General features: G+C 41.6%; 5 protein-coding genes across 10 annotated transcripts in view; 2 read left to right on the forward strand and 3 right to left on the reverse strand.

The window, feature by feature from the left end:
• Positions 1-17,828: 17,828 nt before the first annotated feature.
• Positions 17,829-21,154, reverse strand: LOC133909536 (probable envelope ADP,ATP carrier protein, chloroplastic). The gene is made up of 10 exons (XM_062352009.1): positions 20,620-21,154; positions 20,458-20,514; positions 19,767-19,829; positions 19,622-19,678; positions 19,433-19,516; positions 19,178-19,246; positions 19,001-19,113; positions 18,726-18,895; positions 18,482-18,560; positions 17,829-18,357 (listed from the first exon to the last, which is right to left on the reverse strand). The coding sequence occupies exons 1-10, from the start codon at positions 21,001-21,003 to the stop codon at positions 18,258-18,260; spliced, it is 1,176 nt and encodes a 391-aa protein (XP_062207993.1). The 5' UTR covers positions 21,004-21,154; the 3' UTR covers positions 17,829-18,257.
• A 1,690-nt stretch (positions 21,155-22,844) lies between these two features.
• LOC133909546 (uncharacterized) lies at positions 22,845-26,698 on the reverse strand. Its single transcript, XM_062352020.1, has 4 exons — positions 26,253-26,698; positions 24,412-24,505; positions 24,239-24,343; positions 22,845-23,556 (listed from the first exon to the last, which is right to left on the reverse strand). The coding sequence occupies exons 1-4, from the start codon at positions 26,426-26,428 to the stop codon at positions 23,227-23,229; spliced, it is 705 nt and encodes a 234-aa protein (XP_062208004.1). The 5' UTR covers positions 26,429-26,698; the 3' UTR covers positions 22,845-23,226.
• A 9,557-nt stretch (positions 26,699-36,255) lies between these two features.
• LOC133909555 (RNA-binding protein P-like) lies at positions 36,256-40,311 on the reverse strand. Of its 3 annotated transcripts, none has more exons than XM_062352048.1 (2): positions 38,787-40,311; positions 36,256-36,273 (listed from the first exon to the last, which is right to left on the reverse strand). In XM_062352048.1, the coding sequence occupies exon 1, from the start codon at positions 40,137-40,139 to the stop codon at positions 38,802-38,804; it is 1,338 nt and encodes a 445-aa protein (XP_062208032.1). In that variant the 5' UTR covers positions 40,140-40,311; the 3' UTR covers positions 36,256-36,273; positions 38,787-38,801. The 3 variants fall into 3 exon arrangements, with proteins under 3 accessions (XP_062208032.1, XP_062208024.1, XP_062208016.1); XM_062352040.1 differs by lacking the exon at positions 36,256-36,273 and adding an exon at positions 37,478-37,782; XM_062352032.1 differs by lacking the exon at positions 36,256-36,273 and adding an exon at positions 37,478-37,782 and having other exon boundaries at positions 38,802-40,310.
• A 13,605-nt stretch (positions 40,312-53,916) lies between these two features.
• Positions 53,917-57,262, forward strand: LOC133909572 (probable splicing factor 3A subunit 1). Of its 3 annotated transcripts, XR_009908407.1 has the most exons (4): positions 53,917-56,124; positions 56,245-56,541; positions 56,889-56,944; positions 57,022-57,262. XR_009908407.1 is itself a non-coding variant. In XM_062352072.1 (3 exons), the coding sequence occupies exons 1-2, from the start codon at positions 54,022-54,024 to the stop codon at positions 56,512-56,514; spliced, it is 2,373 nt and encodes a 790-aa protein (XP_062208056.1). In that variant the 5' UTR covers positions 53,917-54,021; the 3' UTR covers positions 56,515-56,541; positions 57,022-57,262. The 3 variants fall into 3 exon arrangements, 2 of the variants coding, with proteins under 2 accessions (XP_062208056.1, XP_062208048.1); XM_062352072.1 differs by lacking the exon at positions 56,889-56,944; XM_062352064.1 differs by lacking the exons at positions 56,889-56,944; positions 57,022-57,262 and having other exon boundaries at positions 56,245-56,718.
• A 14,252-nt stretch (positions 57,263-71,514) lies between these two features.
• Positions 71,515-71,852, forward strand: part of LOC133909585 (la-related protein 1A-like) — a 9,995-nt gene continuing 9,657 nt past the window's right edge. For both annotated transcript variants that reach the window (XM_062352087.1, XM_062352094.1), the window contains exon 1: positions 71,515-71,852. This exon is cut by the window's right edge and continues 359 nt beyond it. The gene's annotated coding sequence lies outside the window, so the exon portion shown is untranslated.

Here is a 71,852-nt window from a genome sequence, read left to right on the forward strand (position 1 = left end):
GATATTATTGATTATAAAGAATTTAACAATGTCAACCAGTTGTTTCAGTTTGCTATGCTTGCAGAGAAGGAGTTGCAGGGGCGTGAGCAGTAGGGCAAGTACAAGGCCAGCACCACATACACGCCGCGCACAGGACCATCCTTTGGGCTGTCCAAACCATCCACTTACAGGGCTCCCTCACCAGCGAGCAAGCAACAAGCAGCTACGGCACCAAATCCGGTCACTACACGACCTTCAGGCTCAGGTAAAAATTCTGTTTTGCAGGGACCTTCCAAGAGTGCTTCCTCTGTTGCATCAACGGGACGCACCTCTGGCATTCAGTGCCGTCGCTGCCATGGATTCGGTCTTGTGCAGAAGGATTGCCCAAGTCAGCGGGCATACATTGCAACGGAAGATGGGTACATCAGCGCCTCTGACATTGAGGAAGAAGAAGAAGAAGAACCAGTTGTTGAGGAGAGCAACGAAATCTTGGGCAGTGATGACACAGCGACCTATAGGAGCATCATTGTGCAGCGGGCGCTCAGCACAAAGGTACAACAACCAGAGAAGCTGCAACGCCATAACTTGTTCCAGATTTTCTTCGTCATCCAAAATCGGCGAGCACGTGTCATCATCGATGGAGGTAGTTGTAATAATTTGGTGAGTTCAGATTTGGTCAAGAAGCTTGGCTTGACCACACGCCAACACCCCCACCCATATAACCTTCAGTGGTTTAATGATGCTGGAAAAGCTAAGGTAACACAAACTTGCAGAGTTTCTTTTTCCATTGGTTCCTATGCTGATTATGTTGACTGTGATGTGGTATCTATGGAAGCTTGCTCACTTTTATTGGGTCGACCTTGGGAATTTGATAATGATGCTATACACCATGGTAGAAGTAATACATATACTTTTATGCATAAAGGAAAGAAAATTACTTTGGTTCATATGACCCCTGCTGAAATTGTACAAGCTGATAAAGAACGAGCTGCTAATTTGCGTGATACTAAATCTGAAAATCAGCAAGTTGCTAATTCTCTTTACCCACCTAAAAAGGATAAGTCTGCACCTAGTTCTAAGGTAGAGGGCATAAAATTGAAGGGTGGTGTTATGCTTGCACTAAAAAGTGACCTTGCTGAAATTTCTAACAATGATATTTGCTACACCTTGGTTTGCAAACGAGTTTTGTATTCGCTTGATGATGTTATTAGTTCGATACCTCCTGCTGCCACTAACCTTTTGCAGGAGTATGAGGATATTTTCCCAGCTGAGATACCCCCGGGACTGCCACCTATGAGAGGGATAGAGCATCAAATCGATTTGATCCCGGGAGCAACATTGCCAAATCGTGCTGCGTATCGAGCCAATCCCGAGAAGACTAAGGAAATTCAGCGGCAAGTCCAAGAGCTTTTGGACCGCGGGTATGTACGTGAGAGCCTTAGTCCTTGTGATGTTCCTGTGATTTTGGTTCCTAAGAAAGATGGTACTTGGCGTATGTGTGTTGATTGTAGAGCCATCAATAACATTACTATTCGATATCGCCATCCTATTCCTAGACTTGATGATATGCTTGATGAGTTGTGTGGCTCTGTAATTTTTACAAAGATCGACTTGCGTAGTGGTTACCACCAAATTAGAATGAAACTTGGAGATGAATGGAAAACAGCTTTCAAAACTAAATTCGGATTATATGAGTGGTTAGTAATGCCTTTTGGTTTAACTAATGCACCTAGCACTTTCATGCGTTTGATGAATGAGGTTTTAAGAGCTTTTATTGGACGATTTGTGGTGGTTTACTTTGATGATATATTGATTTATAGCAAGTCTTTGGATGAACATATGGATCACTTACGTGCTGTTTTTAATGCTTTACGTGATGCACGTTTATTTGGTAACCTTGAGAAGTGCATCTTTTGCACGGATCGAGTCTCTTTTCTTGGCTATGTTATTACTCCACAGGGAATTGAGGTGGATAAGATGAAAATTGAAGCCATAAAGAGTTGGCCGGTGCCCCAAACCATCAAACAGGTGAGAAGTTTTCTTGGACTTGCAGGTTTTTATCGTCGTTTCGTGAAGGATTTCAGCGCCATTGCTGCCCCCTTACATGAGTTGACAAAGAAAGGTGTGGTGTTCCATTGGGGTAAGGCACAAGAGGAGTCCTTTGACACTTTGAAGGACAAGCTTACGCACGCGCCATTGCTGCAACTTCCAAATTTTGGTAAGACCTTTGAGCTAGAATGTGATGCTAGTGGAGTTGGCATTGGAGGTGTTTTGATGCAAGAAGGTAAGCCCGTTGCATACTTTAGTGAAAAATTGCATGGCCCTGTTCTTAATTACTCTACGTATGATAAGGAATTGTATGCACTTGTACGTTCTTTAGAGACGTGGCGTCATTATTTGTGGCCTAAAGAATTTGTTATACATTCAGATCATGAATCGCTTAAGTATCTTCGTTCTCAACATAATCTGAATCGTAGACATGCTAAGTGGGTTGAATTTATTGAATCTTTTCCTTATGTTATCAAACACAAGAAAGGGAAGGATAATATAATTGCTGATGCTTTGTCTAGACGATATGCTTTGTTGTCCCAACTTAATTATAGAATTTTTGGACTTGACTCAATAAAAGAACAATATGTGCTTGATCCTGATTTTAAAGATGTATTGCTGAACTGTAAAGAGGGACGTACGTGGAACAAGTTTGTGATCAATGATGGATTTGTGTTTAGAGCTAACCGTTTATGCATTCCAGTTGGTTCCGTTCGTCTTTTGTTGTTGCAGGAAGCACATGGAGGAGGATTGATGGGATATTTTGGTGCTAAGAAGACGGAGGATATGTTGGCCACACATTTCTTTTGGCCAAAGATGAGGAGAAATGTTGAGCGGTTCGTGGCACGCTGTACCACATGTCAAAAGGCTAAGTCTCGTTTGAATCCACATGGTTTGTATATGCCTCTTCCTGTTCCTTCTATTCCTTGGGCAGATATTTCGATGGACTTTGTTTTGGGATTGCCTAGGACTAAGAGGGGGAGGGATAGCATTTTTGTTGTTGTGGATCGTTTTTCTAAGATGGCACATTTTATACCTTGTCATAAAAGTGATGATGCCGTTTATATTGCTGACCTCTTTTTCAAAGAGATTGTTCGCTTGCATGGTATGCCTTCTACTATTGTTTCAGATCGCGACGCTAAATTTTTGAGTCACTTTTGGCGCACTCTATGGAATAAGTTGGGTACAAAACTATTGTTTTCTACTACTTGCCACCCACAAACTGATGGCCAAACGGAGGTAGTGAACCGCACTTTGGGTACCATGTTGAGAGCTATTTTGAAGAAAAATTTGAAGATGTGGGAAGAATGTTTGCCCCACGTGGAGTTTGCTTATAATCGGGCAACACATTCTACCACCAAGGTAAGTCCTTTTCAGGTAGTGTATGGTTTTACCCCTCGCGCTCCTATTGATCTTTTGCCTTTACCTACCACTGAAAGAACACATAGTGATGCTAGTGCACGTGCTGATTTTATTCATAAGTTGCATGAAACAACTAAAATAAATATCGAAAAGATGAATGAAAAGTATAGAATTGCTGGTAGTGAAGGTAGGAAAGAAGTCAAACTTGAACCGGGTGATTTAGTGTGGTTACATTTAAGAAAAGATAGGTTTCCAGAGCTGCGTAAGTCTAAATTAATGCCAAGAGCTGCTGGTCCTTATAAGATAATTGAGAAAATAAATGATAATGCATATAAACTTGAGTTGCCACCAGAGTTCGGGGTTAGTCCTTCTTTTAACATTGCAGATTTGAAACCTTACTTGGGAGCCGATGATGAGCTTGAGGCGAGGACGACTCCAATTCAAGAGGGGGAGGATGATGAGGACATCACTCCCTCGGATACATACAATGATCCTCCATTGAACTTTTAAGGTCCAATCACAAGGGCTCGCGCACGACAATTAAATTTAGAGGTGAGCTCGTTCCTAAGCAACTCTTTATATAATTTTGAGAATAGATTATTACCTAATGATTATGTGTTGCTTAGGAATCATGGAGAGGACAAGGAGACACATAGAGAAAGGCTTGGAGGCGTGGAGGAGCAGCTAGGACGTCCAACAACAGCAGGAGGTCCAGTCCAACTCGAGTCCGAATCAGCCTCGACCTCCATGACCAGCGAGCAGTAAAACGGACGCCCAGGACGCATCCGGACTCCGTTTTCGACGATTCACATATGGTTGGAAAGATAATTTTATAAGGAAACCAATGGCGTTGGTTTGAGGTCCAAATTCCTTCTGAGTCAACGGAAAACGTCGTAACAAGTCAGCGTCCAGAATCTGTCCCGGTGCTGCGTCACCGTTTTTGGTCCGTTGGGCCATGTATCGTGTTGGAGTCCATTAGGGACGCGTCCAGGGGTCCTTGACCGACCCTAATCCTTTATATACAGTAGCCGCTGCCTTAATTAGGGTTGGGTTTTGCTTAAATTATTCTGTCAAGAACAGTTTCGCCGTTTCGTCGGTTTGTGAGACCTCAACTCGTGAGATTAATCATTCATCTGCAATTTGGTTGCATTCTTCCTTGTTCTTGCTTGTGTTCTTCGATTCTCAGGCAAGGATTTTAGCCTTCTTGGCGAGGTCAACCGTGCAACGCCGGTTGATAACCAGAGGAGACGTGGTGCTGTGATTGCGGGGTTTCAGATCGTGTTGTTCGGAAGCCGGATCGACTTGTGTCTCGTTTCCACCAAATCGAGAGTTACCAGAACCTTTCGGAAGATCGGGAACCCTTGTTCATATTATAGCTCCTGAGCATGAACCATGGCTTGCTGATCATGGTGTCTGTCTGTGAGAGTAGAAGGAGCATACTCCTTGTAGCGAGTATCAGAATCCTCATAGGTCTTGAGGAACTCAGGATACCTGATGGCATGAGCAAGCAAATGAGAGATGAAATACACGTATGACTGATGTCTGGCCAAGGACATCCCCTGTCCTATAGCATCCTCAATCTCACACAGGATCAGATCCACGATATCAAAACGTCGGTGAGGATAGAAAGAATCAACCACTGCTGCAAGCTGGTGATAACCTCTCCGTAGCCGATTCTCGGCAGCAAACTACATCTCAAGGACAAGTGTATGGCCTTCGCTACAGGTGTCAACATGTCTGGCAGTCACGACGAACCTAGAGTGAAGGGCTATCTAAAAAGTGGCCTGATCTCCTGATCAGTCGGGAAGATGCCACCAACCAGAGGACGGCGAGGGGGTTCGACGTTCGGATGAACGACCTCATGCAAATACCTGGAACTCGCCTGAACCCCCAAAGCGTCAAGTAGATTGTTTCTGTATAATCTGTAAGTATTGCCCTGGAACATGAACTAAATGAATTTCCTCTCTAGTGCAATCCATACTATGACATAAAACACTCTAAGACAATCCTCTACATATCTGTCCATGCCAGTGAGCAGAGCTGAAAGCCTAGGGAAGACATCAAAGTGTTGCCTCATGTCCACTCCCCTTGCAGCTAATTGCAAAAAACGCTAGTTGAGCGTCTTGTGCTAGCTCAAACCGACTTTCTTCCTAAGATAAGAGTGGAAGAAGCTCTCCTATAGAACTGTCCAGAACCTGGGATCAACCCGCTCATCTCTGACTTCAGCAAACCACTCATCAATTGGCATAAAACACAGCTTCTTAATCCTCTAAGACTAGTAAGAAGTCATATCAATCATCTTGAGCTCTGCCTATGCATGTGGTTGCTCTGATTTCTGCTTCTCTGACTGCTCCTCCTCCCCCTCATCTGGCTCTGGCTCCTGACGAGCCCCTTCTGGTTGCCTAACTTGTCGAAAGGCGTCAAGCCCAACCTCCCAACAGGACGGGTGCGGGTGGATCGACATGGAGTAGTGAAGTCATCTCAGATCTGGAAACCACGCTGAGTATTTGCTCCATCAGCTATTGCCAAGGCTCTATCACAGTCCTTCTGAGCCTTCGACTTCTTCTTTGGTTGCTCAACGGCCTTGCCTTTGTCCTTGTCAGTGCGCTCATGACCTATCTAACAGAAGATAGATGATAATAAGATGAGCATTGCATTAGGTATATGAAATTGACATGATATTGACCCAAAATTGAATCCTAAGTAATAAATTGCTCAGATTTGACTTGAAAATGAATGAAAATTGAGCAAATTTGAATGGATTCAACTCGAATATGAAACATATGAGCATTTAAGCACATATATAGATGAACATGCTCTGAAATTGCATGGAATTAAATTGATTGTAACACATTTGATATGGTCTAGGGTTTGCAAAATTGAAGTTTGCCGAAGATTTGATGCTCATCACAATGAATTGAAGAGAGAAGCTAGAAGTGAAGAGGGAGCTCGGCAGCCGAAGGTGGTGGCGGTGGTGCTAGGTCATGGAAGGTGCTCGGCGGCTACGGTGGTGACGATGATGGCGATGGAGTAGAGGTGGCGACGGTGACTGATGGTGGTGCGACGGTGCAGTAGGGGCATGTCGACGATGCTGGACGGTCAAGAGCATGATGTCGACTCTGCGAGACGACGAGAGCTGGTACGAGCGACGGAGATCGAAAGCAGAGAGAGGAGAGAAAGCCAGCCAGAATCTTATATGATAGGTGGGGCCCGTAGAAATCATGAACACCGGAAGGTCCGATGAATGGCATAGTGATCATCAGACAAAATTTCCAAATAGCATCTCAAAACAGAGATGAGACCACTTTCAAGCATTGGATGCTTCAGTGATATTTAATTGAACACCAGAGCTTCTCTGTGAAGAATTTCAATTATGAAAACTGGATACTCCGGTGAAGCTCCACTAATCACCGAACACTATTACCATACCAATTTTCAGTCATTCTGATTTTGGTTGCCACTGCCTAAACACAAGGTCCAGTTTGAGACACTTTGCAAACACCAGACCTTTTCTGGATGGAAAACCATTTTACAAACACCGTATTATCCGGTGCTTCTGAACTAATCATCGGGTAGATGCACCGGACCTTATCAGGGAAACTGAGCTGACACAAAGAGCACCGGATGATCCGTTGAGGCAAAAGAAAGGAGCACCGGATCACCCGATGAGAAGAGAAAGTTTCTGCTAAACTAAAATCTCGCGCTGAGTCCAAACTTCAAATCAACACACAACAAAAAACAAATGTTTCAACTAGCTTGAGTGAAGCCTTATTCTCTCAAACACTCATTTGCAAATATTTGCCAAAACGGCTATAGCATACATAATTTTGCAATAGGCAATAAGAACCAAAGAAAGAGGGAGAAAAAAACTCCAATGAAAAGTACGTGTCATATTATCTATGAGCTTAAAGATTAAGACTCTAAATTCGCTAGGACATGACTCAATAGGCATTAAGTACTTACATCTTTATAATCACACTTATAGATGTGTATGTTTACAGAGAAAGCAAACAACAATCTTAAAGAGTGATATCCTCTTTTGTGATCTCTTTACCGCTAATGCACATGCAATGCATAATAAGTGCATAAATTTAAACATCAGTGCAAGTTATATGGCATATGAGTGCATAGCATAAAATAAATCTATCTTGTCATATTACTTCCCTTCTTAAGCTTCTTCATGGTGAACCCATCAACATGCCTTGAGAAAAACTAGGGGACCACAATCTCAAGCAAAACCCATGTTCACCACTATCTTGAGAAGGTTAGACAAATACCTATCATGAATGTATCAATATGACGACAATGCATCACATGATGTTAGAAGCATCTATCACATTCAACTCACTTTGCAATCTACAAAATGTTACTTCACCTAGAGATTTTGTGAAGATATCCGTCAATTGATCTTTCGACCTTACATCACTAAGAGATATCATTATTAGACACATGGTCTCTAAGGAAGTGATGGAGAACATCAATGTGCGTTGTGCGAGAGTGTTGAACGGAATTGTTTACAATTTTTACAGCACTCTTGTTATCACAAAGGAGTAGAACCTTCTCTAGACGAACACCAAAGTCTCACAAGGTTTGCTTCATATAAAGGATTTGAGCACAACATGCTCCGACGGTAATGTATTCCACTTTCGTGGTGGACAAGGCTACCGAGTTTTACTTTTTAGATGACCAAGAAACTAGGGATCGCACTATCAAGTGGCACACAACCGAAGTACTCTTACGATCCACATGGCATTCGGCAAAGCCCAAATTCATGTAACCCAAGAGTAAAAAACTAGCACCTTTCAGGTACCACAAGCCTATGCTAGGCATGCTTTAGATATCCAAGGATTCTCTTAACCACGCTAAGATACGATTCCTTAGGATTAGCTTAAAAACGAGCACACAAACATAAACTACCTAATATCGGACCTAGATGCGGTAAGGTAAAGAAGTAACCCAATTATAGAATGATAAAGTTTTTGGTCAACTGGTTTACCCATTTCATCCAAGTCGAGATGTCCATTTATAGGCATAGGAATCTTAATTGGCTTGCAATCATCCATCTTGAACTTCTTGAGGATGTCCCTCGTATACTTCTCTTGATGCATGAAAATCCCTTCCTTCAATTGTTTGATTTGAAATCCAAGGAAGTAGTTGAGCTCGCCAATCATCAACATCTCAAACTCCCTAGACATCATGTCACCAAATTCCTTGAAAAACTCTTTGTTAGTTGGACCAAATATTATATCATTAACATAAATTTGACACAAGAAAAACTCTTTGCCGATGATCTTTGTGAACAATGTGGTATCTATCCTCCAGATCTTGAATCCTTGGTTAATGAGAAAGTCACGTAGGCGTTCGTACCAAGCTCTTGGGGCTTGCTTGAGTCCATAAAGTGCCTTGTGTAACCTATATACATGATTAGGATATCTAGGATCTTCAAAACCAGGGGTTTGTTACATAAACAAGTTTGTTGATGAAGCAATTTGATAATACACTCTTCATATCTATTTGATAAAGCTTAATATTATGATGTGAAGCAAATGAAAGAAGGATACAAATGGTGTCAAGCCTTGCCACGGGAGTGAATATTTCGCCAAAATCCAAACCTTCAACTTGCGCAAATCCTTACAGGATGAGTCTTGCCTTGTTGCGTACCACCATATCATGTTCATCTTGCTTGTTGTGGAAGATCTACTTGGTTCTAGTTACATTCTTATCTTGAGGTCTCACTTCAAGAATACATACTTCATTACGGGTGAAGTTGTTATGTTCTTCTTGCATAGCCATCACCCAATCCGGATCCTTAATAGCCTCATCTACATGTGTGGGTTCGAAACAAGAGACAAATGAGTAATATTCACAAAATGAAGCATATTGACGAGAGCGAGTTTGTACTCCCCTAGATGGACTTCCAATGATCAAGTCAATGTGGTGATCCTTGAAAATATGTGTATGCTTTACTTGTGGTTCTTAAGGTGTATCTTGAGGTGGTGCAACATCTTGAGCTTGATCTTGAGCTTGAGCTTCCTCTTGAGAGATATGGACATCATATGATTAAAGTGGTTGATCATCCTTGTCCTCATCTTCATCAACTTGAGGTGTCATGGAGGTGTGTGAAAAGCAAGTCAAAGGTACATCTTCATCCTCCTCCTTAGGCTTGATATCCATAATTGTCATATTCTTCATTGCATCTCTCAAGGGTTCATCACCTGCATCATCACAAGAAACACCTTCTCATTCATCAAACTCCACATCACATGTTTCTTCAACAAAACCGGTGACATTGTTGAATACTCGATATGCTTTAGAGTTAGATGCATAACCAATAAGAACACCAATATCGCAACGTTTTTCAAACTTTCCTAGACGTTCTCTTTTCTTAAAGATAAAACACTTACACCCGAATACCCGGAAGTATGATATATTGGGTTTCCTCCCAATGAGAAGCTCATATGGTATCTTCTTTAATAGTCAACGGAGGTACACTCGATTAGATGCATGACACGCCGTATTGATTGTTTCCACCCAAAACTTCTCTAGCGTACCATACTCATCCAACATTGCTCTTACAAGAGTGATCAAGGTCTTGTTCTTCCTCTCCACTACGTCATTTTGTTTAGGGGTGTAGGTTGATAAGAACTCATGCTTTATGCCTCTATCATCACAAAATTCTTCAATATATGGGTTCTTGAACTCCGTGTCGTTGTCACTCTAGATCTTCACAAGTGTGGCCTCATATTCATTTTGAGCCCTCTTTGCAAACTTCTTAAAGATTCTAATAGTCTTGCTCTTGTCATCTAGAAAGAAAGTCCAAGTGTATTGTGTATAATCATCAACAATAACAAGATAATAGAGATTACCACTAAGACTTTTGTAGGTAGTTGGTCCGAAGAGGTCCATGTGTAGTAGCTCCAAGGGTCTTGATGTAGACATCATGGACTTGTATGAATATGAGCTTGCAACTCGCTTTCCCGCTTGGCAAGCGCTACACAACTTGTCCTTCTTGAATACAACATCTTTAAAACCAACTATCATTCCATTTTTGAACGCCTTCTTGAGTTGGCTCATTCCAATGTATGCAAGTTGACGATGCCAAAAGCAACCCATATATGTCTTGGTGAAGAGGCATGTAGTAAAGCTAACTTTATTAGAGGAGAAATCCACGAGATATATATGTCCATGTCTAAAGCCTTTAAAGATTAGATCATTATGCTTCTTGCTAGTTATGATAACGTCAGCATCACTAAATAAGCATGTGAAGCTTAAATCATATAGTTGAGCTACGAAAAGCAAATTAAAACTAAGATACTCAACTAAAAGAACATTAAAGATAGGAAGATCATTGGAGATTATTATATTACCCAAACCTACCACATTTTTCTTAGAGTTACCACCAAAGGTTACTTTGTCATGATCTCCCATATCATTTTCTAGTGAGGTGAACATCTTTACATTGCCAATCATATGTTGTGTGCATCCACTATCAAGCACTCAATGCTTGATACCGGCTTCGTAGTTCACCTACACACATAAAATTAAGTTTTTTGTTTAGGTACCCAATCAAGTTTGGTACCTTTGAAGTGAGACACAAGAGCCTTAGGCACCCAAATTGTAGCACTTCTTCTTGTCTCCCCCACCGAACTTGTCAAATTTTTTTGGGCGAAATTTGTTCTTCTTAGGATCATAGTTGTAGCCCTACTTCTGAAACTTGGAGATCATCCTTGTGGTTCTTCTCATGAGAAGAGTAAGCTCGGTGTCGGAGTCGTCGTCGTCATCATCTTCATCGCTTTCACTTGATAATGGGAGCTCCATCTTCTTCTTCTTCTTGTCAACCATATTTGTCTTGAAAGCAAGATTCTTCTTGGATGAAGACTCATAATCTCTAAATAAGAACATCTCATAAGCACTTATCTTTTCAACGGTGTCGGTGATGGTTATGTCATTGATGTCCTTTTCATGAAGAAGAGAGATGGCAATATTGTATTGCGGCTTGGGAAGCACCATCAAGATCCTACAAATAACGTCTCATTGAGACAATTGAATGAGTTCAAGAAAATTGATTTCTTCCACAAGCATATTCATGTGAGAATACATATCATTGCATAACTCATTAGGAAGCATATTGAATTGATTAAGAGCATTCATAAGCACATGATATATTTCCTCATGAATTTCATAAAGAGCGGTCTAAATCTCATTAGTGGATTCCTTGCTTCTAACACTAGAGAAAACCTCTTCACTAATTTCCATAAATATAGCATTCTTTGCCTTACCATTTCACCTAACTTGTTGGTCGGTAAAAGATTGATCAAATCCAATGGAGGTAGCTAGCCAAACTTCAGAGAAAATAGCCTTAAGATAGCTCGCCATACGAACTTTCCAATAGAAGAAGCTCTTCCCTTCGAACTTTGGCACGCTACTTCTACTTTGTAGTGCCATTGCTCTAGGATTTTAAGCCTATCAAGAGCATGAGGCTCTGATAACAATTGAAAGGATCGAATGACCCAAGAAGGGAATGAATTGGGTAATTTAAAAATTCTACCATAATCTAGAACAAATAGCAACCTTAGCCTAGAAGAAAGAAAATACGACTACATGATCAAGCTAGGAGAAGGCAATAAAACAAACAATCAAAGACATTAAGAAAATGCGAAATTGAAAGCTTGCAAGAAAGAAGATGCTCAAATTAAATTGCGGAATAGTAAAGAGATGGACAAGAGAATATCAGAAATTTTCCTGAGGTGTCAAGGAGTTGACATTCCCCCTAGCCCTCGTTGGAGCATCCACCAAGGATATCGCTCCTCTTTAAGTCACCAAGACTCAAGTGCTCCTTCATGATTGCCACTTCTCCATCTCTGAATTGACAGGCATCAAACCAAGTATATAACTTGTCCCGAGGCTTCCACAAGAACTCCAAGAGCTCACCGAGACACCTTCAATCACTAAAGACCGGTTAGGTGTTGCCAACCACCAAGAGTAACAAGCCAATAGCTTCACTTTATCAAGATCTAGCCTACACTACAGCTAGATGCATACTTGATACTTTTCAAGCACTAATGATGTCCTTAGTCTTCAATTAAGGACTTGAAAATCAACTAAAGTGTTCTCAGTTGCTTCTTGATGACACACATAATATATGAACTCCTCTGGGTCACGAGAGAGTCAAATCAAAACCAAGTGGAGGGGTATTTATAGGCTACAGATCAAAATTTTAGCCGTTGCCTAACCAACCACTTTTTCTATTAACACCGGATGATCCGGTGAGTATCCCCTTACTCACACCAGATAATCCGATGAGTACAAATTTTAATCCCCACTGTGCCAACTGTCATTAGTCGTTACCACTGAGAAATAGTCCAGTGTTATCATTTGGTGAGCACACACTTAGCACTGGACGATCCTCTGAGTACAACATAACAAAACTGTACTTCTTCAATATTCTCTGGAAAATATGCTCTGGTAATGATTTCATTGCCATCACCGGACTATCCGATGAGTTGAACTTCTTATGCCCTCAAAAACTTCTCTGCAGGAATTGCTCTAGTGTACATATTTGTCTATCACCGGACTATCCGGTGAGTAGAACTCCTTCACACTATCCGAAGAAACCCTCTCTGGAAATATTGCTCCGGTTATGAGAGTCCGGTGCACACATCATGATCACTAGACCATCCGGTGAACTTCATCACTTGGAATCACCTCTGGAATAAATAGTCCGATGATTTCATCATTGCATCACCGAATAATCCGGTGAGTTGAACTTAATTTTTACTGAATAATTTCACTTCTGCTGAAATTAGTCCGTTGCTATGAACAAACTAACATCGGACCATCTGGTGTAACACTTCTAATATTTTTGGACACGTGGAACTTTAATCGCCGGACCATCATGTGTATAAAATGTGTTTTCTGACTTGATAACTAAACATTATCTGGTGAGAACAAGCTTCACAAGATCGGATCATCCGATGAACTAAAAAGACTCTGAGCTCATCCAATTCAAACTTCTTGAGTTTCAACTTCTTGACATCTCAACTATGAGCTTCTCTGAGCTATCTAGTGCTAGAATTTCATAAGTGTGTATCAAACCAAATCTAGACTCACTAGGTCAAACTACTACTCTTAGCTCATTTTTATAGTATGGTCAAAAGACTAAGGAAATAGACATATACTACTCTAAGTGTCCTTTATCTTCTTTATGACACTTGGAACTAGAAGATTCTTAATCTTGACACACATATCTTTTAATCGTCCATATAATCGCTTTAGGGACCAAACATACCCAATTATCATTACGAACTAAATTTTTGATTCCCTTCCAAACAAATTGTTAGTCACAATGATGCGATTATCATTAATCACCGAAACATTTATCACTTACATAGGAGCTAGATGATACAGTGGTCAGGTAGGACTCATGGTGTAAATAGTTCATGCTTTCTTCTATAATGCAATGGCAGAGCACCTGTCCAAAGTTCAGCAGCATGTGTGTGTGAGTTTGTTTCAGCAGCAAGTATGTTGTGTCCAGCCTTGGTGTTTAACACTTGTGAATCAATGACTCCATGATTATTGCAAAGTTTGTGTATGAAGTACATCTCCTGCTTTTGGTCTACTGTTTCTTACAAATCTTGAGCCAAAACAGTTGGCCACAGGTTATGATGTTCTCAAAACACAAAATAATATGTGCATAAAGCATAATTATTTCTGAACAAATATGCTTCATATGTTCCACTCCTGATCTCCAGGCATTCAGAAACATAAGAGAAAAAGGGCATACCGAAACAACTAGTTTTTCTCACATGACATAATCCAGAAATGTTGAAAAGGAGAACTCATCCCCTTCCCAGTGTTGCTAACTTGTTCGATAACCTTTTTTAACAAGTGCAAATGGAAAATTACAGGATCATGGTGCTATCAAAATATATCGAAGAATGCCTAGTCCTTAAATATTTCATGATTTTCTGTTTTATCGAAATGTAATTTTCTAGCAGCTGATAACAGTGTCGCATTCTGATCAACTCCAAGTAAAAGACTTGTATATACTCCTTGGATGAAAGGAGCAGCCATGGTCGAAGAATCCTGATACATATTGTTTGCAAAGTTTGGTATTATACCATTAACATCTAAGCTTGCATCAAAAGATCCCTGTCAAAAAATACAAAACTGTTTTAGAACATATAAATTATTGCAAGATAATAACGAGCACAAGTCATCTGTCTTAGCATCAATTGCATTGGATCTTCTCCCACTTCTCTATTGTCTGCTACACTCTTTAGATCTTCTCGTACAGAATGCACATATAAAAAAAGTAAAAGTGTAACTAGCTATACTACAACGCTACGAGGAAAAAAGACATGTTAGAATGGGTAGCACTACTTTTTTCTTATCAGTGTTCGTATTCTTCCCTTTCTTCTTTTCAAGTATATTTCTTAGTCTTTTATTCTTTGGATCTTTTACCACATGAGGAACTCTAAATTATACTTTACCTTTGAATATGTCTCCAACACATTCATTAGAACTTTAAGAAACCCCACAAGATTTCGCATGCATTTTGCTTAGTGAATTATCTACTTCCAGGTCCAACTTATCTATAGCTTTCTCCAGATCATCAAGAAGTTCTTTCAAAATTGAACACTTCAATGCAATAGATTTCGCCTTTCGAGAGATACGTGCAGCATGGGTTTTCAAAGTTCCCTGGTTACTTCCTTGTTTCTCAATAAAGAATCCTTGTTTTGCATATTTTGTCCATTTGTTGAGTATATACTAAGATGGCAAGATGAAAACTTCATTGATATTGAAGACTCGGAGAGCATGCTTGCACAATATACCTATAAGATAGGTAAAGAATTTATTAGCAATTTGTAACCTAAACTCTAGTGTAATTCTAAATGTGTATACATACCAATGGATTCATATTGTCTGCAAGAACATGTTATGGTCATATCTGCGAGTTAAAGACAACTACTGCTTCATCTTGAAATTCTATAGGCATAACCTTGTAAGTCATGATTGTCCCTTCGGTTTGTAACAATTTCATGAGAAAGAAAATTGCTCTTTAAATTCCTCCTCAAAATATGATAAACCCTCCTTGTATATGATTCAGTTGTAGTCTTCAACATAAGTAACTTTGAGATATAAGTAATCGTGTTAGAGTGGCGTGACTTATAGTCTGCATCCAATTCATTTTCATGAAGACTAGCAGCACATTTTTTGCATTCTTCTAGGAGTTCTGAAAGACAAAGTTTTCTACAAAACCTTTTCTTAAAAACATTATTCATAACTTCACCCCTTTGAATCGAGGTCATATTGGCAGTAAAAGAGTCACGGAATACAGCCACCAACTTCTCCCATGATTCATATAAGTTTTTCAGCCATGAGTTCTCCTCAAGTTTGTATCTACTCAACAATTCATACCATATCTTGTTGAAGTGCACCACTGACCTATTTTCGTAGACACATCTCTTAAATTCAACAAGAAACTGAGGATGATCAGGAATTATATTACTAAGATGTTTAGCAGCATTTTGAAAAATGTGCCACAAATAAAGACGATGGCTTGTATTTGGAAATACGATGCTAATTGTTGCTGACATGATTGCGCATTGATCGGTGAAAAATGTGCTAGGATGCTTGCCAGGCATTGATGTTAGAAATGTGTTAAAAAGTCAAACAAATAATTCGGCGGACTCATTAAATAACAGTGTAGCCCCAGAAATAATTGTTTGTTTATGATGATTGATTCTAAGTAGTGGAGCAAAAGTCATTTCAAACTTGTTAGTCTAAAACATGGTGTTAAATGACACGGCATCACCAAAGCATGCATAGTCCATGATAGTTTGACCATCTGCCCAAAAGAAATTAGCTATCCAATCATCTTTCTCATCTAATTGTATGGCTTAAAAAAATATAGTATCCTCTAATGCTTGTTCTTCAAGTATTCTAGCAGCTTTTGCGCGTCATTGGATGCCAAGTACTTTTTGAGCTCATGACCAATCTAATTATTACAATCCATCCGTGAGAAGAGTACATTCTCAGATCCTTCGTACCACTCCTTGAAAAAAACACTTGGGCTGGCTTTATTCCAGCTTCTCGCATTTAACTAATTAGATGTTTATTTGATTCTATAATACGTCTTTGAGATCTCAACTTATGTGCCTTATTTGGACTAGGAAGATAATGATTGTGTTCGCGTACAAGCTTTTGCAATGTCCAAATTCTCTTCCGACATAAACTAAACTGAATACAAGTAATGCAAGACGTCCTAGTAGTAGCATTTTCTTTTGAAGTTTCATACGATGAGTGAGTACCTCGTTCTCTTTGGTTACTGCAAACTATATGTTTTTGATATATAATGACATTTACTCTCCGCCTTATGTTACTCTTTCTAATACTAAACCAGATCTTTTTGGCATACAAGTTGTACATCTCATATCCATCGGCCTTTGATTTAAAAGCCATTCCAACTTGATGAACAAGTATAGTTCAACCATGTTTGTCATCCACCTACAGTACAGACCATGTTTGTCATCCACCTACAGTACAATGGGATAAAATTTAAATGATCGAACTACAAAATGAAAAATTATATTAGACTCAATTTTGTTAGCTCTGGTTTACCTCAGCTGGCGAATCTTGAGGTGCCATGTCATTGGGAATTTCCTGAACTGTCTCAACTGTGAGGATTGAGGATGGTGTTGACAGTGGATGGGTTGTACATCAGTGAAGATGAACCACAACTACCCGGCTCGTCGTCGCTGCCTAGCTCGTCGATGTGGGTGGAGGACTGCCTGGCACGTCGGTGTGGGTGGAGGTCGCCGCCGCTCGTTGTCGGTGCCCAGCTCGTCCCATCAACTGATTCCGTCTGCACAGCGGTGGGAGGCGTGATCTCGCTGGAGAGTTTTGATGGCATCAACACATGGATCACGGTACCATCACTTGTAGCCTTGGAGGGCATGATCTCGACGGCTGTGGCTGGCTCGACCATCGACAACGACGGTAGCAGATGCAGCCCACAACTAGAGCAATTCCTTTTTGTATGAGGCGTTCCTTTTTCGTGCGCTATGTTTCCTGTGGAGTATATGACATACGTACGCACGACGCCAGACATGCGTACATGACATAGAGATTTTTTTTTCCCAGAGGTATACCTCCAACCAAACACACCCTAAATAGAGTTCCAACACATCATGACCAGCAACAAAATGATACATTTTCCTCTTATCCTCTCCCTAAGCTATACCTCATTTTTTTCATTTCATCACCTCGCTACTTCTCTAGAACAGGCTGGCGTCCAAGACAACAATGACGAATAGATGGTTCACAAGGTGATGCCGACCAAACTCCAAACTTAATAAATTCGTCCAACAGCGAATCTCAAGCATTTGGTCTGGGATGTACAATATCAAGATTACCATAGCAGTCAACCCAACCTGTTCGGTAGAACAAAGATGCTATTTCATTGACAAGGAACCTGTTAGTAGCCAGGGTGCTCCATGCTATTCCATTGTTCTGGCTATGAAGTACATTGTAGTTTTTGAAGAACATATGAGGCCACTGGTCACACCATCTTCTATTGAAATAAAAAAGACCTGCAGGGTGAATGCTCCTACTGACGCAAGCTAAAGCTATGCTGCCACTAAAAGAAATCAATCCAGAGAAATCAATCCAGAGCCTTATTTCCTTTCCTATGCCTCCTCTATCTCTAGCAATGTAGGATAAAACTGAAAAGGAACAGAAAGATGTGCTAACTAAATCCTAAAATTAAAATATGGCCCCAAGAAATGAGGAAACATAGCAAAATGGAGTATGCAAAGAGGCATGCTTTCTGCCCAAGCATTAAAAGCTTGAATAAGGGTCCTTCCCTAGCTTGTTTTCTCCTCATTTTCTTGCATTAATTTTTCCAGCTCCTTCTGCCCAGTAGATATCAGTGTCTTCACCGTGTCAAACGCAGTCAGTTTAATGCTGCATGGATATAAAAAACTTGTGAGCAATGAATATTTACATGCATTGTTAAATATGTCACTAGCTATCAGTATCGCCATTACCAAACCGAATATTTTCGCCACAACAGTGAACAAAACGGTACCTGCTATTCGGTAGAGTTTTTAACGCATTTGGCACAAAACCTCTATACAGTCCAATTAGACCATCACGCTCCACAATGCCTGCATTTGGCATTAAAACAAAGTTAAAAGTATTTCATTTTAGCCTATAAAAGGCAAGATCAAGCAGCAAGTGAGCATGCAGATAACAAATAATACAGTTAACATTGCAAGATCAAGTGAATGTTTTGTATTCTCCATCTGCTCATGTAATGCTTGCATAAGTACCTGGAATAGCATCAAAGATTGTATTGTATGGTGTGCCTTTCATCTGCATCTGTCTTCTAACAGTGTCCAGTGGATAACACATCAAAGTTGCAAATGTTGCTGAAAGAAGAGCAGTTGCTAGAGATGTTTCTGGTCTATTCTTGTACTTCTCTGGTACAGATTTCTTCATTCTAGTACACCGAAAAGAATATCATTTAAAAATCTGACGTAAATATCTAACTTTCAGAGGAGCTTTTGTGTATCATAGTATTGATATACAGTACAGGGAATCTCACAAGTCAAAAACACAGAAGTTCACAGCAATGTAAGGTGCAATTCCTATAAGAGATGGACCCAGGCCACCATAGAAGGAGACCAATCCTTCTTCTCTCAGCATGTTAAAAGCAACCTACAAAGTTCTCAGGTTATACAAATTTCCAAAAACAGAAATTTGCACTTACAAAAGTTGTTACCTGAGACATAGTGCTGTGTCCAGATTGAACTGCTAGCCTGAGCCGGAGAACATCCAGTGGGTAAGTTACCTATCAGCAAGTACAAGTAGAAAGTTCAGAATGTGCTAAGAATGGTATTCTGCGAATTTTGACGAAGTTTATGTGCCGTAACGAATTAATGACCAAAGCACAAACCAATTATGTCCAAATCCCAACATCTAATCAAACTAGAAATACAGGGACATTTGTTAGGAAGTAAGCAAATAAATAAATTACAAGTGTAGATGTCATGCCCGCGCAAGCACCAGCAGCAAGTCTCCCAAACACAGTAAGCTCTCCATCCTTTCTCCGGAAAATTTTCTGATTACAAAGCAGTAACATTGTAAGAGACAGAAGATGTGGAACAAACAATTGCAAGAATGTAAAATAAATTGGTGAGTAAGTATAACAAGGAGTAATTATGACCTTGTAAACTTCATATGAGAAAAGTTGCACCGCGCTGTAAGGAATTATGCGAATAACCTGGAGCAGTGTATGGGGAAGAAATGGAATCAGCAGAGAACTACAAGATAAACCATGCATGATATGCACGACGGAGAGTGTCAACCACCTGTGGAAGGTTGCCTTTCCAGTAACCCTTAAGACCCTCCTCCTTTCCTATGTCTGCAATAGCCTACGTAATTGTAGATGTATCAGATTACAGTATTATCTAAGGACGTAACTCAGTATCGCCTATGAAAAGAGATCAAAAGATAACTATTTCACCTCTCCTCATGTTATAAAATATAAATTTCAAGTTAACCCATCCAAGAGGAGAAAAAAGGGATTGTGCCCATGATTCATGCCTATCTCTAGGATTAGGATTTCTGACTAGAATAGGATCAATAGTGGCCATGTTTGGATTACATGATAACTAATTGACCTATTATGTCAATTCAGCAATCTAAGCCATGTTTGGATTACATGATAACTAACTGACCTATTATGTCAATTCAGCAATCTAGGGACTAGGACAACCTACTTGAATCTCAGTTCAGATAACTATATGGGCACCAAAGGCTTCATGACAACCATATCTGTACATAACTGAGCACAGTACACAATGTTTTAAATAGGAGTTGCTAATTGTGATATTAAGTGTAGAACCACTTGAACCATGCATGACAGCATGATAGCTCTTCCACAAAGGATAAAGCTGCATTTGTGAATCCACTGCATTAGAGTGAAAGTATAAAGTTTCATAGCATCGTATCAAAACTACCCAGAATAGAGGAACGGAAACTAATTGATTGCATTGTTACCTCGAGGAATCCAACCCCCTTCTTGGCGCTCTCTCCTGCCACCCGCACGCTATGCGTCTACAAGAAGAATGGAACACCAAAACGTGGGCAAGACGTCAGCCACACGGCAGCAGCAGGAACCAAAATTCAGAGAGAGAGAGAGAGAGAGAGAGAGAGCCATGCCTGCATGAGAAGTTTGACGCGGTCGAGCGGCGCGGTGACCGTCTTGGCGACGGCTCCCGCGGCGGCGCCGGCCGCGAAGAGTGCGGCGCTGTTGGGCACCAGAGCCAGCATCGCCAGCGGGTGCCGCACCAGCTGCGCCACCGGCGGCAACTCCCGCTCCTTCTTCACCTCGCCCCCTGCCACCCCCTTCCCCTCGTCTCCCCGGACGACAGCCACCTCCTCCTCCCCCACCGCCTTGACGGCCTCGCCGCCCCCGCCCTCGCGGACGGAGAGCGACGCGAAGGCGGGGAGCCGAGGGCCCACGCGGAGGAGGGACGACGACGGGGCCCCGTGGACCCGCGGCGGGCGCCACGAGTCGCAGGCCTCCACCCGCCGGCGGCTCATCGGGGGTTCGGCGGCTGAGGCGGGGCAGCGTTTGCCTGGATCTGCAAGCCCGCGGGAATCAGGGGGAGAGGAATTGAGGTGGACAAGGGAAAGGGGAGGGAGGAGGGGATAAGGGGCCAAGGGGGTCTCCACTCTCGAGGAGGGAAGTAGGGATATGTTACTGTTAGTACTAGTCCTTGTTTAATGGCTAATCCTGCGAAGTTTTTTTACAAACTAAGACCTCGTTCGGTAGAACGAGCTGATTTTGCGCTGGAATCGCTTTCAGTGCTGCTAAATAGATTAATCGGGGAGTAATTTTGTATCAAAATCATTTTTGTTTTGTATAGCGAGGTGGAAGTTAAAAAAACTAGTTTTCACTTGATTCCTGACTAATTCTCCTCGATTTCAACACAATATTATCTCAGGAATCACTTCCACTACTAACATACCAAACAATTTTACAAATAGAATCACTTCCATCACAGAATCACTTCCACCCTACTTCCACTACAGAATTACTCTCACCACAGAATTAGAGCTCTACCAAACGGTCTCTAAGTATCCGTAGATTATAAAAAAATATAAATATTAAATATTATAATATTAATTATAAATTTAAGATATAAAGATGTACATACGTGATGGGAGCGTCACAGAACGAATACATTGGAAACGATATCATAGTTTGATTTCTTCGAAGAAAGGAAGATTATCTACTAATTTTTTACCTTATTTATTTATTTATTTATTTTTATTAGTAAAATATATCATATATCTATATTTAATAACGAGCTAGAGAGGCTAGAGAACAATGGTGAATGGCAAAAGAATGAGCCAGAGACTAGAGAACGATGATAGATGATAAAAGTAAATAAATTATTCAATTTTTAGATATTTTTATTAGATAGATAGGGAGTAAAGGAAGAGATGACACAAGAATCAGCTCGTATTTTATATAATAAAGATAATCGTGCATCTTCCATCGTTCTTGTTTCAACTGTCGTTTTGAAAGAAAGAAATGCTTTAGAAACTTGTAGGTTGTAGTAGGATTTAGCTTCAATTTGAGTTGTGTCTAAAAAATATTTTTTAATTCATCCAATTAAAAAGGTTCTTGGTCTCATTTGTAAGGCATTAGTTGTAGTGTGAGCTGCCCCACTATCCCTACTTTGGTTTTTAATTGTCTGTTTACCCTTGCAAAATCCCGCTTTATACAATTGCTGTTGAAATTTGAAATTGAATCTTTAAGTTGCCCTAGTGAAGACTAACACCGTTAAAGTCTCAACAAAAGACAACAATGCTCCTACCTTCTTTCTCGTTTTCTTCTCCAACTCATAGATGCCCACATCTAAAAAAACAATACATGCCCACCGCCAAAAGAAAACAAAATGCTTGTGTGCTTCTTTTACAAAAATCGCTAAATTGTCTCAGGACAATAAAAGAACGTAGTTTTTGTCTGTGGGACGCTCTTATGTACGATATTGGTTGGCCCTATAACACTACGAAGTCGTAGTTTTGTCTGTAGGACAGTTGAGAATGGGCAAAAGAACCATTGACAAGGTCTAAGAGGTACCACATTGATAGCTAATTTCTATTATAATAGAGAAAAATGTTACATACAGCAAGCAACAAAGGTTACAAACCATAAAAGTAGTTTTCATAATGAACCTATTGCCACCGATTTCATACTGCACACTTACGGTCAAACCAAAAATGCATGGCCATCACTCTAGACCAACTTATATTTTCAGTTGAAATATGTTCCTTCTTTTTTCTTCGTTGTTGGGTGGCCTGACTCGTGGAGAGATTAGTGACTAGACAGTAGACAAGAATGAAAACAGGGACACGTCACCGCATCGCTTAAGGACTCTTGAATGATGACAATCAATTCCAACCAAAAAAATATTTTCCCAATAACCAAAGAAACAAGGGACAAGCCCTTGCTATAGCTCCGGCTCCAGCTGCGGTGTCCTTGCAAATGGTTTGTCAACTCACCCATCCAAACACTTTCAAGTTCATTTTCTTCCTCTGCATCACTCTTATCAAGATCGCAAACGGATATACCCCCAGTAAACAGCAAAAGACGGAATGTTTTTACAAGGAACGTGAATAACATAAGTTAACCTACAGAAGAAACTGATATCTCTTCAGGTTCTGTAATCAAGAGTGCTGAGCTGAATGGTGTCCAAAGTATTTCACAGCCAACTTCTGCCAGACACTCTTCAGTCTTCTGCACCCACATCTCTTCTATTTTATAGATACGATATCAGGGAACACATGTTCAACTTCGGTCCACTTGCTACCGATTGTTTCTGCCTCGAGCGCATCAATTTCATAGCGCACCTCCTCCATATGCTCATTTATGCTGGTTACTACCTCTTGCACGCCCTGTATGGCTTCCTTTAGGGCACCGTCATACTCCGCGTCTGCCTCAGCATCCTCAGTGCCAGCAGCCTCTGTTATTTCCTTGACGTGCACACACACATGTTGAGCCAGATTGTGCGACCTGCAATGCTCATGGTTCACCAGGCGTTCCGAAGGGCGGCCAGCTTTCTTCAACACCTGAATCTTTGCTGTCTTCAGGAATTATGGGATCCAACCAGGAAGACAATACATATAATTGATTAGTGACTGAAGAAAATGTTGATAACAAAGGTCCAGAAAAAAAAGTGAAGTCAATGATGGGAACAAAGTTGCATCTATCACAAACCTTACGCAAACTAGCTTACATTTTAATTTAGGGCAGTACCAAAGGAGGATAGATAAGTTAAAGTACTCAAATAAGTAGGGGTTGAGTAGTTAGAATTCAAAAAAAATGTGGGTATAGTTGTAAGGGCTTAACGGGCTGGTATACTTATCAGGCATAGTAGTAAGAGGTTGGAAACTTGGAACTGTTATCACGCAAAGACAAAATAATTCTTGTCACTGTAACCATTGAATGCATATCAACTTACATTGAAATACAGGTACAATTTTGAGTTTGAAAAGCATGTTATATTGCCTTTAAGGGGTAGAGTTTAATTTCCTTAAGTAGTTAAAAATGACTTGGATAAGCATGAGAAACATAGCAATGATTTCTTATGTGTTAATGACTCCTTCAATAATAACTTTCCTAGGCTATAATGAAATGTAGAACATATAATTACTTTTTTAAGAGGAAAGCATAAAGTCCTTCGAAAGAAAAACCTGAACTCTAATTATTTCAAGGACATTTATATCAAATTCCACAGGGCAATACAAAGTGCACAAGATAGCTTACCAAATGCAACTTTTCTTTTTCATGTGCTTGAACACCCTTCAGTAAATCGGCAAGATCACTACGACAAAATTTTGGCATTGAGAGGAGGGAGATAATTTCAAGAACCTGCAGAAAAATATATTAGATGTGGCAATTTTTTAGGGATACGATGAAGATGAGTGAATAGTACTAACTTGTTTTGAGCAATCATTGAACTCTGCTGTAATATTCCCACAGAGTTGTTGATAAGCCAATTCCCCTCCATTTGTCATATATTCAGAAAATCCCCTGAAATGTTCGCAGTGAATTGGCGAGCAAATCATAAGCTTAAACAGAAAGAGAACAATAGCCATTCAGTACATTTCATACAAAGAGATTCCAACGCAGTCTCCATAGTTATGTATGAAGAAACAGTTAGGTTGTGTATCGAATTTGAGTGATTCAAAATGACACGATGTTTAACTCACTGCTAAACTATGTTAACCTAAGTACCTAACATTATATTTATGATTAGCTGCTCTTATTAGCAAAGAGAGTGATGTGATTTGTTCTATATACATGAACCATACTAATAGAGAAATATAATGATATAGGCAAGTTCCTGTCGTTGTTATAGTTTCAGTACTTCTAGGCTTATAGCATTATAAAAAGGCTAGTCTTCCGGATACTGTAACACTATTCCAGGAAATGATTCTCCTTTTATGAATATCTATCACACCATGAAGCTAATTTACCTTGTAGGTGAAAAGCAAATAAATATTCTTTACGGCTAGAGCAACAACCACAAATCCAAGACATTTATGTAACTAGATAGGAGCTGATCTCTTGCATAATAGATCTGAATGTTCTAAAATAATCTGTTGGGCAGTGTATACACAAATTGGAATTACTGAAACTTAATCAGCAGTGTTCATGACAGACAGAACTCCAAATCAACATTAGGATGCAGCTATCAGCACCATCCTATATTACTTTTAACATCAAACAGAAACCATTCCTTTGTGTAATACTGGTGTTATATCAGAGTATAAATGATCCTTGTCTACTTTCCAACAGCAGAGAAGACTACTGCTAATAGAAAACCACTGACATTTCACTCCCAGTCTGGCCCTTCCCTTTAAAACTGTCTTCAAGTTCACCTGGCGTCTGATCTTCCTCCATAAGCTATCAAATTGACACAAAAATATGAAATCTCGACTCAGAAGAATTCTAGGCCTATTATGATGCCTTCTTCTATGACAAAAACCAGCAAGAAAGAACTGGTCAGCTCGCAAGTGACACCTTAAGAGGCTTCAGTACTGAATTTTCCTAAGTAAAATCAGAGCCAGCAACTCACCGCTAGTGTGCCTGTGTGTTACCACTGAGAACTAGGAGTTTACCATTTTCAAATCCTTCCAGATTTCTAATTCATGAGGTCATCAAGGTTTACATTGATGCCCCTTGCAATTTGAACTCTGTCCGAATCACAATGATCCTCTAAAACAAGCACTTGCATAAAGCAGACGACAAGATGGGACTACTCAAACCATCCCAACAAATAACTCAAATAAAAAAAGTGCACCAGAAACAGAAGCTGAAAGGAACGCGTGTGAAGCAGCAATCTCACCGTGGGGGATGCTAACAGACAATAAGATACGAGAAACTAAAGCACCAAAAAATTACACTTTCCGATGTCAAGAGTGCGGATGCTGGCAATATGGTTGGGGTCAGCTGACGACAAATCAATAAATGGTATGTTTTTGCCCACAAGAGAGATTCGCGTAGCATTTTTGCCCATTCTGTAAACCTCGATCGCGTCCTGGTCCTGGTAGTTGGTTTCAGACGTCGATTCAGGGTTGCATCATGTATGGATCCTACTGTGCCTGAACTTGTTCTACGCCCTAGCAAAATGCACACGGCTATCCCACGAGACGAGGCAAACTCGCAAGACCGTATCTGGCCTACCGCACCACGCAACCCAAACACTCCACCAGAAATCTCTCCCGACATTACTAGGGTTTAGTAGGGACGAGCACAGTCGCACGGGTGCCGATACCTTCGGAGCTTGGAGTAGGCCTCGGCGCGGCGCTGCTGAACGGCGAGGAACCCGCGGAGCAGCCCCGACACCGCCGCGGCGTTCCGGCCCCCGCCGCCGCTGGCCTCCGCGCCCTCGGCCCCGTCCGCGGCTTGTATCGGGTGGTCCTCCGCCATCTCGTCGCCGTTGCTTGCCATGGCTCCCCTGCTCCCCTTTTCCTCTCTCTTGGCTACCGCCTCCGCTCGTTGGCGACCCCGGGACCGCAAGCCGTCCCCTTTCCGATTAGGGTCCGTTAGGATCCAGGATTGGAGCGGGTTTGGGATTGTAAACTAGAACAGGATTTGGATCGCCGGCGGAAAATATCGGGTGAAGGCGTTCGAGCAAAGCGCCTTGACTAGGCTGAATCCTCTTCTCCGTGTTCTCGCCGGGACGCCGGTGTTCGTTCACTTTATTTTTTTTAAAAAAAAAACTAAGACGTAGACGCAGACGCAGACGCACGCCATCTCTTTTGGTTGTCCGAATCTCGATTAGCCTGATCTAAACCCTGCTTATATCTCCATGTAGATCTAAAAAATATCATCCACAACCGATTTCTGTCAGATCCAAAATACTTCATGAAATATTTTTATTCTTTTCAATGTTCCAATAATTCCACTTTACGATTCTCGTCATGAATAAATTCTCAAGATCATTCGTTTCAGGACGATATTTTTTCTTTTTTTATAAATTTTAAAAAAAACTATTGAAAATAGAGAAAATAAAAAAAATAAAAAAAAACGAAATAAAGAAAATATAATTAGAAATGATCTTATCTACAACTAAACACACCTCGTCATCCTACAGATGTTCCTTCAGTTGGCACTACCCAGGGCCCAGGAGACTTTGATTTGCGATACTCGTAATCTAACACGTCGAGTAAATTTCATAAAATCAGAAGAGAATTTCTTATTTACCAAGGGGGAAAAGTTATTATTTCACCTATGGCATCGAAAAAGTTGTCATTCCCTTAACTGACGGCGTTAGACCATTGAACTTGTCCGTTTTTCAAGAAAATAGCAAAGAGATTTGATCGAGCAAGGATGAAGAAAACGAGAAAAATTCTTATTTACTATCGGAAGAGAAGATAATTCTTTCTGTAATATTACACGAAATGAACTTTCTTATTCACCATTGTTTTTAATTTTTATTTTTTTCTTGTCACTGTCGCTCTTCTGATCTACAGAAAAGACATATTTACTTTTGAGGAGAAAAATAGCAGTCTCAGGCGTAGCTGTCAGCGGCAGAGCTCAGGTCATAAACTCCTCCTGGAAGAAGAGAGTGGAAAGAGAAGCTACGCGGGGACCGCATCCTCATCACTGACATCCACACTAGCACTACGACTCCATCGCTGTTCGTCGCCGATAGCCACACCTGAGGTCGTCCTCCTCCTTCCAAAGAGTAAATGCCTCTTTTCTATAGGTCAAATGAACGACAATGGTGATGAATAAATAAATATTAAAAGCAGTAACAAATAAGAAAATTCATTTCGTGAGATGGCACAGAGACAATTATTAAATCTTCCGATAGCAAATAAATTTTTTCTCAAAGAATTGATTTACTCTCATCTCTCTCTATCTCCTGGTCCTTATCTCATCTCTCTCTCCTTCCGATTTCCGATTTGATTGATTTGGAATTTGGTTTGTTCGATTTGAATGGCTGCGGCAAGTAGGAAGTAGAAGACTGTTTGAGATGGGAGCTACATGAAAAAGATGGATTAGTGTAGAGTGGTGGTCTTGCATGTTACTAGTTATTATCTCATAGATAGAAGTGGCAAGGAAAGGAGTGAAAAAATTATAACCAATGGCGTAGAATGGAAGGAAGAGAGCGAAAATCAGAATCAGTGGCATAGAAGTAAAGACAATTTTTCCAGTGACCCGAAAGGAATGACAAGTTTTTTTTGACAAATAAGAAAATTCTCTCTAAAATCATAGGGTTTCGTGGTTTGAGTGTCGGAAATCAGGGCTCTTGTTTTGGATTGTCTGGCATGCTACTTGCAAACTTGTCTAGGCGATGAGACATCATGAAACCAACAAAACACGACACCTAGAATTAAACCACACATGTCAAAAGAATGTACTTAGTGAGATCAGCTTTTGGTTGCCGTTTTGCATGTTTTATCTTTTTGTTCATCTCTCGTCTTGACAGATTTCCTTATCATTTACGCACCTAGACGACAAGGACAACGCCTGACTTGGCCACCGGGCTGACTGGGTACAAATAACTCTCATCTGATTTTCTTTCGACGACAAACACTACCAGCGATAGGTGTCATAACAGCAATGGACACGAATGAACTTGGGTAAGAATAGATCTAGTTTTCCTTAGAAACACCGTCGTTCACACAAAAACACCAATTGATTGTGGCAACCAACTTTGCGTTGTTGTGGTCATCACCAAAGGCATCACTGATAGGTGTCATAAAAACGTTTTGGTTCTAATTTTTTCTAAAAATATTTCTCTAGTCAATTAGAATCATTTTATATGATCGTTTTGTTAGTTGGATATATTCTGATTCTCAAGATAGGATGTCAGCTATAAATGAAAAATAAATAATTTAGAAATAGGAGAAACCATATTTTGATTATTTCTCCCTCACTGTATAAAAAGAGAAGTATTTCTCCGTTTCAGATTCGAATCACTTGCTAAAATCATCGTTTGGCAAGGATCCCGCTGATTTTGATCAGAATTTGAAGCGTTTGTTGCTGCAAAAGCATCCTCAATTCGCATAGACACCCGTATCTGGTTGGAAATTTCAAACATCTAATCCACGTGCCTCGTAGCACATGACACTCAATCCGTAAGTCTTTGGGAATATAACACTCACACCGCAAATTGCTTCATTCCGTGACATTCTTCATTTTTTTCCATTTTTTTTTTCTTTTCATTGATTTGCACTTGAGTTCCAAAAGCACCCTTCACACACTTTGTTTAGGCTCAACCGAGCCAAGTGTAGAGTCGGACCCTTTTCTTCCGATCCTGGCTAATGTTACCCATGAAAAAAGAAGAAGAAAGAACCAGTCCCTATAGAGGGACTCGGTCCCCCGACTCGTGACTCCTCGTGACCTAGGGTTCGTCGTGGGAGGAGCGACAATGGCCAAGGGGCCACCACAACAAGCACACCAGATCGGGCAGCTCGCCCACGAAATCGTTGTGCGAGCAAGGCAACCGACACCAACCAGGTGAAAAGAAAAGGGTAAAGGGGAAATGGGATAAAAGGAAGACTGTCACAAAACAAAACAATTCACAACCCAAATGTTACACTGTAAAAAACTATGGATTGAGTGTCATATGATACGAGACACGCGGATTGAATGTTATATTCTAAAATTCCTCATGTTTAACCGGTGCAACCCCTGATCAAGAGACTTCGATTTGCAGTAGTACTATATTCGTTTTTTTTTTACTTGTCGTTTAGGATATCGACACAGTCTCCAATAAGCACATTTAATCATTACTTTTGACAACTACCTTTTAGTAAAAAAGGATAAAAATTAGATGACGTTAAAGTATTTTTTATGATAAATTCATTACTATTATTTTTAAATATTAAATCATAATAATTTTATATATATTAATAATAAAAGTTTTTAAAATTTAACTGCACGTATTTAAAATATCACCTATTTAAGAACGAAGATAGTAATAATCTTACACGTCGAGTAAATATCATAGGGCTTCGTGGTTTAAGTGTCGGAAGTCCGGGCTCTTGCGCATGTTTGGACTTTTGTCTAGCATGCTAATTGCAAACTTGTCTATGACAAGTGGGTCCGAGAGCATCATAATTGTGGCGCTCCGCAAGTATGGCTATCAACCAAACGGTAGCCACGTCCGGTCATAGTTGCCAAACAATATACTATTCGTTGTTTGGTGGGCTCAGCTTTCGATTGGTGTTTTGCATGTTCTACCTTGTTCGTCTCTCATATCAGACATATTTCCTTACCATTTACTCACCTAGACGAATGGGCACAAATAAGTCTAGATTGATTTCCTGTGAGAACGGTGACATACTAAGATCAAAGTGAGTTAGAGTAAATTATGATACTTAAACACTAATTATTTTAAAAACCTCACAAGATAAATATATCTTAATTTTTATCTAAATTTGCTTTAAATTTATTTAGTGTGTCTACTCTACCGTTCAAAAGAATTGCAACTACTCTAGTAAGATAAATTGTAAGAATATAAATACGAAAACGTAAATAAAGTAGAGAGATAAACTCGACATAAGATACTTTTATCTGATAGTATCGATAGCATGAATATTATCCCTAGTTCACATTGGAGCTCCACTAAGGATATGCTCCCAATCAACACCCAATCATGACTTTGGAGTGACCAAACCACCAAGACAAGACCTCAAGCCGAATGGAACCACCAAACTACCAAGACAAAATCTCATCACTAGCATCTCTTCTAGTTACTTACCGTCATGATCACTTTAGAGCTTAAGCCACCAAGACAAGGGTCCCCGCCTATTCATACACGTGTCTTGTCGCCGCTCCACATCAAGTCAAATGGTCAACAAGCTTGAGCCAGCAAAGCTCAAGATATCGACAAGTTACCAAGACTTCAAGGTGCCGACGTACCTTTCGGTACAAGCTAGGATCACTCCTTAATCCACTCTCTAGGTAGTCATCACCTAACAACACTCTCTCTAAGCTCATAAGCACTAATTACATATTAATCTTATGCTTAATTACCTTGAATGATCACTTTAAACACTTTAATGACTTAAATGTCTTCTTAAGTGTGTGTAAGCTTCCTCTAAACTCTAGCAGCATGTCATACCTTCAAATGACTAAGTGGAGGGGTATTTATAGCTTCAAACCCACTAGCTAACTATTTTCCCAATAACTCGGGAAAGCTATTAACATCGGACGATCTGGTGTTAATAGTAGTACTAACACCGGATCATTCGGTGAGTACAACCTTAGAAACTAGCCGTTGGAACTTCACTGAATGCCTCTGTGAACATCGGACACTCCGGTGTACCTTCAAATCCATCACCGGAAATTCCGATGAGTTATCTTGAGTCATCCGAATCTTTGCAGTCTCTTTGTGTAACATGCTCTGATGCATTCATCCAATATTCATTCCATTCACACCGGACCTTCTCTCTTTTTTCTCTAAAAATGCTCAGGTGCAATTATCTTTGTAATCACTGAACTATCCAGTGAATCGATCTTCATTCTTCAGCACTTAGAATCACTTGTGCAAGAAATACTCCGATGGTCTCATACCCTATTCATCAGACTATCCAGTGAGGCTATCAGCCTCTGAATATAATGCTTCGATGAGTACAAACTACTCTACATTGGACCATTCGATGAGACAAATCTTCCTAGGACTTTTCTAACTTAATCAAATTTTGTTCCGACTACGATGGCTTCTTGATTTATTGCATCAATAAGACCTACTAACATAAATTCTTGACAAACATGTTAGTCACAATGACTATATTATTATTGATCACCAAAATCAAAATCATGACCTAATAAGACCATTTTTACCAATCTTCGCTTTCTGTTGATTGATGACAACACAACCAAAACAAGTGACAAATAATAAATGATACAAATCGTAAATTATAGAAATAAGACTCACTTGTGAATACCAATTGTAGAAATATAGCAATATATACATATCTAGATAATAAGTAAAGATTAGAAATTTAAATCATATTATACATGGAGATAACTTAAAATTAGAAATAAATTGATAATGATATTAATTGAAACCTTTAAACTTTACATATCTTCAAGGATGTGTTATTTCCCTATAAGACTTAAAAAAATATATCTAACGGTACATATTAATCTTAAAATCACATCCTATAGGATATACTCCCTTAAAAATATACATATAAATATTAAATACTTATAAGAGATATACGCTTATTATTAATAACAATCGAAAGAGTACCCTATAGATTAATTTATAGCACATAAAAAATATTAATTGTAAAACTAATATCATGAAAAATAGGTAGCTCATAAAAAAGAGATAAACACAAACAGTCTATTATATAAAAACTTATACTAAATATTGCAATAAATTAGCATAAACAAAAATCTAGGTACCATTAACTCATTATCTTTAGATAGAAATTTGAGTATATGATGATCATGATATTTATTAATACATCTAATCTTCTATTTTTAGCTTCTTTGATTGAATCTTCAGTTTATCTTGTGAGCCAAATCTCAAAATCCCTATAGTCGCATCAGGACTTTAAGACTTTTTTAAAACTCAAACCGATTGAAACTTTTTCATATTAGTGATAACTTCATTGAGCACTCAAATAGGTTGATTCCACCCTAATTCTTTCTTCCAACTATTTATGCAACCACCTTACCATTATTCTTTTTTAGCGTGTAGTAGTTACTTTTAGTCTTGCAGTTAGACTTAGTATAGAAATTGGAGATCTTGTTAGAAAGATTCATTGTTTTTTCTTCTCTTTGATCTTCTTCTTGATTTGCTTGTATTAAAAAAACTTGTGACCTTTTTAATGATATTTAAAACATATCATGATGAACCCCTCCGTAAACTTTTTTTATCATGGTAGATGATTATCTTGAGAATATTGAACATGATTCTTGCCTTTTTAATCTTGTTAAATCCTTCTTAAACTTTTCCACTTCTTATTTAAGCTTATAATTTTCTTATGCAGTAAGTTCCTTAAATGACTTAAAAAATATTCTCAGCACATATCTCATTGCAAAAAGATAACTAGATAAATCAATTAAATCATCAAAAAAGTGCAAACATCTAACTTTAGATTGAAATTAATAGAGATAGATTGTTCTAAAAAAGTCCTAAATTAAGATTAAATACACTCAAATTTTACCTTAAACTCTTCGTACTCTTTGTTTAGTTTAGCAAATTAAATTTGCTTAATAATCCCTTATAATTAGAAACAAATATAACATAAATGTTATTGAGGGTGTTAGATTTCTTAAGTTTCTTAAAGCGTTTTTTATGAGTGTTTCTTAAAGATCCTTTGTTGCTCATTAATCAAATAAAAAGATTCATCATAAGAGAAAGAATCATCAACGAATTTATCATCACTTATATTACTATCCATATATTTAATCATAAGACACTTTTATGATGACTTACACGATAACAACTTGCTTGATAATGACCTTAAAGAAGAGCTTCTCTTAAATAAGTGGATGACAAAACTCTCATCATTTGAGCTTAAATCTTTATCTTTACTCACTTATCTTCTCATACTTGTAAATGCTATAGCTCTTCCTCTTGTCTCCCTGTTGCTCTTGATCTTCTTCTTTTTGATGTCATCAATTATTGTTATTGATCTTTTTGATATTCTATCTTTTTGATGTTCTTCTCCACTTGAAAGATAAGCTTAACAACTTCAGAGTTTATTTCTTTATCACTTGATGTGATTTGCTTATCATCTTCATGACTCTCTTCATTTTTATTGCTTAATTCTTGCCTCCTTACCTTCGCCTTCATGTGTGAACATAATGCTTAATTGCTTGTGATAGCAAGATTTTTAACGTCGTATGAGAAAAAGACTTCTACCCTCGTGTTCATGGTCATTTTATAGACTGTGATCTTATAGAGCATTTAAAATCATCTTCTTAATATCGTTGTACATGAAGACTATCAACTTATACTTCTGGAGAAGAGATTTAAGTATTCTTCTCACCACTTAATCATCATCAATTCGCGTCAAACCTAACTCATTAATCTCATTAACAAAAATATTCAAACATAAATACATATCATTAGCACTTTTATAAGATAGTTGTTTAATATCATTGAGTTTAGTAACAAGCACATGATATTTCTCATTACGCATATCATTTATGCATTTATATATTTCAATAAGACTATTCCAAATATCATGTGAATTGATAAAAAAAAATACGATTAAATGTATCAACATTTAAAAATGGTAAATGATACGCTTCACTAATACATCTAATTGTCTCTCCTTATTGGTGATGCGAAGTATCATCTCTTACTCGATGACTCTCCAAACATCTAGACCTTAATTTGCAAATAACAAGATATTAGAATTTTTTAATAGAAAAAAATTATACCATTAAAAAGTGAAGCGTTATATATAATCATCATAACCTCGGACATCACAAACATATCAAGAGCACAAGACTCTAATACCAATTATGAAGTGACATCCAAGAAAGAGGTGAATTAGAATACTTAAAAATTAATAGCTTTTAAAACTTCACAAGATAAACATATATTAATTTCTATATAAATATACTCTAGATTTCTCTAATATACCTACTCTATCGTTTAAGAGAATTAAAACATACTCTAGCAAGGTAAATTACAAGAATATAAATACGAAAACATAAATAAGTTAAAGAGATAAACTCAGCACAAAATATTTTTATCTCGTGGTATCAATATCATAAATGTCACCCCCACTAAAGATATGTTCTCAATCGACACTCGATCATAACTCTTGAGCAATCAAGCCATCAAGACAATATCTCACCACTAGACTCTCTTCCGATCACTTACCACCGTGATTAGTACGGAGCTTGAGCTACCAAGACAAGGGTTTTTATATTCCCGTACACGTGTCTTATTACCGCTCCACACCAAGTCGAATGGTCAACAAGCTTGAGCCACAAAGACCTAAGATACTGACGAGTTACTAAGACTCTAAGATACCAACGTACATCTCGTTACAAGCTAAAATCAATCCTTAATCTAGACAGCCATCACCTAGCAACACTCTCTTGAGACTTATAAGCACTAATCACATTCTAATCTTGTGTTTAATTGTTTTTGGATGATCACCTTTAACACTTTGGTAGCTTGGATGTCTTCTCAAGAATGTATGAACTTCCTTTAGACTTCAGTAACATGCCACATCTTAATATAACTAAATGAAGTAGTATTTATAGCCTCAAACCTGCCAACTAGCCGTTTTCCCAACAGCTCAGAAAAGCTGTTAATATCGGATGATCTGATAAGAACAATAGTATTAACACCAGATCATTCGGTGAGTACAACTTCAGAAACTAGCCGTTAGAACTCCACTCAATGCCTCTGTGAACACCGAACACTCCAGTGTACCTTCAAATCTATCACTGGACTTTCCGATGAGTTATCTTGAGCCATCCGAACCTTTACAATCTCTCGGTATAAAACGCTCTGGTACATTCATCCGGTGTTCATTCCATTCACACCAGATCATCCGATAAGTTAAACATTATCTTCTTTTCACTGAAAATGCTCCGATACAACATATCTATGATCACCGGACTAATCTCCATTCTTCAACACTTCACCTCTGCAAGAAATACACCAATAGTCTCATATCCTATTCAGCAGACTATCCGGTAATCCGATAAGACTATCAGCTTCTAAACACAATGCTCCGATAAGTATATACTTTTTTGCATCGGATCATCTGGTGAGATAAATCTTTCTAATACTTTTCTAATTCAATCAAATTTTGTTCCAACTATGATGGCTGCTTGATATATTACATCTATAAAACTTACTAACATAAATTCTTAACAAACATGTTAATACCAATAATTATATTATCATTAACTACCAAAATTACAATTATAATCTAATAGAACTATTATCGCTATATTTCCTTTCATTGACTATCAGGGAGAAGTGTGATAAACATCAATGGACGCGAATGTACTTGGGTACGAATAGATCTAGTTTTCCTTAGAGACAACATCGTTCAGACAAAAACACCAATTGATTGTAGCAACCAACCTTGCGTTGTTGTGTTCATCGCCGAAGACACCAATTGAGAGTCCAGCACACTAACTACTCAGCCCCTTTAACAGTATCAAAACAATGACAGATAGTGGAAATATTGCACTGAAGATGTACTTGATTTCCTTAACACTTGCAATGTAAACACATTCCAAGAAAATGACGTGTCTATTACCGGAAGAAAGGGGTACGTACCAAACGAGAATTCAAGTAACAATAAAATGACACAGCATGACAATATTGCCAATCTATACCTCTGCAAATAACATAGTTGGATCAATGGAATCAAAGCATGCATATCAAGGAATGACATATATACAACTTAAATAGCTGTAAGTTTTCATGCAGGCAACAAAAACCATTAATTTTGGTAGCTAAAAATAGATAAATAAACTCCACTTGTGAGCACTGCTAGTCAAATTATACAATGCCATGATTGTGATAGTTCCAAAATGGTATTCTCATGTTGCCATGCAAAGGAATATAACAAATTGATGATATCCCTTCGCTTCTTAGAGCAATGCAATGCTTAACAGAAAACAGCTTTCCTTTTATGACAATACACGTGTGCATGTGCCCAGTGACTGACAGATGTGAAGATTACATGTAAGGCATTATGTTCTAGTGGTCTCCCACAGTGTAGAGAATAAACCACTAAACTACGACTCTTGGGTGTTTAGTACTGACTGTTTAGGAAAGCAGTTTCATCCAAGCAAAAACAACAAATGATATTTCATGAGGCAACGTTGCCCCCATCGAAACACCAAAAAAAAGTGATTGAAGTGTCAGGATTTGCATGAATTATGAGAAACGAACATCACTTGTAGTGGCAATAAGATGAAGAAAATGCAGATGTGTTTTTCGAAGGATAACACACTACTCCCTTCGTTTCGTAATGTTTGTCCATAGCCTCGGAAATATCTATCTCAAATTGTTTATCCATTGCAGTAATCAAGGATGTTTTATGATCTATTTTACTGTTATGCTCTTAAGTGCATAAATGCATTTACTCCAACACTGGTGAGTTACTTGCTCTCATCCTTGCATTGATTAGGGGTAGCATGATTATCTCACTGCATTTTTCACTCGATTTCAGTATTTTTTTGGTTTGTACGCAATGGTGAATGTGGACAAACATTGCGAAACGGAGGGAGTAGTAAACAACAAGTAATATTTCACAGGATTACATGGCATCAAACAGTAGTGTTAGTTATGTAAGACCAACAGTACAGCCAAACAAAGACCGAGCAACAGAAATAGGAAAAGCACTTCCTTTTAAAAAAAACATAAAATAAATATTTACTTGAACCGCTAAAGATTCTCTATAACTAACTTTATTACTTTATACAAATGAGTAAAATCCATCTTTGTTCAGAAATTGATCCGTATGGCAGGAAAATTAGGATAATAACTAACATGGCATTTGTGAAAGCAGAATACAAATTAGGTTTGAACAAATATGTCAAACAGAAAGTTTATTGTACATTAAAAAAATAAAAAACGGTAGCATTGTTAAATACCGCAGTGCTTTAAATCCAAACGAAGTCTTTTACAATAGTCTTGCAAGCCACCAGATGGCCTTTTGAAAACCTAAATAGTTGTACAAAGCACTGTTTCATTTTGAAACGATAGGTAGAGGCAAAGTTCATATGGAAACTACCACAAGAGTTTTGAGTAGCCAGAAACAGCTTAAAAGAGCAAGATTATAAATGCCAAGCAGGAACATGTAGAATCATCTGGCCACAGTAAAATAGTTACAACCATCCTGTCAAATAGCAAGATGAATATAAATAAGTGAAATCGTTCTAAAAGAATTAGTATTTGTGTATGCAACATAATTAACCTTTCAATAAAACATAATTTACAGTTTGCGGTTTGGACTAGCAGTTCAAAACAAGTAACAAGAAACAGGTTACAGCAGAAATAATGGCTTACAACTCACAAGCTGAATGCAGGCACTCTGCAAATGCATGTAAAACAATAATAAGAGCAAAACTGAGTCACAAGAAAATGATAGGACTTGTCATGAACCTCAAACGTACACTTGCAAACGAAAATGACCTACCAAGCATACTGCATGCCCATAGCTGAACTAATCTATTACAAGTCACAAGCTGAATGCAGGCACAATGCATATGCATGTAAAACAGTGTTAAAAAAACTGAGTCACACGACAACGTAGGACTTGTCAGGAACCTCAAATGTATGCTTGCAAACGATAATGAGCAACCAAGGACACTGTATGCCAGATGGCTAAATACCTTAACCTCTACTGCAATGATCTATCCATACTTCCTATTAACATTTGCCAGCAATTTACTAATTTTATTCTTAGATATCAACCTCCACTGATAGCATAGGTAGCCCTTATACAGCAAACATGAAGACAATTATTGAAAAGACTTACAATAACACTAGCTAACAATTTTTGAGTCACAATTGAAATATTCTAATCTCTGACCTAGCAGCAGGCCTACAGTTTCAAATAGCTAAACCTTTAATAGTAACTAAGTGAAATGTCTGCCAGGGGTATGCTAAATTTCATCATAAACACCTGGTTGTAACCAGAAAAACATAAGAAAATATATCTTACCTGGAAATCAATGCAAATGAATTATTATTTTAAAATAGTTTATAGAAGAACGGACTAATATCTACAAAAATGCAAAAATAATTTCTGTTTCAAATAAAGTAAAACCACAGCACTATTTTTGTATGCAAAACAGACATCAGAAGTATGTGTAGCTTCCGGCAGCAAGGGTGACCCACCTACTAAAATCTTACCTAATGACCCATGTAATTTCTTCCAGGACCTCCTGACGCTGCACCCCCATAACCACCAGCAGCACCATATCCACCGATATAACCACCTGGCATCCCAGGAACACCACTACCACCCAGTGCTCCAGATGCCCCCGGCTGATGCATCCCTGAACCATTAGCACCAACACCCAGGATGCTATTCAGACTCAGCCCTGCCCCCTGGGTGGCAAGCAAAGCTGTCAAGGCCTGCCCCAGAGCAGGATCCACCCCTGGGGCAGCAGCGATACCTCCAGGCAGTGAAGCCAAGCTGGGCGCTAGAGGTGACATCGCATGGCCAGCACTACCGGGCAGAGAATGACTAGTAGCTCCATAACCAGCAGCCCCCTTGTTCCCACTTGAAGCCCCAGCACCATAAAAGCCTCCAGGTCCTCCTGATTTGTTATTCTTCGGCCCATCGATCGCCTTCTGGCAGTGCAGCACAACTCCCTCAAAATGCTTATGCGGCTCCTCAAGAGCCTTCCTGGCACTCTCAATGGTCTTGTACACAAAAAGAGCAAATCCCTTGGGCTTCCCAGTGACCTTGTCAAGCCCAAGCGGGCCATCCTCAATCTCACCATACTTCTTAAAGAACTGAAGCAGTTTCTGCGGGTCGATATTTGCACCAACATTGCTAACAAAAATTTTGCGCTGGGTGTACTCCGACACTGGTGGCAACTGCAACTGCAACGGAGCAGGGGCTGGCACAGGGTTGTTGACTGCACCTCCAGGTGGGACAGGGCCAAGAGAGGCGAGCTGGCAAGCGGTGTTGCGGTTGCCGATCTTCTTCTGTGGCTCGCGGAGCGCGGCGCGGGCGCCCGAGCGGTGGCGGAAGAGGATGAAACCGTATCCCTTGCACTTGCCCGTGTTGCGGTCGGTGACGACCCTGAGGTCCTCGATCTCGCCGTAGGGGCTGAACGCCTCGGTGAGGGTGTCCGCGGTGGCGTCCCAGCCGAGGCCGTGGACGAAGATCTTCCGCTGGGCCGGGTCTGCGTCGGCCACGCGACGGACGGCGTCGAGCACGTCTCCGTGTGCGACGGCCGCGTCGCGGAGCAGCTCGACGAGCTGGTCCTTGGGGAACAAGTCCAGCAGCGCCTGGATCGAGGCGGGGTTGCTCTCGTCCTCGTCCTCGTCCTCGTCCTCCACCTCCTCCTCGACCTCTACCTCCTCCTCCTCCTCGCCGCCCGCCTCCTGGGGCTGCTGCTCCTCCTTCACGGCCTTAAGGGGAATGGGGGCCGCAGCTAAGGTTTCAGGCTGCAAGGAGGGGGCCACCTGCACGGCGGCGGCGGTGGATTTGGGCTCGAGCTTCCGTTTCTTGCCCATGGCGACGGGGAGGCGGCGAGAGCGAGATTTTTGGGACGATTGCGGGCTAGGGTTTCGACGGATCGGGAATGGGGGACGGGTGAGGAATGAGGACGACCTCGCCGTCTCGCGGGTAGTTTAACGGCGGCGTCGGGGATGGCTTGTCACTTGTCATCCTGTCACGGCAGGATCAGAGTCTCTGTCGTGGGCCTGAAAGGCTGAAATCAAGAGGAAAAATGTAAGGTCCAACGGAGCAGCTCTATCACCGCCTGTGCAACGAGTCACCGATCGTTCGCTCCACCATGTTGTTCTTACGCTCGGTGAGTCTCCTATACCCGACCATCGCTGAACGCTCGGTGAGTCTTCCGGTATCCTCGCGTATCTGCCTAGGTAGCATGTAACTACCCGAGCTCTCCCTCTTAGCACGTAGCTATGCTCTTATGTCCGCCGTCGGGCAATCCCTCGTCACTGACGTGCGTATGCGTTGTGTGCGAGGTCGTCTTTCATACCGTGATGTCCAGAGTGTCCTTGGCCCCTTTTATTTGCAGGGACGAAGCTCGTTGAAGTGGGGAGGTGCTGCCCAAGCTTCCTCTGTCGCCGCCGCCCTCTTCGACCGCCATCTAGCACTGCTCCGATCACCACCGGCCGTCGATGAACCCCTGGACGTGTTCCCCATAGTACCTAGGTCGCTGGTGTGAACTTCGCGTCGAAGGACTCTGGCGGAGGCGCATCTCCAGTGAGCTTCCCAGTGCGCGCCGCCGTGGATTCTTCACCGCCGTCTGTCTTCCCCTCCCCTTCGCCGCTCAGCTGCGTCGCACGCAACGCGCGTGGCTGGGCCACCATCAGCGCACTGCTCGGCCTGGCCGAGTAGGCTTGGCTCGGCCCAGTAGCGGATGACCTATCAGGATGGCCCAGTCGCCCAAATGTCGTGTCCTTGTGGGCCGGCCCAGCTTCTCAGCCCATTAAAATCGGCCAGTCCAACTGAAGTGGGCTAGTACTGTGCAGCCCAAACTCGGTCCGGACCCGGCCTAATCCGAGCCCATTTTGGCCCAACCAGTACTGTTCATGTGGGTCCCACTGAGTCACCGTTCATGTGGGCCCAGGATACTATTTAGTGGGCCTCACCTGTGGGTCCCACCTATGAACAATACCATTTTATAATTTTTTGATTTAATTTTTGATTAAATCTCCCAAGAGCGATAACTTCTCCGTTCTAGCTCCGATTTCGACGATTCTTTGGCCAAAATTCCTCTAAATTAGTGATCTACCCATCTATCACAGTGTGATATCAATTAAGGCTCAATTGGCTTTCCATTTGGTGTTAAATTTAGTTCTTCTCTAGCATAGCTCGTTACTGATCGTAGTCGCAATTACAGAATCGCCAGATTCTGCGAGTGCTGCGCAGGAAGCGCCTGAAGCAAGGAAGATCCTGACTACAACCAAGATTTGAAGAAAACCTCAAAGTAGGCAAGTCATATCCCCTTGATTATATTGAACCTATGTTTTAAAATAATTTACATGATCAACTTAAAACTAGATTTATATCGCATGTGCTATGTATTGCACTTTTACAAATTGCTTGTAGCAGTTAATCCTATTAAACACTTGCCATGCCATAAATGTTATCATCTAAAACACATATCACCTTAGGATTACCTGTTGTTATCTATATTAATGACAGACGACATCTTGATATCTAGCATGTTTAGGATTGAATACGTCACCTCAGAGACGTCGCTTTTAAAACACCTCTTCTCGAAGATAAGAATTATTGTCGTCAATGTTAAACTCATATACCATGGATCCTTGATGGTTATGAATTTCGTGATGGTTGTGAAATTCTTGATGTCATGTGGGATATGGTGGAAGGTGTCTAAAAATGGGTGAAAATTGTTTGGCGTGGGCAGATGGAGTGGTACTTTGGTTGAGGATGCTCATGGGGGCTTGAGTCACTTATGTGGCGTTCATAGCCAGAAGATACATACCCTGGCCGTTTAAGGACCGAGTCTTGCGTTGTCATGCTTAGCCACCTCTATGCAACCATGCATCTTGAATGGACATGACTTGACTTGACTTTTCTTCACCGGACTGAGTTGGGTATCATACTAGGAGGCTGGGAGCAGCAAGCAGTTAAGTGACTATGTGGCTGTCGGAGGATTAGCTCCTGTCGCAGGGATCCCGAGAGACCCTTTTTTAGAGATTCGGCCGGGGGGATGATCCTGAATAAGTTCGTCGGAGAAATAAATGAAAGTGGATGTAAATACAACGGCCGATGGTGGGGGATAATCGACCTAGTGCAAAGAGAAATAAATGCACCGGAGTTTAGAAAGGTTCGGGCCGCACGGGGCCGTAATACCCTACTCCTGTATGGATGCAAAAACTGTCCTGAGGGAGATCCCTCGAGGATGTATCTAGTTACAAGAATATTGTGTCTAACTAAGAGCTTGAGGCTCCTTGTTCTTCGGCAGGAGCTCTGCTCAGGTTTGCTCACAATGTCTTCGTCTGTTGGCTTGGTTCGTTGTGGGGTTCGTCTTCTTCGTGAGTCAACTCGTGCCCTCCAGTTGATTGCTTGGGCTTTTTTCTCTCTGATCTCCCCCTCTTTTGTGTGCCGACTCTTTTATGCACTCGCCGGCTGCGACATGCCCCGAACGGGAAGGAGGGGGCACAAGTTCCAAGACGCCACGACTGAGAAAGGCGTCATCATTTCCTCTGGGCGAAGTGACTGGGGCGGTGGAAAAACGCGGCGCGCGTCCGGTCACTTGTCACTGTGGACGCCCTGGCAACGGGCGTCGTTGAGAGGGCCCACCGGGCAACCACAGAGCCACCCGACGTGCCCGCCCTGCCTTGTTCCTCTGCCACGGCAGGGCGGCAGGCGGAACGTCTTGATCCTGGCAATGTTATCCTGAGACACACCGGATGATACGGGACGGGACCCGTGCAATTAATAGCCCCATGCCCCTCTGCCAAAGCGTGGCAGGAACTGACGCTGCGGCAGGAGCAGTTGGATATGTCAGGCCACGCGCGCTCATTTAATGCGGCCTTGGACCTCTGACGGGCGGACACCTCATCTGTGGGCCCCTTTGGGGCCTCTCTGGGTCGTCGGGGAACCAAATGCTCGGGGGTACCGTTCACCTCCCCGAGCACTCTCTCCCAGGAATGCCTATTTGTGTCTTCGGGGTACCAAGTGCTCGGGGGTACTGTTCACCTCCCCGAGCACTCTCTCCCGAGCACTTTTGCACTGGCCCTCGGGGAATCGTGCGCTCGGGGACTGCTGTGCGCAGTCCCCGAACACTCTCTCCCGGAACTTAGCCCTTCTGATCATCAGGGACTAGGGTGCTCGGGGGTGACCGGACGCCTCCCCGAGCACTTTCTTCCCGGTACTTAGACTCTGCGGGTCATCGGGGAACTGGGGTGCTCGAGGACCAGAGACTGTGGCCCCGAACACCTTCTCCCGGAACTTGGACTTTCCTCACCCTGCAAGAGGGACCTCGCGGGATGGTGACACGGGGCGGACGGCTGGCCTGGCCTCGGGACTCAGGGACCCCCGGTTCCTGATACACCGACAGTGGCCCTCTATTTGAACATGCAAAGACCGGTAATTGCTTAAAAAGGGAACCTAGCGTTCAGTACAAGACCACTAGTACTTAGGGGTAAATCTCGTAGAAAAGCCCAATGGGAAAGGTGTTTGAAGGGTCTCGGTATGATTCGCTCATCCGCTTGCAACAGATAGAGGCTGAGGATATCTCGTGGGTACAGTGTACAACCTCTATAGAGTGTAAACGGTCATGGACATGCGAAGGCATGGTCATGCTTGAATAGACTCCGGGTGCATGTGTCTTGATGAGTGAGTGTGTGGATTAGATGTCCGTGTGATGAGGTTACTAGCTCAATCCGTCAGAGGCGTGTGGTACTAGAGGTGCACCGGATGTGATGATAGGGACTGCGGAGTAAGGTGTAGCCCCTCTCAGGACTAAAAACCCTCGATATAGCTTGTTACCTAGTTTTGAATTACTTAAACTATTTTAAAACCAATCATAGATGATACAATTGAATACCTGCATAAACTGTTTCACTTTTAAAACTAAATCGTAAAGCCTCACCCTTGAATTACACATTTATGCATCTATCAGCACCTTAAAGTAGTATAGGGTTTGTTGAGCACCTTCCGTACTCACTCTTGCTATCATTCAGATGAGGAGTAGTCTTAGAAGTCACGTTTGCACCCTAAGCTGCTTATGGCTTGGGCTTTTGCTTTCCGCTGTGTTTTGTTGGCCTCTCGGCCAGGTTTGTAATATACAGTATAGTTTGTAAACATTTTGTACTATGAACCATAATACTTATGTACGAAGTTTGACTATGATACTACTACTGTTATATTATGTGTATCAGCTACTTGATCCAGAGACTAATACAGGAGGTACAGGAGATTCCGGGTTTGGGATCTTACATAAGTGGTATCAGAGCCATGCTTGGCTGTAGGACGTGGCCTTAGGATAGAATTGTTCGTAATTGTTTATTTTTCTAAAAACTATGTTGTCAAAACTACTTCCATACTTATCTTTTGTCTTTTGCTTTTTGAAACCATTTTTATGTTGGTTCTAAGCTGTCCTCTTTTCCCCGGCAAATGAAAGACGAGGACTGAAACACAGTGCGATGTTTACGAGTGGAGGGCTTTCCCAAGTTATTGTGGGAAGCTTGTTGTCGCCTGAGATATACTCGATGCCCAGAGTACACCAGGCGTGAGTACGACGAGAATGGATCCCAGAAATGCCAGGTTTTGCTGCAAATCTTTGACTGTCCAAGATACCCCAACTGGCGACCGTGGTACGTTAGCACCATTGGAGTACGGTACCCTGACACGTACCAGTTGGTAGCCTATGAAGCACTTCAACACCTATGCGGAAGACGTGTCAGAGATGTGGCACACACTCCCATGAGGCACCTTCCAGCTGCCGCTGGCCAGAGAGCTGCTTGGTGTACATGCCTAACTGCCATGGAGAATGCATGACAGGAGGAAGAAGAGGATGACACCACTGTGGCCGTCACAGCACAGTACCTCCATGCCTTGGAGCACATGCACAATGAGACCTATCAGCTATTCCAGGATAGTCGCCAGAGGGCAGAGGAGTCAGAGACACGGGAGAGAGCCCTCCGTATGATGTTGGAATTAGACCAGAGTCCAGGCCGCAGCCGCTGAAGACACCGTGGTAAGGAACCACGAAGGATGGTAGAGGGCGGTAAGGGCGCATCACAGAGATCTTAACAGACAGAATGCCATGAATGGCTCCTGAGTCAGAACAACTGCCAGGAAGAGCACTTTTAGTTTACCCGTGAGTCATACCCAACACATCATCCTTTCAGGTGTACCCCTCCTACTAGCACATATAGCAGTAGCTATAGCATATGGTAGGATTGGCCCCTCACCAGTTCCAGCAGCCAGTGGAGGATTAGTGCCCGCTGAGCCGATTCGGGATGGAGACATGGTGATACCCACCGGCGACTCGGAGGAAGAGGACCTAGCGAGCGTGAGCTCATTAGTGACCACGACAGCGACAACGGCAAAGACAGGATCTTCGACCCCACTTCCACCCCGACACTAGTAGGGACCCTCTCACCTGCTGAGTCAGCCGTTGGAAACGCTGCTGACAGGCCCGCAGATGACGCGTGAGGACAACGCGTTGTGGCTAGTTAGCAGTAGGAGTAGATCCTTTTGTAGCTTTTATTGTAGATAACCCTGTAGTCAGATGCTCGGTGAGCATGCTTTTGTCGTTTGTAGAACAAAAACTTTTGTACTAGTTACCTAGCAAAGATAGTCCTAGGTTTGTTTATTACATGTTGTTGATGCTTGTGTTTGCTGTTGATTCTTGTTGGCTCTTGATTGCGTGATTTGCAAGGATTGTCCTTGCTTTTATCTTGCTTGCCCTCATCTTTTAGCTGCATCACAACTCTTACTTGCTCTCTTATCTACAGAGAATAGATAAAATCATCCAGGCAATCATCTCGCCTTTAGCAACAACGACAGGGGGCTCTCGTCGTTATGGCCCCTGAGGGTGGATCTGAAACCAGAAGTGTGATAGGATCCAGAGGGAGTGCCACTACGGGCCAAGGTAGAGGCAGAGGCAGGGTTGCCAACTCCCAAGTAAGCCGAGAACCAATGGAGCAGGAAGTCCACCAGAGCCATTGCGGTAGTCAAAGAACCCTACTACCCCTACCACCGGAAAATGACCTAGTGGCGGTGATGGCCAACCAAACCCATCAACTAGAGGCCATAACACAAGCAGGAAACAACAACTGAAGTTATGGACCTCAGAACAAGATATCAGAGTTTATGAGAATCAAACCTCCAACTTTTGATAATATCGAAGACCCCTTAGAGGCTGATGACTGGCTAAGGGTCATTACCAGAAAGCTCATGGTCATCAACTGTGAGGGTCAAGAAAGGGTGAATCTAGCAACCCATCAACTTACTGGATCCGCAACAAAATAGTGGGAGAATTATTGTGAGGCATCAGTAGATGTCGATGCATCACTTGGGAGGAATTCTGTGAAGAGTTTTGGAAGTACCATGTGCCGAAAGGGACCATGGAAATGAAGGTTGACGAGTTCCGTAGCCTAAAGCAAGGATCAATGATTGTAAACCAGTACATCTAGAAATTCATCTGTCTTTCTTGCTATGCCCCAGAAGACGTATCAACAGATAAGAAAAAGCAGGATCGTTTCAAGAAAAGACTGCAGCGCAACTTGTATGTCCAGCTCGTGCCTGTCATCTACTCCGACTTCAACACTCTGATGAACAGGACCATCTTTCTAGAAGAGGCCCGTGCACCCATTGAGGCGGAAAGGAAAAGAAAGTTCTCTGACCAAAGGCAGCAGGGCAGTAGACCCCAAGGGAACAGCCAGAGCCAACGACAGAAATCTCAATACCGACAACAGCAAACTATGCAATATCAGCAAACTATGCAAGAAGTGGCATTTCTTGAACATGTTCTAACAGATGAAGGTGTGTCAGTGGACCATTCAAAAGTTTAAGTAGTGGTTGATTGGATTCAACCAATCAATATCACGAAAATCAGAAACTTCCTTGGACTGGCGGGTTATTACCGCAAGTTTATTGAAGGATTTTCAAAATTGAATAAGGTAATGACTAAGCTTCTCCAAAAAGACGCCAAGTTTGAATGGGATGAAGCCTGTGAGAAGAGTTTCCAAGAACTCAAGAAGAGATTGACTACCGCCCCAGTGTTAAAGTTGGCAGATATCCAAAAAGACTTCATGGTCTATTGTGACCAACACCATCAACCAAACATTGTTATCAATGTGACAGTAATTAAAGCCTATAGCTCGCGAACGGGGTTGAACCACCGCTCAACTTCGACCAAAAAAAAGTATATACATGGCTAAGTATTTCGGTTAACTTTTAAACTAGATCATCATCAAGTTAAACTCTGATTACAATGAGATGGATCACTAGTAACTCAAGACAGGGTGTGATGCATCAATATAGGTTCTACCCATACCAGATCCGACATCGACTCAATAGCATGTATAACATACATAAAGTACATTTTATCACATTAGACATATATGATCCAAATCAATGGAAGGAACATGCTTAGATGCTTGACTTGCTGCTCAGACGGCTGATTGATGCTACCCACACAGAATTTACAGAACCCGTGTAGCTCGGTGTCACCTTCAACCACACACGTGTCACGCTCCGGATCCTCGTTTACTAAAGAAGAATATATGCAATGATGAGCATGAATGAGGTGTAACAATATATGCTCTAATATGCATAACAACAAGCTAAAAATGCAAGACAAGTGAAATAATAGCAAATTTTACAATCTAAACGACTTCGAAAAGCTAATAGGATGTCAGAGACTCTATGTCAAACTCAGAACATCTGGGTTCTGGAACCTCCATGTTGTACTCCGGATGGGTGTTCTCGGTTAGCTATTTTTGAATTAACTCGGAAGGTCCAGGCTGAGTTTGGAACCTCCGAGTTAGGCGGGAATGTCCGAGTGAAGCTACGAGTGAGGGTTCTCTGCTAAATCTAAATCGAATTAACCCAGATCCTCCAGGTTTAACCCAAACTCTCCAGGTTGGTGGATTATCCGGTGAGGCTCCAGGCGAGGGTGCTCGGTTAAAAGCACTACGGATTACTTGGACCCTCTGGATTTAACCCAAATTATCCGGGTTAGGCAGACTTGCACTTCTCGATGATCTTTCTCGGCCGATTAGACTCGCATGTTAAATCTATCCTGCATAAACATACATATACACAATACAATGATTATAGACTCAACTTACACCCTAAACCCTGACGATTTTTTAGCACAATCATCGGGGGTTTCACTGGGCTACCCGAACTATCCGGGTTATCTAGAGAGGTTGCTTCGAGGGGGAAACTCGGCTAATTTGATTTGCGAGCCTCTTCAAACCAAAAGGAAACATGCTTGGGATAGTTCACAGAGTTTAGAACTCACTCACCAACTAGCAACACAATTCCTAGCACAAATCTCATCTGAATCCTCTCTTTTTCTCCAAAGCTCAAGAACTCGAGAACCCTATAAACTTAGCTCTAAAATCAAAATTGATCCACCAATTCACGCATTCGTGCCAAGAGAAGCCTAAGGGACTTACCCACGGTGCTTGTGGAGGCTGGTGACCACTGGGTGATGAAGGAAACGGAGAAATCATTCGAGAAGAGTTCGAGAAGAGGAGTCCAATCGCGCTTCCTTATGCTTTAAGCAAAAACACCAAGAACATCAAGAACAGCTCAAATCTTTTGGGAAAGCACAAATAAATTGGATAATTGGATGGATGAGAAACTTATGAGCTAGTGATCGTATGAACACTCCATGCGTACCTCGATTTGACTTCTAGAGGGAGGAATTGAGAGAAAAAGAGAGAGAATTTGAGAGAGAAGGGGAGCTCATGGTGCATAGTGGGAGTGAAAGATAGTTGGGAGAGCGAGGGAGTTGGTTGGGGCTGCTACCCTAAGAGTAGATGAGGTGGTTAGGCACCTATGTGGCTCCACATGTTAGAGGAAGAAGTATGTTTCAATTACGAATCTATTTTTTCTCTTTTAAATTTTTTTATCTCATCCAATTGACGAACCCAAATACTCTAATATTTCAAAATAAAATTACTTAAAATTAAATCTAATACTTATAAAATATGACGTACTTACGGCTAATGACACATTGTGCCTCCACTCTTGTCCTTGAGACAGCAGACGCTACGTCCATTTGGCTTTTGTTATAGCATATATATATGCACATAAAATGACTTTTGTGGTTCCAGCGTCACGATGAAATATCTGGAACATACGATAGGATTTTTTTGTGTGCTGGTGGATAAAGTCGATTAGGATGCGGTATCACTTTATGAGTTACAAATGATAAAGGTAAATGTTATTTTTGGCCCATATGTTTACATGGGCCAAAATATCTCACGAATCAAGCTTGTCCTCTCTCTGCGCTCCGTCCAATCGTCCTCTCCGACTCTCGGTGCAGTGCTATGCTTTGTGCCTCTCTCTCTCTCGTTCAGTTGGGGCGCAGGGCCACAGGCACGACAACAGCTCTTGCAGCACGCCACACACGTCCGAGGGCCCACAGTGGGCGCAAGACGCAGATCGCACACATGACTACCGTGCAAGAGCAAGGGGATGATGAATAAAGTTAAATTGGCCAGTTTGTTTTCTAATTTCTCTTAACTTCTGAGTTTGAACAATTTGTACTGTATTACGATTTTTTCGCTATGAACCTTTGTAATTTTTGGTTGAACTCTCTAGGTTACCTCAACATTCGAATGCCTAGCCTAGAAATCTCGCGTCCGCCGCTGCATACAACTTCTTAAAAACTAGGTGTACCTATAATTTTATTTCTACAAAGTTCTTGACTTAACTAATTTTTACAAATGCTGTCACAATTCTCAACTCCACGAGATGAATAAAAGATGAATCTAGAGCTGCCCAAGGCTTCATCTTGGCTCGATTTTGTGCTTGCACTGAGATGAGCTCCATTGATAATTTAGTCGAGCTCACACTTACACAGTGACAGAGCTAGAATTTGATCGTTGAGTGTGCCAAATAAAAATATACAAATTCAATATATAATTATAAATTTTACTAAATGTACAATGAAAATATATTAAAAGTTTTTAACATCGTAAATTCAACAAATAAATTTAAAATTTACGGAAAGTACAATATAAATAGTGCAAATATAAAATAAAATCTTACATAGATATAAGATTACAATACTTACTCTAGATTTTTTTTTGTCTTTGCTTCATGTTTCAAAAAGGTGACACAATATCGCAATTTATCTTCATATCTTCACAATTTTACATTTGCGAATCACAAGTAAAACTAAGTGAGGACTTAGTCAAAGAACTGGCACTCTTCAAATTTCTTTTTCAAAATGGACATGGGAGCCAAACCATAATGTTAAATTCCATCACCTACGATGTAGCTACTCTAGCATGGCTACAATTGCATCTTGGAAATCACTTTAAGCTTCGATGTCCATTTTTTTGAAAAAGGCTGTATGAACTTCAGTTTTAATCTTAGTACAAGCCGATAACTGAAGTCTATGAATTGAAACCGAGGTCTGTGTATGACCTTACCATCTCCAAGTAGATCACCTGGCACAAGTGGTGCTTTAATCTTAGTACAAGCCGACAACTGAAGCACATAGTTTGGATCAAGATGAGAACTCAACTGTAGGATGAACGTTCAAAACATAGAAAAATTTGGAGCATGAATAGACCTTAAAGGCTGGATCCAGCCTGACCAATGAAATTTCACTGAACAAGTAAGAAACAATAATTACCAACCTCCGTAATCCTTGTTGGGAACATCCAAATATGAATCAGGTAGCACCAAAGAACTCCCGGCAATCATTCAAAAGGTAGCAAAATCGGCAAAATTAAATTCAATTCAAGCATCATTATGCAAAAGAATCTTACATAAAAATAGACTAGTCCAAATTCCACCGTTAACTTTGTGTGATAACTCCTCTGAAATCAAAGCCCCAAACCCTATATATGATCTCAGTGAATTGTGCAGGCGTGACGGCCAGCAGGTCGTCGTCTCATTGGGCGTGACGGCCAGCAGGTCCGCCCATGCACTTACACCCAACTTTGTTGAGATCGAATCGTTAGGCTCGACCATACGTTATCACATTATCAAACTTTATGGAGTCCACATTATCAAGCTTCATTGAGCCGAGCTTACGTTACCAAGTTTAACCGAACCAAGTTTAAGTTGACATTGCCACATGTCATACCTACTATGAAGGATCAATATGTTACTAGTTTATCGATTTTGACGGAGTCTAGGTCGTATCTCGAAACCTAACATAGGCTCATTCGAGCTTTGTATCAAGCTTAAGCCAATGCACGTAGGTGGTTTGAGCTCAGATAGTCAGGAAGAACGCATTAGCAACGAAACATATATAATTTTATAAAATTTGCTAATTATCTGTCGACATATTATAGGAGAGAATCTATCAAATTTTCATAATACATACCAATGGGTGGTCGTCTTCTCCGGCGAGCTCCTCATCATCTCCGGCAAGGCCATTGTTTAAGGTTAGGGTTTTGGGTCGAGGATTTTTGTGCCCTCCGGCTGTAGAGGGAGCTTCGGGGGAGGCCACCGGCTTGGCAATGGTGGCGGTCGCGGGGCGGGGCAGCGAGGCGGCGGGGGCACCGCCAGCCGGGTGCGATGGAGGACTAACGGTTGCGCGGGGATGGTGGCAGGGGTGTCGAGGTAGGAAGGGTTAGTGGTGGCGGCGTTCAAGGACGATGGATATGGAGGTGTGGGCGCCGCTGGAACCGTTGAGGGAGGTGGTGACAGCAGTGGACCGCGGGAATGAGAAGCGGTGGTGGCGAAGGAGGGAGAGGGGTGGCAGAGGAGGGAGGGGTGATGGAGATGGGCAGACCGCGCTGAAGCCGGGCACGGCGCCGGTGAGACGGCGGGGAGCCGGTGTGTGGGACAGTGGCGCCACCAGAGCCGAGCGCGGAGGCAGGGGTGCCGTCGGAGCTAGGTGGGGAGGGGTGACGATGGGGGAGCAAGGGGAGGAGAAGCGCTGGTTGCAGAGAAGGGAGAGGAGTGGTAGAGGAGAGAGGAACTGTGGAGATGTGCCGGCCACGGCGCCAGCGCAGCAGCGGGGAGCCGATGCGTGGGGCAGGGGCGGAGTGACGGTAGAGAGTAGGGTGCTCAGGAGTGCTCGATTCGGGCAAGGTATGTTGTAGAAGAAACCAAGGAGGGAGATGGGCCATTGGATCTCTATTCTACGGCCACAAAATCCAATAAATGTAGGAGTAAATAATCTATCGATAGACAGGTAGTCACTCCCTAATTTTATTTAAAAAACTTGAATAAACAAAAATGATCAAATTTCATGGAACGGTATAGCTTCTCCGTGAGTAATTGTCATTCTGATGAAGAAGAGACGCGAGAAGAAGTATAGCTTCGTTGCAGACAAGACACAGTGGTTCACTCATTGTGATGTGCCTTGGTTACAGTTCAGGGCAGTTAAAGAGAAAACCATGAACAAACACTTTAACATTTTATTCGGTTCAATTTCAGACACCCCACCATGGATAGAAGCTACATCTGTGATTTTGCTATGAACGGACTAGAGCTCAAGATAAGACTCTATGATCTGGTCCATTCTATGCCTACCAGTATTGCTATAGAGCCCATAGGAAGGACCGAGGTTACGCAAAGAACACAGCTCGAAGCCTAGGGCTTGCTCATCTGCATGACTACGATGCATTTTCAACACGAGTAAATACCATTTCTAGTGGAGAGGAAACGCGAGAAGTATGATAGCTTCGTTACAAATAAGACACAATGGTTCGCTCCTTGTGATGCGCCTTAGTTACAGTTCAGGCAGTGAAAGAGAAGGCCGCGAACAAACAACTTCTACTTTTTGTTCGGGTCGATTTTAGCCACCCCACCGTGGATAGAAGCTAAGTCTGCAATTTTGTTATACGACGGACTGGAGCTCAAGATAATCATCTATGATCTGATCCATTCTTTATCTAACAGCATTGTTATAGACCCATAGGGAGGACCAAGGTCAGGCAAAGAATGGAGCTCGGAGCCTAACGCTTGGCTTCTGTATGACTACGGTGTATTTTCTATACGAGTAAATGTCATTTTTAATGGAGAGGAGATGCGAGAAGAAGTATAGCTTCGTTGCAGATAAGATACAGTGGTTCGCTTATTATGATGTGTTTTGGTTATAAATCAGGACAGTGAAAGAGAAAGTCAGACCAAACGCTATGAAAGAAAAATCCATAAACAAACAACTTTTACTTTTTATTAAGCTCCTATTCATTACGTTGCAAAATCCACCATGAACAAACGCTTGGCTAAACGCTTAGCTCCGAGGTGTAGATCTTCATAAACAAATGCTTATATTTTTAAATAAAAACTTATAAAAATATGCTATCATTTTAAAAAGATTTAGATTTAGACTCTGAGAGAAAGGGATATGTCGCTCTTATAAAAAGTAACATATTTAAAATAAAAATAAAAATAATGTTATAATATTTTTAAAATTCAAAACACTATTAAAAATATCATGAAAAATTAAAAATTATATGGTGTTGAGGATACTATATTCTAACTCTTAAAAAATTTCAACAGACGATAGGTGGCATGACACCTTTTCAACAAATGACATGAGTCTAGATTTATAACTTTTTAAAATAGATATATATATATATATATTTAATTTTTAAATATAAAAAATTCGGTGTCTCGCATCAAATCGAACCGGCTCGAACCCAATCCGGCCCAAACAAAACCACCTCCCGTCCCGACCTCCGTCTCTCGAGTCACCCTCCTCCCTTCCGATCTAAACCCGCCGAAACCCTAATCCCCATGGCCGCCGCCATGGGCAACCCCATCCTGACCCTCCCGGCGCCGGAGGGCGACGGCAGCGATGCCGACCACAAGCAGCTGCAGGCGCCGCCTCCCCCTCCCCCTCCCGGCGCGAAGGCGGAACCCCCGGCGACGGTGGCCACCCACACGCGCACCATAGGCATCATCCACCCGCCCCCCGACATCCGCGTGATCATCGAGAAGACGGCCACCTTCGTCGCCAAGAACGGGCCCGAGTTCGAGCGCCGCATCATCTCCCACAACCAGGGCAACGCCAAGTTCAACTTCCTCCAGCCCTCCGACCCCTACCACGCCTACTACCAGCACCGGGTCTCCGAGCTCGCCTCCGCGCCGCCCGGCGCCGACGCGCCGTCGGGCGGCGAACCCGACGGCGCCGACTCCGCGGCCCTCGCTGCCGCGGCCGATGGCGCAGTGCCGGCCGACGGTGCCGCCACAGCGGACGCGAAGCCCGACCACTCGGCGCCCTTCCGCGTGCCGCCGCCGACCAAGGTGCTGGTGCCGCCCAAGGCGGAGCTGTACACGGTGCGGCTGCCCGAGGGTATCACCGGGGAGGAGCTGGACATCATCAAGCTGACCGCGCAGTTCGTGGCGAGGAACGGGAAAAACTTCCTGACGAGCCTGGCGCAGCGCGAGAGCAACAACATGCAGTTCCACTTCATCCGGCCCACGCACAGCATGTTCCCGTTCTTCACGTCGCTCACGGACGCGTATTCGAGGGTGCTGAAGCCGGAGGCGGGACTGCTGAAGGAGCTGCGGGAGGGGTCGAAGGACCTGACCACGGTGCTGGAGAGATGCCTGAACCGGCTGGAGTGGGACCGGTCGCAGGAACAGGCGAGGCAGCAGGCTGAGGACGAGATTGAGCAGGAGAGGATGCAAATGTCGATGATTGACTGGCATGATTTTGTTGTTGTCGAGACAATTGAGTTTGCAGATGATGAGTTCGAGGGACTTCCTGTGCCACCTACTCTAGAGGAGTTGAAGCGCCGGAAGAGGATGGAGAACTTGGGAGAAGAGGAAGCTATGGAATTGACTGAACCGGCTAAAGAGGTTGAAATGGAGATGGATGAAGAGGAGATGCAACTTGTTGAGGAAGGAATGCGGGCAACACGACTTGAGGAGAATGATAGGACACAAGTTAAGGTGGCTGGTGACGAGGAGCCGCCAATGAGGATTGTCAAGAACTACAAGAGGCCTGAGGAGAGGATCCCTGCAGAAAGGGACCCAACCAAGTTTGTTGTCTCGCCAATAACTGGGGAGCTGATTCCAATCAGCGAGATGGAGGAACACATGCGCATCTCACTCATTGACCCCAAATACAAGGAGCAGAAAGAGAGGATGTTGGCCAAGATTAAGGAAACCACCCTCGCTCCCGACGATGAGATTTCTCGGAACATTGTTGGTCTTGCTCGCACTCGCCCTGATATTTTTGGGACCACTGAGGAGGAGGTCTCTAATGCTGTCAAGGCAGAAATTGAGAAGAAAAAGGATGAGCAGCCGAAGCAGGTTATTTGGGATGGTCATTCTGGTAGCATAGGTCGGACTGCCACTGAAGCATTGGCTGTGGGTCGTGAGGAACATGTCGATTCTTCAAATGTTGATGGGAGACCTATTCCTGGCTCAGCTCCACTTATCCGGCCTGGCATGCCATTACCCCGACCTCCTCAACCACTTCCGCTGGTTAATGTACCTCGCTTTATTGCTCCAAATGCACCACAATATTCTCATATGTCTGGAGTTCCACAAATGATGCCTCACATGCATCCACCTCAACAACAGATACCAGGCCAGCCGCCCATGATTAGGATGCCTGGCCAAATGGGTCATATGCCAACTAGTATTCCTCCGCCTCCTGGTCAGGCTCAGTTTATGCCTGGTCCACCACGTCCATTCTCTATGCCCCCGCTGCAACACATGCCACCCATGATCAATCCCATTGGAATCCCTCAGCCTCCAGCACCGCCTCTACCTCCGCAGCCTCCAGCCGAGGAGCAGCCACCTCCACCTGATGAACCAGAACCTAAGAGGCAGAGAACAGATGATGCTGCTCTTATCCCGGCAGAGCAGTTCCTTGCCCAGCATCCGGTAATGACTCTTCAAATAGGCGGTCCATTTATCTTTTGTTCCTTACTTTCCAAGTTTTTTTAGATGAATTATATTGCAATTTTAGGACTCTGGTATGCTAATCTATTCTCTTGTCTGCAGGGTCCTGCTCGCATCTCGGTATCTGTACCCAACCTTGATGAAGGAAACTTGCGAGGACAAGTTTTGGTGATTTCTGTCCAATCACTGTCAGATACAGTAGGTAGTCTGAAGGAGCAGATTGCTGGAGAATTGCAGCTCCCTGCAAATAAGCAGAAGTTGAGTGTGAGGACTAGTTTCCTCAAAGACAACCTTACACTTGCTTACTACAATGTGGGTCCTGGAGTGGTGATCAATCTAACGCTGAGGGAGCGTGGTGGGAGAAAGAAATGAACCTTCTTGACCTCAGTATGGTGGCAGGTTAATGCTTACAACCATAGTTCAGCAGCTATCATGGAGAATCTTTTTACTGGATCTTGCTGTCGTATTTTTCTTATTATGTTCTTTTCTATGCTAAGCACTATACTTTGTGTTATGTGAACTTGATACATTCCTATTATCTTACTATGGTTAAATGCTGTGAAGTGTTCTGCCTTGTATATGTTATTGGAGGGTTCTAATAGATACCTACTTGGCCACTTAATGTTACATCAGATATCTGCTCTATCTTTTGTTTGGTCTTGTGAGATTTCAATCTACATTAAGAGTGCATGCTTCCTGTTTTCTGTGATATGTTTTTTTCCTTATGCGAGTATGTGTTATTGTAGAGTCCTTTGTGCAACATCGGTGGGGGTACTGTTTCTCCGAGTGGTTATTCTGAAAGGTTTGGCTGGATGATTATTGTTTTAGTTCTATTTGAATAGTGGGCAATGCCTCTGATGTTCAAATTCTTTTTGACAGAATGGCATGGCATCCATCAGGTCACTGCTGCTGGGATCTTTGGAGTAGGAGATGTTTAGTTTGGGATATGTAATCTCTGGTTGTTTCATTCTGTTATTGCACTAAGTTTTAGATACGCTGCGTACGAACCTCCAGAGAGTATTGTTGTATGCTAACCGTTTTTGCCATACTGTATGTTTTCACAAGTCACCGACATACGAACCTCCAGAGAGTATTGTTTTATGCTAACCGTTTTTTGCCATACTGTATGTTTTCACAAGTCACCGACATACCTGTGTTTCAGTTATGGTGTTGCATCTGGACCGTGTATATGCACCTGTGCATACAAGTTTCCAGCTATATATGAGGTATTACTCATTCCCATGCCACATTCTTTTGCAGTTCCGACATTGATGCAGAAAATGCATGTCCAAATCAAATGAGTGCATTCAACCATCGACTTGGTGCTGTAGATTAGGTTAGCCCCACCTAGATTTGTTTTATTTTTTAGGAATGTAACATGTTTTTGGTTGGTTGTTACTTGGCCTTCCCTTCTCGGTCATATGTATTCAGTTTGAACTTGTTAGAGGCAGCAAGCCAATAGTGCCATATAAGTTAACAGGTCAGGTACTACTACATTCACAAATATTTGTTTAGCACGGGAACATACTACCTTGAATATTAGTAATATCTATTCCGCTGTAGACATTACTATTGAAGTAGTTTTTATGATGGATCAGTAAGCTATTTCCACTTGGGCAATCTGGATAGTTGGTGCAGTACTTCAAGTTAGAACAATTTGATTGCCAGCATTTTTTCCTTGGGGGTCGCTTATAGCTGACATCGTCTTTTGGGTAGCCTGACAGAGAGTGTGCAAGACTAGAACCTGTTTCGGTTGTAGCTTGTGTATACTGTGGGATGGTTGCTTTCAGTCTCCTGTTTCTTCCCAATCATATTTTAGAGCTAACACGGTTAAGATCATGTTGATTTGTTACCATCATCTACATATTGCCTCAACAGAATTGTGTGAAAGTTTGTCGTGCGGATGATGTTGAATCTCGGATGTGTTCATTCTTATGTGTTAGCGGGCTCGCAGGAATTTCACATTAGTTGCTGCTGGAATCCTATGAAATTCCTGTGTCGATCTCAGTTGATGATTTGAACATGCCTGCTTATGAAACAGGGTTTCAACTTTCGAGCCCCCTTGGTCCAGCTGTTGCAAGAGATGGAGTGTAGCAGCACTAACGGATGCAAGTGGATTGGTCTGGGTCAATACTTCAGTTCATCTGCATCTCTATTTGATATGGTGGAAGTGTATTTTTAGTTTAACTAAGTGGGTTCTTGGTCGACCTAATGACAAAAAAAAAACCCCTTCATCCCTAGCAGCACTGCAGGAGGCCATACGCTAGTGATGAGCTTGGACTGTTGCCGTGTGTGCTTTTGCCGTGCCGTGCCCCCTTCGGATAAGGATGTTTGGTTGAGATGAAACCAATTCTGTTCGTGGCTTCATGCCCATTGTCACGTCGAGACATGAGCTGCTGATGCGAATATGAAGCTTGGTGTCAGACACAACAAATCAAATGGCTATTGACGGTGATCGACTCCCTGTGGGGGCGGTCCGCTCAAAGTGGTGCCGCACAAAGGAACCGTGTGTTTTCTCCCTTCAAAAGCCACTATAGCAGTCCATTGTGATTTCTGAGCGGCGAGCCAAATAACGTAAGTTGCATCTGATGGGCTGTAGTCTTATGTGGTGAAACGTTTCTGCATGCTATTATCGTGGATCATGCTGGCGAAACAAAATCCAGAAAAGAGAAACATCACAAAGGAAAGGATGTGTTTACAATGTTTTTACGCTGCCTTTAGGCTTTAGGCACTTGAATTTCTTGTCAATTTAGAATGGTCAGATGACTAATTTTGACCTTCCAAATATTGCTAAAACTTGGCAGTGCTAGAGAGTCGTTGCGAAAGAATAGGCTTGTTTTTGGCGACAAATGCCCCTCCACATGATTGATCTTTTGCTACTTGCAAGCACAGATGATCGATCCTTTTTTTAATCATGGTATGTTATGGTAATGTACATTGATTGTGTTGAAGTATATTGTAAATGACAGCAGACAGTAAAATAGAGTAGAGTAGAAAATGAAAATTTGTTTTTCTCATTGCATTCATGTTAGATTTATATAGGATGAAGAGATAATTTCATGTCACTTCAGAGAGTCATCTCTTCTCAATAGGTGTCATTTTGGGAGGCATCCCTTCACAAGTGTCGAATTGATTATTAGAATTTGTGTCATAACATCTTCCTTATCAATTTGATCATCTGTATATTATGCAATGAAATCTCCTACCAAAATCCTTTGAGAAAAATATGAGAATAAATAATCGTAATATGCTATTAAAAACTCATTAACAACCTCATATGAGAAATCATATTGGAAAAACTCATAAAGGAAAATAGTGTAATATTTATGATCTGAGGATCATAGCAAGTTATGTATTAGGGGTTTACTCCTCCCGAACTTTGAATATCCTAAAGTCGTCTTATACCAATTTCAAGAATAAAAGAAATATGTTGGTAAAGACTTTGTGAATAAATATGTAAGACTATGATATGATATTGTTTGTAAAGTATTTCAACAATACAAGCGATATTATCTTCATAGATAATGATAGATGATTCTAATGAATCAATAACACATGATTCTTGCGTGTGGTTATATCATTATGTGAAGGCATACATTCGTATGATGTTTCATATAATTATTTGAGAATGATTAGTAGAAGTAGTCACGAGAGTCTATTTTGATTACTTTCATGAAAAGACTTTCCCACCATATAAGAATACAAAGTATATCTATGATATGATATTAAGAAGATCAAATAAGTAATCAGTATCTGTATATCCAATCATAGTTTTATTTTGGAGTTTTTGGTAGAATAAACCAAAATTCTTTTGTACCTAAGAAATATATAAGGATATCATTTACTCCTGCTCAATGGTATTTTATTGGAGTTATACTATGTTTAGCTAGCAAGTTATCTATAAATGCAATATCAGGTGTGTTACAATTTGCAAGATACATTAGCGCTATAAAGGTGCTAAAATATGAAACTTCATATCCAAATATATCTTTATCATTATCCTAGGATTTGAATGGATCTTCATCCATTTTAAGAGATTGACGCATATGTATTTGGATGATATATCCATATTGAATTCCTTCAATATCTTCTTGATATATGCAGATTAGTATCCAAATATTCCTAAAGGAATATGTTTAAGTTCTAGACTTAAATAAAATTTGATTTTACCCAAATTATTCATCTCAAATTCAATTTAATATGATTGCGTGCTTCTTGTGTATTTTCAATGATATTGATATCATCTATATACACTAAGATGATTCAAAATCTTTTTGAGGATTTCTTTGTAAACACATATGAGCAAGCATCATTTGAGTAGTCATTGTGTAGAAGTAACTTATTCAGTCGGTTGTACCATATTTTATCCGATTGTTTTAAGTCATAAAGTGACTTTACACAATACATGTTACGATTTACTTTGTAATTTAGAATTTCAAGTCCTTTAGACACTTTCATATACATATATATATATATATATGAAATATTGGACCAGATTCTGCTAATGATATTAAATATTGGAACATTATTCCACTTATTAATGGAGAGTATGTTTCATCAAAAATTAACGTCGGGTCTCTGTGTGAACCCTTGTGCTATATGCCTCGTTTTGTATCATCATTTCGTTGTTTTCATTCTGTTTGCGGACGAAAACCCTTTGATCCCACAGGAGGATATTTTGAGGAGTAGGTATTACTGTGGTAAATACCTCTCTTTTTATTGAACGAGTGCAATTCTATCTCAATTGTTTCCTTCTATCTGGTCTAGTCCGAGCGCTTAAAGCACTCTACCATGGCCATGAACTTTGGCATGGATCCAGTTGAAGATCTTTTGTAATTTTTGAGGATAAATATTTATCGATAATTGTAATCTTACTATTGTATGATTCTCTAGAATCAATATAGTTTTGTGGATATTTCATTAACCCTTTTCAACTCATCGTGATTTCCACAACAATAGAGTACGGATGTTTCGATATTCCAGGGCCTTAAAATAGTGGGCACATTTGTGCTGGGCCGTGGATGTTGAACATCCATAGACCTTAGATATTGAGTATCTATAATTTGTCAATCAACTTTAGGTTAATTTGCATTAATCATTTTGTTTTCGCAGATGCTTATAAAAAATATTATCCCTTGTGATCGTACTTCTCTCCCTCTTATTTGTATTTAGGAGTTGAGTGGTTTTATTAGATACCTCCACTCTTTCTGACGCATTGAGTGTGAAGATATGATTTAGTGATACATTTTGTTGTCAGTAAATACATCTGAAAGATAATTTGCAATGTGTTACAAATTTATGAATCTTGGAACTTTATGTTCAGATTATTTATTACGTGGATCTATGGACTGAATGTCCATATTTAAGGACTAAACGCATGCGACTTTTCAATTTATTTTTGGTCATTCTTTATGGTATTTTTGATCTCCCCTGATACATGAAAATTGTCCTCATCAACGTATTAGGCTGTGAATAAGTCCCCACTATTAAGGGTATGAGTTATTTCATGATTGACAGAAAATATACCTCATATAGATCTCTAATTTTCTGCGAGGGCCACTGGTGTACGCTGCAGTGGTGATATCACTACAATGTGACTGAATTATCGCAGATGAGAAATATTTATTTGATTTCCTGAAAGTGCATCTAGGCCCTCTAAGTGGGTTTTGGTGATTAATGACAAACGATTAAGGGACTAATGAGTTTATTGAGTTTGTGAACAGTATTTAGTCCCATTGGTGAATTTAATGGACGATGGCATCCCTCAAAAAGAAAAGAGAAGCGGATTGTAGTCGCTCAATAGTTTTTAATTAATTTTATCTTTTGAATTTGAGTTTAGAAATGTCGTACTATCAAGGGGGATTCATTTGATAGTCTTGTTGGTGTCTCAATGCTAAAAGTGCCCTTTTAGAACCAAAAGATGAAAGACACAATCACCCACGGACACCGGAAAAAAGGGCTGAGTTGCCTGAGTCCGTAGTCTCCGGGTTGGGCCGGATACTCCGGGGTTTGGCATTTTTGGCCGAAGTCTCCGGGTGAGATTCCGCCAGAGAGTCTCAGTTAATCTTTAAAATGTTTTAATATCGGAGTCTCCGGGTGGTACCGGATACTCCGGGGTCTGGCATTTTTGGTCGGAGTCTCCGAATGAGACTTCGCTAGAGAGTCTCGGTTAATTATTAAAATATTTTTATGTCGGAGTCTCCGGGTAGTACCGGATACTCCGGGATCTGGTGTTTCAGCCGGAGTCTCCGAGTAAGACTCCACCAGAGCCTCACAGTTTGGGGTTAAATATTTAATGTCGGAGTCTCCGGGCAAGCTCAGAGTCTCCGAGGTCAGTTCAAATTTTGCCGTAACGACTAGTTTCTGACAGCGTTCTGTGCTCGAGTCTCTGTGCTGGCCGGAGTCTCCGGGAAAGTCCGGATACTCTGGTAAAAATCAACCAGCACAATAACAGCTAGTTTTTCGGGGAGGGGGTATAACTACCTCTTCTCCCCCTCCAATTGAATGATGTTGCTTTTGCTGAGCTACTTGTGGACAAACACATCTAAAGCATTGAAGAGCCCTCCCAAACCCCATCTAGAGCCTTGTTTCTTGCTAGATTTGAGATTTAGGGTCTGGTGAGAGCTTGAAAGCAAAAAGTAAATCTTTGAGCATTCGAGTCATCGTCAAGCTTTCGATTCGCAGTCTTTTACCCTTGGAGCTTCGTGCTCCTAGACGGCAAGGCGTCGCCTGTAGAGCACCCAAGATTTGTGGAGTGCAATGGGAACTTTGTAATCCACCATCAAATTGAGTAAGAATCCCTAGCTTGATCTTTGTGGTCGCTAGGAGAGGATATGGTTTAAAGAGACCCGACTCTTTGTGAGCTCCTCAACGGAGATATAGATATTTCTTTGTGGAGTGACCGAACTTCGGAATAAATTCTTTGTCTCCTTTTGGGGATTTTGGGGATTTTCCCAATCTCTGTGCTTGTGAGTCTCTAGCTGTAGGTTCTTGTTGATAAAAAGCTTATACACCTGGTAGGACCTGTAGTGACCTTTAGATCATATAAAACTTCTCTCAATTTACTTTGATTTCGCGCTCCTGTATAGGCCGGATAATCCGGGTTAGATCGGATACTCCGGATCTCGGAGTATCTGGACTCAACCGGAGTATCTGGGTCTGTTTTAATCCGCTGCGAAGTTTTAAATTTTAGGAACGCCTATTCACCCCCCTCTAGGCGACATCAAGTACATTCATTTCCACATACTTAACTACAATGGGGAAGCCGTATAATTTGTAGCTGGTCTTATTTGAATTAAATCTGCGGTGTGTAAGTCTGCATGATTTCCAACATGAGGATGATAAATTGTAATTATGAAATAATGGCTGTTCAATTAATTAAATTATCTTGATGAGAGATTCAACTAGAATATTTTGAGCATATACACATAAGGTACTTGATGCTCCAAATTAATACCTAAGCTATACAATAATCATTGAACACCCATGAATTGAATTCAACAACATTGTCTATTTGTAACGAATGTTATCCTATATTTAGGATAATTTGCTCTTAATTTGAGCAATAAATTTTTATATGCATATACGAGCATCATAATGTACCTTAATACTCAATATAATTGCTGAATATGACAATATATATCTCTTTGAATGTGCTCAAGAAAAATGAGTGGCTCATATTTAATTTTAAGGTAAGAGAGCCATAAGATTAATTTTCCTGTGGCACATGTGGTGCTCATAAAATCTGAAGATTTTGGGAATATTATAACATTGTTGTTGATCAATAAAATTACTGATAATTTTTCTTTTCATCCTTAAACTAGGATGACCAATGTGTTCATGTCAAATCTTGAATTTAATCAAGATTCTGAATAATTATCTTGAACGTAACATGTGTTACGTGATTGATGTATGTATGATACAATTCAGATGGCATTGAAGGAAATTTCTCAAGCATTTGCTTGTCATATCAATAATGGTAATGAGAAAATATTCATCATTGTTGTCATTATGAGTTTCCAATAGAATCTATTTTGACAGATATCTTTGTAATTTAATAGGGTAGATATAGAATCAAGATACATGAGTGTATCCTTGATTACTAATTTGAGTATCCATTAAAAGAATGATTGTGGCTCTATCAGAACCAACAATCAATGTATCACGCATAATGATTGTTTTGATATTTCCTTGCCTCTTTTTGAAGAGTATGAAAATATTTTCTCTCCCCTGATTTTGTACTAGTGTTACAAATATCCACTAAACATATTTTCTCCTTCATCTGATTGTTTCCCATAAATCTATATAGAGTAAATCAGAGTTAAATCATATATAGAATTCATATCAATAGTATCTTTTGGAGATACAAATAATGACCACAATCAAATTACAATATTTGGTAGTACCAAAATAGACTTATAACAATTCTTAGGATTTGGGAGACTAATTGTGGTCTCAAACATGTCTTGGAAATTGAATTCCATAAGTATATTGTTTTTATTGAGGAAGTCATCTAGTTTCTGCTGCATCATGTTGTTGTAATGCTCTTGAGGAACATATTGAGAACTACTTTCTTCCATATTCTCCCCAGTTTGAAGTGAGCTTCAATTTATCCCCTTGTGTTTCTTTTCCAACAGATGTGAGGTATAGATCAACCACATGCTTAGGGTTACGGTATTTCTTAGTATGATAATTTGTACATCCGCAGTTATAACAAACTTGCAAGTTGTCATTGTGGCCATTTTACTTGAAAATGTCATTACCCTTGTCAGATGAAAATTTACGCTTAATAGTTGATCATAGAAACACAATTTGACTAGATCTTATAAATAGCAAAGTTATAATCCACCACTGAGTTATAGTCCTGAAAACGAATGACATGCCATTCACATATTGCTTCTGGCAGAAGAAAAACATTTTTGCTGATTATAGTGCTTTCTGAATGATGTCCAAAGATCATGTAGATCCTCTTCCATCATATCTAGATGGAGGTGGTGCCTTAAAAATATAAGGCAACAAATTTGAGTTGTCCAAATATCACTAGGCTTCAAGTTGAGGTGTAGTTATTGCTGCAATGAGTCCTCGTGACATAAAATAGATTTTTACATTCATAGCCCAAGTTAGATAGTTCCGACTATCTAACGCTGGTTTATTAGACTCTTTGTTGAAAATATGAGCCATAACCATGTATTCAATTAATTTACCAAGATAGTAAATTAAATAGTATGGAAATATTGTAATTGTGCAAAATTTAAATTCAAGATGAGTCTTGAATATAGATGTAGTCTTCTAGAAAGAACATGTGACAAAGTCGTTACCAATGTTTTGGACTCCATTCTTGAGGGAATAGGTGATCTAATAATCACTGCCAAAACATAGTCTACATGTTGAAGGTAGTCATCATGTTGATATATAAAATAATGTAGACCTCATAATAGTGGACGAGAAACTCTCCACTGCATTGTGTTTTATCAATATTATAGAAGATATCTATCAAAAATATTTTTGCACTTATTTTTGCTATTTAAGAAAAAGTATGAACAAAAATATGTCAAGAGTGACATTTAATTGTAAACCTTCAATACAAGACATACGAAAATTCGTTGCTAATGCATCGGACTCCACTTCTAAGGAAGTGGGTGACATATGGTTATTGCCGAAGACATAGACTATGTACATGTTAAATATGATGTAATAATGCAAAATTAAAATTCAATATGAGTATTAAATAATTATTGGTGTAGATCTTCATGACAGGTGAAAACAAATCACTGCTAAAGTATTGGTCTCTATTTTGAAAATGGGTGATATACAGTCACTGCCAGATACTTAGTCTCTGTACATGTAAATATTGGGAAACACGTTGAAGATAATCACCAATATGATGCAGACCTTACAGCAGTAGATGAGTAACTCGCTTCTATAACATGGATGTTGTCGGTGATATGGGATCCGAGGGTTCCCGAGTCCCGAGGCCAGGACAGCGCAGTGCCACGTGGCGTCTTCCCTTATGGACCACCTCCCCGAGGGCCCGAGGGAACCAAGGTCCAGGAGTGGGTGCTCGGGAACGAGAACAGTTGGTCCCCGAGTACCCTGAGGACCCGAGGGAAACCAGGTCCGGGAGTAGGTGCTTGGGGCCAAGAACAGTTGGTCCCCGAGTATCCAGAGAGCCCCGAGGACCCGAGGAAAGCAAGGTCCGAGAGTGGGCGCTTGGGGCCAAAAACAGTTGGTCCCCGAGCACCCAGAGAGCCCCGAACACCCGTCAAGCCCCATGCCGGTGGACCCCGCAGGGACTCCACGATGAGGTGTCGGTCGGTGGGAGGCCCGATGCAGCATTTAATGGGGAGCGTGGACGGTCACATCCAGCCACTTTCACCCCACGCCTGTCGTACTGAATACGCCAGTCCCTGCCGCCGCCTGGCAGGAAGGCGTGGGCACAATTAATGCGGCAGGTCCCATCGCATGTCCCCTCGTGGGCTGTCGGTGACACAGGAACCAGGGGTCCCCGAGTCCCGAGGCCAGACCAGTAGGTTGCCACGTGGCACCTCCCGCGGGGATGATCTCCCCGAAGCGCGAGAAGACTAAGTCCTGGGAGAGGGGGCTCGGGGTCATGAACAATGGTCCCTGAGTACCCGAGTTTCCCGATGATCTGCGAAGACCTAGTGCTGGGAAGAGAGTGCTCAGGGTCATGAACAGTGGCCCCCGAGTACCCAAGTCCCCTGACGACCAGAAAAACTGAGTACCGGGAAGGGTGTGCTCGGGGGCTGCGAATAGTGGCCCCCGAGCATCCGAGTACCTCGAGGACCCAAGGAAGGTAGTTCCGGGAGAGAGTGCTCAGGGTTGCGAAAAGTGGCCCCCGAGCACTCGGTTCCCCGAGGATCTGAACAGTCAATTCCGGGAGAGAGTGCTCGGGGCCGTGAACAGTGGCCCCTGAGCACTCAGTTCCCTGAGGACCAAGAAATGGCATATTCGGGAGAGAGTGCTCGAGGATGTGAACAGTGACCCCAGAGCACTCGGTTCCCCGATGGCCTAAGAAGTTCTTCGCCGGTGGCCCCCACAGAGGTCCAGCGGTGAGGTGTCAGCCCGTGAAAGGCCCGATGCCGCATTTAAGAGGGCGCGCGGCCTGTCACTTCCAACTGCTCCAGTCACGCTTAGTGTCAGTCCCTGTCACATTCTGGCAGGAGGGCGTGGGGACATTTAATGCACAGGTCCCATCCCGCGTCATCCAGCGCGCCTCGAGATAGCATCGCGAGGCCCAAGACGCCCCGCCTGCCGCCCTGTTGTGTCAGGCGAACAAGACCGGGCGGGCACGCCGGGCTGCTCTGTGGCTACCCGGTGGGCCCTCTCCGCGGCGCCCGTTGCCAACGTCATCATGATGACCGAGACCGGACGGGGGGCGCGTTTTCAACCCCGCCGTCACTTTTCCATTTATGGCGCCTTGGAACTCGTGCCCTCCCTTTTGGGGCACACTACCGCCAGCGAGTATTTAAGAGGAGCCGATGGAAACGAGGAGGGAGGGATCCAGCTCTCTGACTCTCTCTCTCTCGGACGGGAACGAAGACCGAAGACAGAAGAACACCCCAGTACAAGCACAGAAGTTGAGACCACCGAAGAACAAAGAGCCCGAAGCTCCAGGATAGACAAACATTCTTATAACCAACAACATCCTTGAGAGACATTCTCAGTGCATTTATAACATACACACAGGAGTAGGGTGTTACGCTCAGTGTGGCCTGAACCTGTCTAAAAATCCCTCCAGCGCATTTACTGTATTATGCATTCGATCATTCCATTCCACCTGCCATCGCATTTACGCCCATTTACTTCACCCGCAAACAGATTCAGAATCATCTCCCCGGCCGAATCTCAAAGGGGTCCCTCCGGATCCCTGCGATAGGAGTTCACCCGTTGCACTGCTGTGAAGAACCGCCATCCGGTTGCACTGCTATGAAGAGCTGCTGTCCGGTTGCACTGCTGTGAAGAGCCGTCGTTGGCCTTGGATCCGAGGGATCCTCCAGCATGGAATGGTAAGATTATCTTCTGAATTTAGAAGAACATGTGGCATTGCTTACCGAGTATTTTGTTCATCCGTTCTTCCGTTGAAGATTGGCTCATGGTGCTCGATGGTGATGGATGGCTCCTGTGCTTAGAGGTTGGAGTGGTCAACTGCCTCCGCTATTCGTGTGGTTGCCGCCGAGGAATCGACACTCCAGGACCTTCTGTTTCGCCTTCTGCGAGATGCATCAAAGACTAGTGTGCATTGTTGACGATGGCCGATTAGTGAAGTCGAGAGCCAAAGTGCGTGATAACATGTTGAATTATATTGTAAATGACAACAAACAATATAATAAAGTAGAGTAGAGTAGAGAATGAACTCTTGTTTCTCTCATTGCACTCATGTTAGATTTATACATGATGAAGGGACAAATCCATAACCCTTCGGAGAGGCATCCCTCCCCAATAGGTGTCCTCCAGGGAGGCATTCCTCTCCAATGAGTGTCTAATTGATCATTAGATTTTGTGTTTATGAGGAACGGTGGCACCCTAAGAGGGGTAGGGTAAATTAGGACACTTAAAAATCTAAACTAAATTGACTCTAAAAACTTCACAAGATAAATCTATCTCAATTTCTATCTAAATGTGCTTTAAGTTTATCTAATGTGTCTACTCTACCGCTCAAGAGGATTGCAACCTATTCTAGTAAGGTAAATTGCAAGTATGTAAATGCGGAAACGTAAATAAGGTAGAGAGATAAATTCGGCACAAGAAATTTTTATCCCGTGGTATTGATGGCATGAATGCTCTAGTTCACGTTTGAGCTCCACAAAGGATATGCTCAATGTTGCTAAGTCTCTTTCGGTCGCGGCTCTTGAGCTACCAAGTCACCAAGATAAGGTCTCAAACACGATGAGTCACCAATCCACCAAGGCAAGGTCTCACCACTAGTCTCTCTTCCGGTCACCTGCCGTCGTGATCACTTCAAAGTTTGAGCCAACAAAATAAGGTCTCCTCATCCCCGTACACGTGTCTGATCCACATCAAGTCAGAGGATCAATAAATTTGAGCCACCAAAGCCCAAGATACCGATGAGTCACCAAGACTCTAAGGTATCGGTATACCTCTCGGTACAAGTTAGGATCACTCCTTGATCCCTTCTTCAAGCTACAGTACCTAGCTACAACTCACTCTAGGCCTATAAGTACTAATCAGTCTCTAATCTTGTGCTTAATCGCCTTAGATGATCACTTTAAGCACTTTGGTGGTTTAGATTTCTTCTCAAGTGTGTATGAGTTTCTTCTAGACTTCAGCAGCATACTACACCTTTAAAGGACTGAGTGGAGAGGGTATTTATAGCCTCAATTCCGTCAACTAGTTATTTTCTCAGGACTCAGAAAAGCTGTTAACACCGGATGATCCTGTGAGAATATTACTAACACCAAATCATCTGGTGAGTACAACCTTAGAAACTAGCCGTTGAAACTTTACTCAATGCCTCTATAAACACTAAACACTCTGGTGTACCTTTAAATCTATCACCGGACCTTCCAGTGAGTTATCTTGAGCCATCCGAGCCTTTGAGTCTCACTGTGTAAATGCTCTGGTGCATTCATCCTCAGAGCACCAGGCCTTCTGGTGGGTTGTTCTTCATTCTTCAACACTTGTAGTCGCTTCTGCAAAAAATACTCTGGTGCTATAATTCAGCGTGCACAAACCAAGCACCGGACTATCTGGCTGTTTGATCTTCAGTCTTCTGCACTTGCATTCTTCTCTGCAGTAAATACTTCAGTGTTATCCAGTGTAGATCACCGGACTATCAGGCTTGAGGTCCTCAGCCTTCTCCCTTTTTGTCAAAAATACTCCAGTGAGTTCAACACATATAGCACCAGACCATCCGGTGAAGTCATCAGCCTTCACTTTGCCTTTGGACAAAATACTCTGGTGAGTGCAAACTTCTCTGCACCGTACCATCTGGTGAGGTCAATTTTCCTGAGACTTTTTTTTAATTCAATCAAACTTTGTTCCGGCTGTGATGACTTCTTGATGTATTATATCTATGAGACCTATTAATATATATTCTTGACAAACATGTTAGTTCCAATAGCTATATTATTATTAATCACCAAAATCACAATAATAATCTAATAATACTATTTTTGCTACAGTATCATACCAGATTGCCTACTAACTTTCTGGTCCATCTAAGGTCTATGTGAACATAGAGTAATACAAGTATAAATAGTAGAACAAGTAAATGAGTAAATTATTCAAACATAGCCTTCAAAAGAGTTCTCTTTCTTTTAAACCTTGAAAGAGATCTCTTTTATCAAACCATAAATATTTATCCTCAGACTTGAAAGACTCTCCGTGGTTTGAGATCTTTTCATTGATCGCTCACTATCGCTTTTTTTCTTTATCATCTTTATAACATATTTGCACACCTTCTATCGGCTCTATGGCCTCCCATGACGTTGGTGCCTTGTTTTTTTATATAGTTATTTTTTTTCTATATGGTGGTTTTGTTTATAGGGATTAATATGTTCTATGATATCCAAATGCTTGTTGCTATCAGTCTTTGTATTTTTTTTATCCTACCGTTTCTATTTGTCTTAGAAGTTTAAACACTTACTACTAATATTTACTCGTGTCCTTAATAAGCTTTGGTTCTGAAGTTTTCTTACTAGATTTACGCTACCACCAAATCTTTTACTCTACATTAGATTGAATATAAAAGAGTCTTTATGGTCAATCTCTATGACTTGCCACAAGGATCAAACCATCTAAAAAAAGTCAAATAGATAGGCAGCTAGCCGTCACTGGTCTGAGTTACTGTTATCTATTTCTGAGTTTAGTTTTACTATAAAATAAACTCTAATAATCAAAATAGAGATATGTCATACCTATTGAAAAAAATATGTTATAAAGAGACATAAACTTATCTTTTCATTATATATAAATCAAACATATAAACAATAAAAAAACATATTCACCTCTCCTACTCTCTGTTCTCTTTACAATTCGCATTACAGGCTCGTACAATCCGCGCTAACACTCGTGACTCAGGATAAGACCATTCCTAACCATATTTCCTTCATTTCGTTCTTTTCTCCGTTCTCATTCCCTTTATTTCCTCTTATCTCCAATAGCTTCTCTTCGAGAGGAATCACGAAGAGAAAGAAGAGAGAATTTCATCTTAAAAAAATAACCTAAAAATTCTATCATAAAAAAACTATTAAAACACTAAAGGAAACAAAAAAATTCTATCATAAAAAAAACTATTAAAACACTAAAGGAAACAAAAATCTCCGTGAAAAGAACCCTTAGAAATAGCCTAAAACCGCAGGGAAGGCAGCCGCCCATAGCCTTTTCCCCGTCGGCACCCCCGCCACCCCCCATTCTCTCTCTCTCTTACCTCACGCGCTCCGCGCACGCAGAGACGCGCACACAGCCTACCCAGTCGGGCAGTCCCATCCCTGTCTCGCGCTTCTGTCTCGCCCTCTCGCTCTCTTGCTTCCCACAGTCTCACCTTCCCCAAAACCCTAGTCGCCTCTCTCACCGCGCTAAACCCTACCCTACCCCGTGTCGCCCCGCAACACCCTCCCGTCGTCGTCGTCGTCCTCCTCCTCCTCCTCCTCGGCGCGATGGTCGCATCAATCACAGGCTAAGCAAAGCTCGTCGTCTCTTCCGAATCCGGCTCGCGCGTCTCGCGCTCT

Source organism: Phragmites australis, chromosome 1 (genome assembly GCF_958298935.1).
Source record: "Phragmites australis chromosome 1, lpPhrAust1.1, whole genome shotgun sequence".
Lineage (NCBI taxonomy): Eukaryota > Viridiplantae > Streptophyta > Magnoliopsida > Poales > Poaceae > Phragmites > Phragmites australis.

Coding starts and splice junctions, on each gene's coding strand:
- LOC133909572 (XM_062352072.1), top strand. CDS start 54,022: ATGGCCGCCGCCATGGGCAACCCCATCCTGACCCTCCCGGCGCCGGAG. Junction 56,125..56,244: donor AGTTCCTTGCCCAGCATCCG/GTAATGACTCTT, acceptor TCTTGTCTGCAG/GGTCCTGCTCGCATCTCGGT.
- LOC133909536 (XM_062352009.1), bottom strand. CDS start 21,003: ATGAGCCGCCGGCGGGTGGAGGCCTGCGACTCGTGGCGCCCGCCGCGG. Junction 19,247..19,432: donor CGGGCATGACATCTACACTT/GTAATTTATTTA, acceptor ACTTGCTGATAG/GTAACTTACCCACTGGATGT. Junction 18,561..18,725: donor AATCTTTGATGCTATTCCAG/GTACTTATGCAA, acceptor TGCCAAATGCAG/GCATTGTGGAGCGTGATGGT.
- LOC133909546 (XM_062352020.1), bottom strand. CDS start 26,428: ATGGCAAGCAACGGCGACGAGATGGCGGAGGACCACCCGATACAAGCC. Junction 24,506..26,252: donor GCCTACTCCAAGCTCCGAAG/GTATCGGCACCC, acceptor CGAACATTTCAG/GGGATTTTCTGAATATATGA. Junction 24,344..24,411: donor TCAATGATTGCTCAAAACAA/GTTAGTACTATT, acceptor ATTTTTCTGCAG/GTTCTTGAAATTATCTCCCT.
- LOC133909555 (XM_062352048.1), bottom strand. CDS start 40,139: ATGGGCAAGAAACGGAAGCTCGAGCCCAAATCCACCGCCGCCGCCGTG.